Raw genomic sequence first — 60948 nt, 5'->3', positions numbered from 1 at the left:
CAAGTGCCAAGGAAATTAAATCTTCCTTTCTACAACCTTTGTCAACAACAGTTAATCCCTTGCTGCCACTTCTTCAATCTTCTTACAGTGTCCTGAATGCTTCCAACACTTTCTTATCTAAGCATTGTTGGTTATGTTTGTCTCCCACTCCACCATTCTATGAAGCAGTAGGATCCTCACAAGCCATAAGAAATGACACCTCGGACTCTCAATGTAGATGGCACGATAGTACCACCATCACTATCACTTCCATAATAGGCCAAGGCTGCTGTTTGGGCCACATACCTAAGAATTACTCGCAATTTTGTTTAAATGTCACCACGGGAAAGTACTCATGTGATATGTACATACCTGCTCACCGACTCAACCTTAACATAGGAGCTTGGACCCAGGTATTTACCACCACAGGAGGCAATATAAACAAACGCCTCCAGGGTCAATACTTCATTCCTGGAGATGCTTCAATGTGGGCATGTTCCACGGGACTGACAGCCTGTGCCAGCGGGGATACTTTAATCAAGCAAAATTCCTTTTGTATTCAAGTACAATTGATTCCAAAAATGAATGTATATGACTCAGAAAATTTTGTTTCTCTGCTAGAACCTAGACAATATAACCTTAGAGCAAAAAGAGAAGTAGTAACTGCTTTGACACTAGCTGTTCTGCTGGGGTTGGGGGCTTCTGGGGCGGCACAGGTATAGCTGGCCTTGTTACCTCTGATCAGCATTTTCGCCACTTAAGCGCCACCATAGATGCAGACTTACGCCGCATTGAACAATCTATAGTTGCTTTGCAGAACTCCCTCACCTCCTTATCTGAAGTTGTCTTACAGAATAGAAGAGGTTTAGATTTGTTGTTCCTCAAGCAGGGTGGGTTATGTGCAGCACTGAAAGAAGAATGTTGTTTTTATGCAGATAGTTCAGGAGTGGTTTTAGATTCTATGAAAGAGTTAGATAAGAGACTAAAAGAAAGGCAAAGAGAACGAGAGGCTCAACAAACATGGTATCAGGGTCTGTTCAACTTCTCCCCATGGTTAACCACCTTAGTATCTGCCATTGCTGGTCCTCTTATTCTCCTACTTGTGCTCTGTACCATTGGCCCTTGTGTTTTGGGCAAAGTTTTGGCCTTCTTAAAACGCAGATTAAGCCAGTTGGATTCCAACCTATCACGGACTCAGAAACAGGTAAATACTCTCATATCTCATACACAAGAAAAACGAGCTCTGTTAACATTCTCCTCGGATTCAGACGAAGATGAAATCATCAAAAGTGCTGGTAAGGACAAAACATGCATCCTAATGCACTTGCAAGCCTCAGACTCGGAGGAGGTAAGCAAGAATCACCATTAGGACAGTGTTAATATATCACCTTCCAAATAAAATAAAAACAGAGGAGATGTTGCAATATACAACTGTTACAATAAATGGATGCTAAAAGTTGCAGTGGTCAACCTTGTGGAATGCTGGCTGGGAGGGGCGCTGGCTGGAGAAATGAAAGTTATGGGAGAAGGAGAAACGAAAGTTATGGGAGAAGGAGAAACGAAAGTTATGTGGGAGAAGAAAGTAACTGGGCAGGGCTAAGAGCAGAGGTGATAAGACCCCAGCAATGGTATAGTTTTTGTATTAGCATAATTATGTAGGTTACCTTATAAGGAAAAATTCCTTGTTCCTGCTATGACGCTTGCAAGCAACCTAATAAAAGGAGGTACCTGCCTTTTGTTCAGGGCCTTTTCATCCCGAGTAAACATTGTGTCCGTGTGTTTATTCATTTACCATGAGAGGCCCAGGGCTCTGAACTCAGACCCTGCCCGTCGCCAGGGTGTGGGCAGCAAAAACCACAGTGGCAGGGAAGATTACTACAAAATCCCATTCCCTCCCCACTGCACTAATCTGCTTTCCAGCCCCGTTCTCCTGTGCAGGGCAACAAAAGAAGACCCAGCTTGGTGGGTGTGGCAGAGGAAGGATACTGTCAAATCTCCAGTCAGAGGTGGTATTTGCTAGTTCTCTGAACTACTCAAAATTTCCGCTACTGGTTCTCCGGAACTGGTCAGAATCTGCTGAATACTACCTCCGGATTGGACCCAGATTGGATCCTGCAAAATTATTTCATCTGTGAAAAACCACAGTCAGAAGAATTTATTCACTGTGTCATTCTTTCTTGCCCTGGGCCCACACTTTCACTGTGTTGTTGGCTTGGTCTGGGGCGTGGTTATGTGGATGGGCTATCATCAACATATTTTGTTTATTAAAATTTACTATGAATAATTTTTACTTCACCTACTTTCACTCCAAAATTCTTGGCAATATATAATAAAAATAGTGTAAAATATTCCATAAAAGGACTGTATTCTGTCCATAAAGTTATCAGTGAAAACAAAACAGAAAAATGATCACTCAGGCATTCACATTAGTTAGGTATATAAAAAAAGGTTTTATAAAGAAGTTTTCACTGCCTTCTAAATACCAGGATTGAAAATGCTGTCATCTTAATGGAAAGACAGACCTTGCACAGGGACTTAATAGTTTGTTATACATTTCTTTTCCAGAATCTACACAATAATAGTCATTGTCTAAAGACTATGGAATATTAAGTAATCTAATGAACATTTGGGATAAATATGGGAGGTGGAAAAGTCCAGTGAAGTCTAATGAATATCTATTATAGGGATAAAGAAAATACTAATACATTTGTTCATTGCAGAAGATATTAATCTGTTCAGTTTAAAGGATTCTATTATTAATGTGACAAAATTAAGATCTCTTACATTTTGGATATCCAGTGCAGTTCAACATCCAACTGGTTGTAATATTCTTCAATAAGCAGAAAAACAAGAGAATTGGAGTAATATCGAGGAATATGCCTACATTTCAAAATAGCCAATAATATTGAACTGGGCATTGTTTTTTATTTGTTAGTGATATATTATTCAGAACCTGAACAAAATTGAATGATCAAGTGGATGTCCCAAATATGCTTTTTTCAAGAGGCAAATGGACTTTCTTGTTTTTCTTTGAAGATGTTCTGTTTCTCATCCAAGGAGGTTCTTCATCTTTGAAGAAGCTTCTTGGATGAAAAGAGAAACATGTTCAAAACAAAAACAAAAAGGCCAGTTGCCTCTTGAAAAAGCATGTTTGGGACAACCATGGCTTGGATAAAGAGATCAAGTGGATGCAAAATTTGAATGCAATTGTTGTAATGGTGTGTAGGAATGACCTTGGGAGGCAGGACAACAAGCAACCTAAAGAACAGCCAGATAAAAGGCAGCTTAATCTGCAGCAGGAATGTGAGTGTGGCAAGAGGCTTAGAGGAGATTATTCCTAGTTTTTGGCCTGTAAAGGGGACAAGAGGAGAGACATACTTTGAGACTTTCAAGAGTCTGTTAACGTAACCTTGTAATAAAGTAGAATTTGCCCACCTGGTCGTGTTTCCTGTCTGGTCTGTCTTGTAAGGTGGACATCAATCTTACAAGTCTCATGCTATCTTCCAGAGAGGGGAATTTTAGGAATGGCTTCTCGTCTTCACTCAGGGAACTGTACTATCCACTGAGCACATCAGAGCAGCATTGTTGTAACACCAGCAACAGACAGATGCACAAATAAAGTGTTTGCAGAATGTCACGATACAACTAATGCAACAGCTGGGCAGAATTTGCCCATAGCATCATAACAACTTGTGGCTTAGCCAAAGCTACTGTGTTCCATGGGAGCTTGCCAGAGAAGTTTGGACAGGACCAGAATCAATTGTGAACATTTACAGCTCAATGTGATATGTTTAGGCTGTCAGATTGGTGGAGATTCCCACTGATCATACCAAAGTGACTTTTGTGCTGGGTTTGCTGAAGAAAGCTGCAAACTAATTGGACAACACTGTACCATTGACGGGAAGGATCTGGAACTGGACAACTATCAGAATTTCATGTGTAAGCCCTGAGAATAATTTGGAGATCCTATCCGAAGAATCATGAGATCAAGAGGTCAAAAAACTCTCCAAAAGCAAAGTCAGAGGAGAGCACATCATATATTTGGTCATAAATTACTGTACTTTTTGGAGATGTAGAATTGCTTAACCTGATTGTTCAAAAAACATCTGAGAGATGAACTGGAGGGGCAAATTACCCCCCAAATCCTGGAAGAGCTGAACCAACACTGTTCATGCAGGAATTTATTTAATCAGTACCTGTGAGACATGCGGATGGATTTGTAGCATTGGTATGTTACCTGAAACTATTATTATACTTTGCAACAATTCCTGAATCTTTGTTCAACTGTTAAATACTTTGACTAAGGACAAGAACAATTTTATATTATCACCCATATTTGTGCTTTTTAATTCATTTCATGAACAGTAGGGGGCACTCTTGTATTGTCAAAAAATCTAAAATGTCATTACCTTTTCAGTAACATTGCTGCAAAACAAAAAAATTAACATAGCCCTGTTCTGTTTTCCTTAGGTTAGATCCAGCTCTCTTGAATGAAATTCCCCCTGAGATCTGAACAGCTCTAGTCCTGCTGGTGTTTAGAAGGGCTTTAAAGACCTGGCTCTTTGCCCAGACCTTTGGAGAGAATAAATGATACCCCCTCCTCCTTTTTCCCCTTTCTTTTCCATAGATGTCCTTCTGACTTGTGCATCTGTTTGTGGGTGTCCGCTTTTTTCTATTGTTCTTTATCTTTAAACGTTTTAACAGTTAAAAGTTGCCCAAGGTCATTGGAAATCAGGCAGCATATAAATTTAATATATTATTACGGTATTCTTAGTCATAATTTAAAGATATCTGACTCTCCTCACAGGATAGAAAGAGTATTGATGCCTTTGAACTTTAGCGTTGGAGAAAAGATGGCTGAAAATACCATGGACACCAAGAAAACAAATCAATGGATCATTGAGCAAATCGACCCCTAATTCTCATCCGAGGCACTAATTACAGTATTCTACCTCAGACACATCATGGTAAGACCATCTCTCTGGAAAAGGCTCTAATTCTGGGAAAGAGGAAAAAAAAGAAGAGGGTGGCCATTAGCCGGGTGAATAGACTCAGTTGCAATGGTGATGAAAGAACAGGTTAGGGTTGCCAGATTGTCACAGAGAAAATTCACCTAGTTGATGCCACATAGTCGATTAATCTGTCTGTCCTTAGCGAACATTCATTCATACACTGGAAATTAGTTTTACCCTTTCTTTCTGATAATAATTATATTTTGAATTTTGAAAGCAGCTGAGGCGCAAGGCACAAAACTGTTTTAGTAATTTCTCATGTTTGGCAAAGGTGGGTCAATCAGGCAGAACAGGCTCTCTCAAGCAGCAGTCAATACAGATAGTCCTTGTCTTACGAACACAACTGAACCCAAAATTTCTATTGCTAAGTAGACAATTGTTACGTGAATTTTGCTCGATTTTATGACCTATCTTGCCACAATTGTTAAGTTAGTAACAGAGTTGTTAAATGAATCCACCTCCCCTATTGATTTTGCTTGTCCGAAGGTTGCAAAAGTTGATCATATGATCCCGGGATATTGCAGACTTCATAATTATGAACCAGTTGCCACGCATCCAAATTTTGATTACATGACCATGGGGATATTATAATAGTTGTAACTCACTTTTTTCAGTGGTGTTGTAACTTCAAGTGGTCACTAAATAAACTGGGGGAATATAACTCTTTGGCCCCATAGACTTCTCCATGTCACCTAAACGAAGGCTTAATTTTAACTCTGAACTTAGTTCATTTTGGGTACAAATGGGGTGAAGGTTCAAGAGGTACTGGTATTTGCAGACATTTAAAATTTTAATTATACCTTGTGGCTTCAGTTATCTCATTCTGTTAGGTTTCTCCAACTATACTTCCATGTTAACATACTAAGTCACTTACTGCGACTTATTCCTCCCTCCCTCAATTGTGTCATCAAGCTACACTACCTACCTGACCTCCCAGCTTATCCACAAACTCCATATACATCATAAAATGGGACATCTTAGACCAGTGTTTGCCAATCTTGACAATCTATAGGTGTATGGACTTCAACTCCTAGAATTTTATAACCAGCATGGCCATTGATGACAATTTTGGGGAGTTGAAATTCATGCGTCTGAAAGCTGACAAGGTTGAGAAGCACTCTTTTAGGTAATAAAAATGTCCTGTGTTAGTTTTCAGACTTGGATATTGGAAGATTATTTATACTTCATAATGCCTCCTGTAAAATGAACAATAAAACAATTTGTATGTCTCTTCTTTCTATTCAGCCCGTGAGGAAGGAATGGAAGGGAGGGAGGGGAAGGAGGGAGGAAGAGAGAGAGGGAGAAAGGGAATCACAAAGATTTTAGTGCACGTTCATAATAATGCAAGAGTGGGACCATATATCATTTTATATATTGTGCATCATAAAGAAGAAACAAATATTGGGGAGCTTTTGACGCTCTCTGAGCTTGTTTGTCTGTTTCATTACCCAATTATTTATTTATTGAATTTATATTTCTGCCTATTCGCCCATGGTGACACAAAGTGGCTTACAGAATATAAAATCACATTTAAAACAACAAAAACTACAAAAAAGAATCAAATAAATTATAGTACAATATAACAAAATCACCTTCCAACTCCCACTCCCCGCCTCAAGCAACAGCAACATCATCAGGTAACATAATCAGTGCCAAAATATTATTGAAATTGTTAAAGAATTGTAAATGTGTTTTACTTTATATTCAAGCTAATATTCTCATGGAGAAGCATTAAGCATCACTTTTAACATATTTTTTATTGTACAAAAGTTTTCCTAATACATTTCTTTTATTCTCATAATAACACGGTGATACATACAATTTATACAACCTAATTTTACTCGAGGTATTCTGTCCTAAAATATACTTCTTTAAAACTCACTAGCAAATTAAGTATGGATTTTAATCTGTATTCTGTAGGCCTGGTAGCAGCACTTTACTCAGCTAATGTACTACTTGAATCCCTGCTCTATTAAACTGTGCAAAAGATAAAGTGAGAGTCACCAGTGCTTGAAACTAGTGTACAAGTTGTGAATGACATATTTTTGTTTGTGCTACCATATTACTCAGATAAAAGAGTAAAAGAGTAAGGCTCAAACCTCACAATCTGTAGGCAGAAGGTTTAGATAGTGAATGTCTGATTTGAACCTCAAACACTCCTGCCAGTCAGAAAGAATAGTTGCAATAATTACAGGCATACTTGAAAGTTTAAAAGCATGTCAGAGCCATTCAAACAATATTTTGCTGTGGGTTTACCCATTCAGAAAATGGATCTTACAGTTCCCTACTTCTGCTGCAAATGGCTGATCTCAGGTGTCAATCAAAATACAGAAAGCTTTTCTATCTTTTATATTGGGAAAAACATGGCAAGATTGCAATAGAAAGAGGCCGCTTGTAAAATTTAGTATTTGAGGCAGAACAATTACCCAATGAATGCTTTATGAGAAAACATCCCTTGTATATCAGTGAAATAGAAATCATACCCAGAATATATTTTTCCAAAAAGATATATAGTCTGCCTGCTAAAGGTGCAAGAATACAGTCTGTGTAGTATTGTTGCTTTTTTTAAAAATAAAAAAATAAAATATATATAATTGTGGGGCTATTGTTGAGAATGGAACAAAGGTGTATAAAACTTTTAGTGCTGTCATTCCAAATTACCATCACAGCTATTTTGTTCTCACTGGATATAATATTTATGCACTTTACTGATTAAAAAAAAAGAGCTCTAAACTCCAATTCTGAACATGCTGAACTAAGAAAACAAATATTAGTATTTCCTCCTTGGCTTAAGAACAATTTTTTGATTCATGATTTTTTTTCCTTCCTTCCTTCCTTCCTTCCTTCCTTCCTTCCTTCCTTCCTTCCTTCCTTCCTTCCTTCCTTCCTTCCTTCCTTCCTTCCTTCCTTCCTTCCTCCCCTCCCCGATCAATGTTTGATATATATATCCTATATGTTTTATATATCTATCTTTATTTGGCCTTAAGGAAAAGGTCAGGCTGTGGTTTTCTATATATGCAAATCCACCATTTCAATAAATGGCTTATGGCTGATTCTAGGCAACAAAACCAATCATTTTATGTAATAGGAGACAATAATAGGACTGCTATCTAAACACAGATTTTCACACGGTCTTATGTAACCATTGCTTTCTGTCTGTATTTAAGTATCTCCTCTTCAGTGATCAAATACCTTCCCCATTACAAAAAGCAGCCTTTATGGTTTTCACTTCCCAAACAGCTTTGAATTGAGCCCTTTAATTAAAGCAGTATGCACACATTTGCTCCCTATAGATCTTTTCTTTCAGGTGGGGACAAGTCTGGACATGCTCTGAAAGTACACAAATGTAAAACAGCAACATTTTACTGTTTTAGCAGCCATTGGATTTGTAATTTAATTAAAATCAATCATCTGGTTTCCAAAACCAAACTTTCAGTTCTACGAAGGTCACACAGTTTTACAGATTCAGTTCAATAGATGTGTTTTATTGATTATATTACAAAGTCCTTCAAAGGCCCCAGTAGCTAAATGTGTGAAGCAATTAAGAGACTTAAATTTGCTACCTCTGTACAAAACCTAGAACACAGCTATGATAGTTATAACTGTAAAACTATTTAGCTACAACCAATAATACATCTTCTTATGAATCAGCAGCTTCAAGTTGTTACTAATGTATGAAAATGATCACTCAGAAATGGATTAACTTTGCATCTTATTTCTGGGTAATGATAAATATGCCAGCTATTTAACACATGGTAACAATCCATTTTTGTGGGTGTACTATTTTTCATTGACAGTAACATTTATATATGTACTATAAACACATTACTGAAGTTTTTATATTTAGCAATATGGTTTTTGCTCTTAAATGCATACTTTCCTAAGGTTGCTTAGATTCCTAAAGACAATATATATAAAAGACAGTCATATTAAAGCTGAATAAAAAGCATTGTGCTTTTATTTTATAAGTCCTTATCCCCAAGGATACCTGTTATTTAGACATGCATTTGGGGATCAGCATCTGCAAATATTCACCTTTTTAAGGACCTGTCACACTTCTGCTTCTTTTTCCTTGCTCAGAGTCCCTGGTCCATTTGTAATATTGTCATGGAATGCATTATAGTCAATAGTTCATCCTTGGCTTCCGGCAAGAATCCTTATAGAAATGTCATGACAAACACAATACGTTTTTTTTAAAAAAAGGGAATGAATAAAGCTAGCTCCATTTTATATAATTTTCAATTATTTAAAAATTTACTGACTGTTTAAATTTGAATTTTCTTTCCAAACACTTTCTCTGGAAAGTTCACATGTAATACAAGATAGTTAGATTGTTCAACAAGTCTTGCCATAGGTTTTGATGAACTGCAAATTTCTGAATTATTCCAAGGTTCTAGTACTATCAGCCAAGGTGTGCCAAACTATATTGGACTTTAAGTTCTAATATCATCGTCCTTAGGTTCAATCATTCAGATTACTATGGTATCTCTTACATCAGCTGTCTCTACCATCTGGTCATTTCAAATGGCTAATAACTTTTTCAGAGATCCTGTCATCTTAACACATAGTATGTTATCTCATGTCTTTCATTCCTTAGCAGCATCAATACATTCTTTTTGTTGAGATAGCAGCTTACTGTATATGCTGTTTGTTCTTAATCCTGCTTTTGAATAGTAACCAGAAATCTCACAAGATCTTACATGGAGATACATGGCTTTTAAGAATACAAGCTTCCATTAAATATTGGAAACTATAATTTATACTACAGATCTTTTTTTTTCTGTTTGATAATAGATTTGCAGTATCACTTGATCTTTTAGGCCTTCAGTCAAATTGGATTAGTGATTTAGCATGATGACATTATCAAATTCACTATTTGATTCTTGAATTGGTAGGACAATGTTACAAAACAGCTTGAAAAAAAGAAAGGATAAGAAAAAGGAAGAGAAAAAGCAAGTGGAAGTACTTTCCACTGAATTTAACAAGACAATTGTCAGCCTGTAGAATTATACTTCTGAATCATTTGCCTTACACCGCAGTTCCTGTAACTTGTCATTATTGGCTTTATCTAGAACCAGATTGTGATAACATTGCCTGATTACTGTTTTTTAATTTTTGGAAATCTTTAACAGTTATATAAACTGATTTTAATGAGAGAAGAGTACCATTTAAGCATGCAAAAGGATCTTCAGACACATTATAAAAATAAATTCATGTTTACAAGAGACTGTACCTTGGTACGACTGGGTCTGTGATCAAACCTTGCTCCCTCTCTAAAGTTATGATATATGTTCAGATGTCCATTTGCCAGGGGTACTTTACATATTTAGGGTAAAAAAAACCTCAGTTGTGCAGCCAAAACAAACAAACAAAAACAAATGTCTGAAGATTTCAACTTAGCTTCAGAGAATAAGCAATTAGTGTGTGCTTTCAACCAATGGCTCTATGCCTGCAATGATTTCTATGTAAGGCCTTCTTTACCACTAAGTCTATCCAATCCAGGTAGGACAACCTGGGATTGTGTTGGGGTGATTGCCTTGACCTGGTATTTGCTGCCAAATTTTATTTATTTATTTTAATATGCTGTACATTCCTAAAGACTCTGAAACCTGAACATATGCACCTGCACAACATGCACCTTACATTACAAAACAAATAAACAACCAAACAATGATAGGTTCAACAACTAAACTCTTGGCCTGGGAGCAAAGCTGTTTTCAAGGATGTACAGAACACTTGGCTGCACAAATCTCTTTGAAGATGTTGTTCTACTGCATTGTTTCTTTTCCTCCCTTCAACCAAGATTATAGGAGCAAGGCTAAAAACACTTTTCTCTTTCTGGTAATTGAGAAATGTAATAGCATGTTAAGTCCAATATCTGGTTGTGAATCTAGTGAGGCTTAGGTCTTCTGAGGCATGTTACCAGATTACTATGTCTAGAAGGCACAGATTGACACCAAAGAAAATGTCTTTTTGGTGTAGCATATTGAATTTACTGAGAAACATAAAATAGCAAAGAAAACATGGGCAATTGTTAAGATTTGAGAAAAGGATTAGGCACAGGAACAAAGCAATAATAGGAAGGCACAACCATGATGGCCATTATATCGCAGAAAATATAGCTCTAAAAAAACCTGTCTGTCTCCAGTACGTGCAAAATAAAATCAACTGCTAACATCACTTTCTCACAAGAAGTCTTTGGGGGTTTGATTCCTTGCTTATTGCGAATTTGACACCACAATTTACAGGTGGAGGACTTATGTTTCCTTTCATTTCTTATCCATATCTAGGTAATGCTTGTAGTGAAACAAATGAACAAAAAAATACAATAAACCTTCCAGAAATTCTTCTACTCTATAAGTTTTACCTACTAGAGGCAGAGTTGATTGGACTTCAAATCAGTTATAAGTTTATCTAGAAGAAGCTTTAGAATGTTTGCATAGCTGGAAGTGTCTATTACATAAACTTTCAATGTTCGCACTATAAATAAAATGAATCTAAAGTAAATTCAATCACAACCAGGGCATGGAAACAGTTCATGGCATTCCTGGAGGTGGGGACCAAGGAGTCAAAAAGATGTAAGAATGTTATAGTATTGCAATATACAATAGAACCTCTGGTCATGAACGCTTCTGACCACGGCCAATTTGGGTTCCAACCAAAAAAATCACAAATTTTTTGAATCTCGTCATGAATACATACACGGGTGGTGATCAAACATGACCCCCCAACCCAGAAATTCTGAAAGACGAATCATTAGAAGATGAAGAAATCACCAAAGTTATAGAACAAATTATGGTTGTGACCAGAGGTTCTACTGTAAGTCTCATACGTGTGTCCCAATCTTGCATAAAAACCCAAAAGGGGCAGAGATTGCAGTTTATGTAAATTTTACATTAAAGTTATTTAATTTTTCCTCTTAACATTGTTCAAATATTTGAATTTAACAAAAAGCTGAGAATGTATCTACTCAGTGGTACTGAAAACAGGAGCTATGTCATGTTGTATTACTTTGGTGTGTTTTGTTACAGAGATAAGAACTAATTAGTTTGCTTCTCCTAAGAATTGCAATCTATCATGTCAATGTGCCATTCTATATGAAAATGAGAAACGTCTAGCTTTAAAGAAAATTTTTGAAAGGTAAAGATACATAATATACTCAGAAGTTCCCTAAAGATTTTCAATAGCTGCAGTATTACCAGTGGATATATTGGAAAGCAAAAGGAAATGAAAATAAACAACCAATAATATTCAGCTTCATTTGAGTAACGCTGTTAAATGCAGTGACACAAACAATATGTAGTACCATGGAGTGATCTTACAGAAATAAATTTGATTTTAATACATTACATTTTAAAATGAAATATAAAAGTATTCTTAAGTAATTTGAAAAAAGTTCTATTAAGAACACATATGGGTTTTATTTATGTTTGTTTTCTTCAGTACATTTTGATGTACAAGGACAAATCTTGCTTTTAAAAATGGCTTTTTAGTGCAATTCTTTATTACGCTTCTCTAAATTAAAGAGGCAATGTATGTTCCTGCTCAATAGAAGTGCCAACTGTTTATGTGTAGTTTTGAAGCCCGCAGTCTTAATTCCTATGACTCTTTTTCTTTAATAAAACTACACAGACCTTCAAACAAAGAAAACTTCTAAATAGGGGGTTGTTTTTTTGGCACTCCTTCAAATGTCCTATGCAAAAGAAGACTGATGATTATTCTTTTACAAATCCTACCATTTAGAAAAATGGGAATATTTATGGTGCTAAACTGAAGACATCTGTACCAAGCAGCACGATCTAAATTAGGGACTGGATTTTCATCACTCTCTCTGGAAAGCCACAAACATGGTCTAATTTAATTTGAATGTAACAAAGGAACATCCAGAGATTTTGATAATATTCTGGTTCCTACTATTATAGTATACCCAGCAGCCAGATCCATAACTGAGATTGATTTGAGATTATTTATTACCATGGCAACTGAAGTAAATTTGAGTACATCAATGGAGGCATGTATTAATATTAATTTCCATATTCATGATTTTTTAAAAGTGTGCAGGCTCTGTAACAGTTTAATGTCTCTCTTTCCTTCTCCATCTTTTGTCATTTGTTTTAATATCTGGGTCAGTTAACTTATTTATTCTATTTTACTAATTATAATAATTCTTTCACCTACCCCCCAAATATACTGAGTCTCTGGATCTCCTAGTTGATCCTTGCTGTGGTGTTTTGTTGTATTTTAAATTGTAACTGCAAAAAAGAGAGAAATTAGAGGTCATAGATATTATTTTCTCCTCTAGTTTTATGATCTTGTAAAGGTTTTTTTTCTCTGTAAGGAAAGAAAAGTCTTGCCAACAAGCCAAGTGAAATTATGAACTTCCTCTTGGGAGAAATTTAGACAGTCTCATTTTGCTTCCTTAGGGCTATTTTTAAACTCTAGGTGAATCACCACCTCCCAGCAGACATGAGAGAGCATCTGCATTCAAGATATCTGAATCTTAAGTACTTTAACAGTGTTTGGTCAACCATGGAGTATAAAGCAACAACTTTCTTGCAAACTATTTAGGCTGTAGATTGCTAATAGGCTAATATGACTGCATTTGGACTGATTTCTGCTTAGCAAAAGTATGGCTTGAAAGATGTATTGAAAACTCCCATGTGCCAAATTGGTATGAAGGTTGGAAAGACTGATAAAATCTCCTTCAACCATGTCTAGATTACTGATAATCCACTAAGTACATTCACCTATTAGCAAAAGTCCTGGATCATCTGTCATCTAAAAGACCTCAATTACTTTGATCAATGATTCTTTTAGAAGTTTGAAATGTGGTACAATATGCTAATAATATAAGGTAAATGCACAAAAATACATCTATCCCTTGATCACCTTACTTATTCTTCTCTAGGCCTGAGTTCACCCAATTGTCTTGGTTATTATAATTACTGGTCAGTGAATAAAGCAGAAGCACCTAGCACATGTAATAATTTAAACTAAATTTGTATACCAATGATTGCATGATCTCTATAAATGCCATATGCTAAACACACCTAGCACATACAACTTGCAAAGCTATAACTCAGTTTACCCAACGATTGGGTTCACACTGTGCTCTAATCTTGTTAATTGGATATATGTATGATCATGTGTATGGATGTGTGTGTGTATTTAATACTAGCAAGTAGTATTAAACTATTTATTATGAAAACAATAATTATAATGATGTGTGTTTGTTTGAGCTTTAAATGTTGTATAAACCCAAGTTGTCAGTTTTATACAGTTTATAGCCATCTATATATTATAGAAAAATAATTGAATTATGTATCGGTTCTATCTGTTTAAAGCATCCATTTTGCATTTAGAACTCCATCACAACCTTATAGAAAATAATAATCAGATACAAAACTTTCAGACATCCAGTAAAATCATGTCATTGGTCTCCATGGTTGTGGCGTAACCTTCTATGTGAACTTGATTATGGCCTATTAAAACATGGTTAAAGAAAACATAGTTTAACCTGACATAATATGGGCCCCTTCAAGGCACTATTTGTTAAATTTACTCTAATGTTCTTTTATGAATATGGAACCTGATGAGGACTGAATAACCATTTTGTTCAAGAACAAGAGTAGGAAATTTCCAGTTCCTATAGCTGAGGTATGTTCCATGCTTAGAAGTGGCAGGAGTTGTAGTCTACATTCCTATTTTTTATATTCTGTTAAATTCAGAGAGAAACTATATTATCTATTCTCAGTTGAATTCACTGGGTGCTTAATTCCAGAGTGGGGATTACTTTACTAAGGAAGTTATTTTTTTATTTTTATTGTATGTTTCCCTTTGGTATGGAACCTAACTAGAAGTAAGAATAAGATAATGCCTGGGCTGTGTGTTCATTTCGTTTAATAGGAAGCATAAAGTAGGGGGAGTGTGCGTCCGTGTACAGTTTTTCACTATCCTTCTGTAAGATTCTGCAACTGTGGGTTGGACTGCAACTACCATCACTTCCCAGCCAGAATGCACTTTAATGCCTCTGAAAGGCACCCTGTCGAGGAATGCGGTCCAACAATGCCTGCGTTCCTAACTGCAAAACAGGCTCTTCTGCACGAAAAAGAACCTGGGCCCTTCTGTCCGGACGTCTCCCACACAGAAATCTGCGGGACGTGCATGGCCGGTGTAAAAACTCAGAGCCGGGATGTTCCTTCACACCAACGCCGCTTCCGAGCGACATGAAAGGAAGCACCTCATCCACATTCCGCCCGCACCTTTTTTCTCTCTCTTCCTCTCCCCCGGGTGATTCCCGGGCGACGTCCAGGGACTCTTTCAGCAGCCGAGCCAGGCCCCGCCCGTCTTCCTCCCCGCCTCCCGCGTGTCATTCACTCTTTGCGTTTCGGGCCCTCCCCTCCGGCAGGCCCATATACTCTCTTGCCTCGCACTCGCCGAGGCCACAGGAGGAGCGGCGCCCCTCCTCCTCGGCCTCTCTCCGCCTTCTTTGCAGCAGCAGCAGCGCCACCGCCGTCGCTCTCCTTCCTACAAGCGTGTGGAGACAACCGGGACAGCCGCCGAGCAAGGACCGCGCTGCGCTTCTGGTCTCCCGGAGGGGAAGGTGGGCGCTCTCGGTCTCTCCACGCGAGACGAACTACCAGGGAGAGGCGCCGGCTGGAACGTGCGCGACGAAGGACAGAGCTTGGCTCCCCATGCCGTGAACTTGCGCCGGCTCCCAGGAGGCAGGATCCGAGGAAGCGGCGGCTGTAAGTGAGACCCTCGCGCGCTGACCTGTTGCCGCGGGAACAGGTTCGCGCCTAGGCGGCCGTTGGGGAGGAGAGCCTAACCCGGCTCGGTGAGCGCCGGTTGTGGGTCTTTGCCGGAGGGATGGTGATGGTGGGAGAAGAGAAGACGCTGCCTCGTCTGCAGACTTGAGTCTAGCCACAGATCGCCGTGGTTCACTCAGAAGGAATCGCTGCTGAATTCAGCGCGATTTATTGTATTCCTGAGGAGAGGGGCTGCAGCGGGAGACCCGAAAGCGATTTTGTTTTCGGTCCAGGGGTCCCTTAATGGGTCCCAGAGAAGCGGTTTGGACACCCTGCCAGGAGTTTTAACGCTGAGGGAGCACCGAAACTATTCCCTGTTAGAAAAAAAAAAAAGGTGCGGGGTCAGAAGGTGCAACTTCTAAGCTGGCTTTTGATTTCCTGAACTCGGGTCGACCTTAGCCTCTCTAATGCTTTGCGCTTAGAGGACTGGGTCGGTGCACCTCCAGGCAGGACGCGTTTGTTCCTTTCCGCCCTACAGGAAGGAGGAGGGTCAGAGGGTGTGCTGCTTGCTTCCTTCCTTTCCCAGGGCTGCCTGCCTGTTTCCCCCTCCTCCTCCTCCACTTCAAAGCGAAGAGGGGGAAGCGGGAGGCAGCCGTTGAGGGAGCTTTTGTATTTTGCTGAAGAGGGGCGCACGTGGTTCGCTGCTCTTCCGCGTATTTGCAGAAGGTGCGCGAAAAGTAGGGAAGAAGTGGGGTCCGAGCTATGCCCGGTTTACCTTTAGCTTCCAGCACCATTTGGTCCTCGGAATTTAAAACAAGATGTATTGAAACATGATGGGAAACTCTTCCTTCAAACACACACTTTATTCCCATCTCTTCTAAAATCGAAAAAAAAAATTAGAAGCTTAAGTTTACCAGCTTAAAAATAAAACTCGGAGAGGATGTTTACACCTGTATGAAGTTATGGAATGAAAGAAACCCGTGATATCAGAAGATACTAAGTTTCTTTTCTTTTTAAACCGGTGGACTTACTGCTCATTCAACTGTTTCTAGTGAATAGAAATCCATTAATTATAGCAAAGGAAAAGAGATGGCTGCATACCAAAATTAGCAAAATAAACAACAGAGCAGATTCTTTACCTAATGATATGTGTGGTATAATATGATAAGCTTATCACTATTTGCTTAGTAACTGAGCCCACCCCTCTTGTAGCTCTTTTGAAGTCTGAGCCATTACACAAAGGAAGTAAAAGATTTGCTTCTTTGGCTGTTTTCTCATATTGACATATTGCTGCATTGAAAAACAAAATTATTTAAAAGATACCATGTAGATACTGGATTAGCTGCTAAAAGATTTTTTAAGATTAATGAAAGCTATAAAATTTACAAGCTTGAATGTGCTTACTTAACCTGTGCGTGCATGTTCTTGAATAATTTTTAGAAGAGCTATCCAAATTCAGAATAGTGGAAAATAACTTTCCAGTAATGTGTTTTTATGTCTCTCTTTGCACAAAGAAATAATGATTGTAGTCAGTTCTTTAATTATTTCCATTGACTTGACCACACTATCAATTTGGTTTGGGAACAAAGTAAAGCTTCCAAATTCAATGGGGACATAGTTTGTAATTCCAGAGGTTGAACAACAAATAATGAAGGATAGTAATAGCCTTGTGCTATTTGGGAATTAATGCTGGAAATCTTTTGATAGCTTAATATTGGAAACAGATTGAGGATAAAACACAGATTGAGAATAAAGTTCGTCTCACAAAGTCATTTCTTCTAAACTAAGATGTGTGAGGAAAACATATTAATAGCAGGATCCATCAGTTCCGTAATTGTTCCAAAGAATTCATAATACACAATAATTCACACTTCAATCCTTATGTACCCTTTCCCCCCTTCTGTTTAATCCTGTCTGATTTTCAGAGTCTGTCTGGACAAAACCCTGCAGTTTCCTTGGAAATATTTTTCAGGAGTAGTTTACCATTGCCTCCTTCTTAGGACTGAGAGGGAGTGACTAACCCAAAGCAATTCAGCTGGCTTTATGCCTAAATTGGAACTAGAACTCACAGTCTCTCAATTTCTAACCTGATGCCTTAACCACTCCACTAAACTTGCTTTCTAATGTAGCTTTGCCTGTGAACAAATTCTACCTAGTTGTTTGAGGTTTATTTAAATCATGTATATGTCTGAACTGTTAATTTCAATATATTTTAGATATACAATTTAAGTTTTATAAGAAATTATCCGAATGGCATTGCCTTTACTTGATGGTTTGTTTGGTGTTGCAAATAACTTGGTAGAACTATTTATGGCTTAGAATTATAGAACTGGAAGTGGCTATTCAGACCATGTAGTCCATACTTAGACAGTTTGCAATGGACTGTATTTGATAGGTTGTGGGACCCAGAAAGGTCTGAATAATAGGGAGCTTACATAAAGAATGTATTAGCATAGAACCACATGGGAGACAATCAATAAATTGTATTGTTAAAAGTCTTCAATATTTATTAGAGTAGTCTTTTCGAGCCATTTAAGATAAAATTGCCTAAGCACATATTATATTAGGAAACATATAGATCTTAGAAGAAATTACTACATAATTAGCGATATATCAGTGTTAGAGTATATTTTCATCTTGTGTTATTAGAAGAATGCAAACAAAAAACATCACTTAGGCATAAATATTTTTGAATTTGCAGCCTTATTCTAACAGAAGATATGTTTGGATTAGCATCTACAACTCATAATTTGCAAAACAAACAAATAAACCTGAAAAGTGTGTGGGGGAGAGGGTTATTTAAAAGTGTTTTAACTTTGTTTTTAAAAATGGGAATAATATAGTTGAATTTAAGCAATTCATGTGGTTCGAGGTTCTTCTCCATAAATGACCTAGGACTATACATTCCCATGCTATTAGGAAATTGTAGGTGTTTCAGTTCATATATATAAAGAAGGTAGATTAGTGAAAGCTAGCTTAATCAGAAGAATCTTTTAATTCATAGGAAATTATTTTAAGATTTTAATTTGGTACAACATCTATATCATAGCTGTGATGTTGAAATTGGCGTAGTAACCATTAGCTGGCAACAAATAGCTACAATACTTCTTTGCTGCTATCTAGTGGTCATGTGCATTTTGCATTCCAGTTGTAATAAGTGTGAAGTACAGTTACAATTATGGTCTCCTTAACAAATTAACAAACATACCCAGTGATGGGTAAATTTATCTTTTAACCATTTCTTTTGAGTAGGTGTAGCAGGTATTGAAACAACCATGTTTTCCTCCAAAAATACAAATTATTTTTTAAAAGGAAATTTCTTTTTAAAGAAAAGAAAAATCCTTTATAGTAGTAATTAAGTGATCAACAAGTCAAAAAATGAGAATAATTGGCTATCAAAGTGTATCATAGTGTGTATAACGATGCTTAATTGTTACAGATATCATCTCATATAAAAGTTTGATTTTTCATTTATGTAATTTATATAGCCGCCCAGCTCTTAAACTGTAGCTGATGTATTAAAAACATGAAAATGATAAGTAATGGACACAAAAAAGTACAACTTATTTCCCCAACTTGTATTACTTGGTTTTGAATAAATATTAGAACCAAACTGCAAAACTTCTAATCTCTTAGCAATTTCTAGACATACTTAGCAGTGGCAGCACCTTTACAAATGACAAAACATTAGGGAAGGGTGCTGTCACAAAGTAATACTAAACAGGAAAATTTTGAGGAATCACAGGCAACATTAGGATCCTGAACCACTCATAGGATCCACTCATTCCTGAATTCTCACTTTCCCTACTTGCTCATCTTTTCCCTGAAGGAAGTGAGACTGTATTGAATTGAGACATGCTTTCTGTCCTGAGCTCATAGTCTGTTACCCATTTCTAAGTCCTGACCAAGTCCTCTCAGGTGTCATATCTGACTCATAACTAAATAGCAGCTTAATGAGTAGTTCAGCCTCCTTTTGCTAAGTTCTGTTGACTTTTTCTGGTCTGGTGAGAGGTAGTCTTGTGGGAAAGCTTTATGGAGGTCATGTCAGATTATATTTTTGTCTTTCTTCACTCCTTCCTTAGCTGTGGAGATAGTCTTTTTCTATGGGCAGTAGTGGTTTCTATGACACCTGAACAGGTTGGACCTGTGCAGCTGGTAGGAACATCTCCAGGGACTTCTGATTCTGTTGTGAATGAAAGAGTTCTCCATCAGAGTCAACAGCATATTGTCTTCCCTGATCATCTACTTGCTATTCCTTGCACATTACTTGTTTTTTTCAAATTAGGACAACATTCTTGAATGTGTAATTATAAGACCAAAAATTACAATTTGCAGGTATCTTGTCATAGGTTGGGATTGCAGTCAGTATAACCTCTGAACACACACAATGGCTCCTTCAATATGTTGGAGACATCTTATTGAAGCAGGATAGATGACCATGCCTGGAAGGGGATAGAAAGGAGATTTTTTGTTGCTGAATCTTAATTCTTTTGAGATGGCATAGCTGGAAAGTAAACAACACTTGTTGGCAGATTCTCTCAATATCAGCAGGAGAGTGGTGTTATAAATGCTCAGGGCTGTTTTCACTGGCAGAATTGAAATTTTGCTCCAGCAAAATGGTTAGGTTCACACAACATTCCAAACCAGAATGTTATTTCCTTTTCATTTAGTATTAATATGTTAATATGAATCAAGGTACTCTCAGTGGTGGCTTAGCAGAACCTAATGATTAGTTCAGAAATTGTGTCTTATTCTAACCCTGGCGCCTTTGTAGTACTTTTAAATTCTGTTTTCCACTGAATGTTCTTACTTTGAGAAAACTTTGATCCTGTATAGTTTAAGCATATTGAGATTTGGGGGATTTTCCTCTCCTCCCCCAGCATTGGTGGAAGTTCCTATTTACAATAGGATTTATGTTTTCAAGTCAGCTTGTTCCTTTCATAATTTTTGGTCTTTTGCTAAATTGGTGGGAATAAAGAAATCTGGAATATACTAGGCTGAGAAACTCTTTCAGCATATAATTAAATCACATGTGTGCCACCTTAAAGTATCTGTTGCTGGAGAGATATGTAGCTTTGAGGTAAAAATCTACTGGTAACATTATAGTAATTAAAGTAAAATAAGCTGGGAATGATCTATTTGTGTCTAACTTTTTACATATTTTCATGCTGTGGGTGGAATTGATTTTATCAGAATGTAATCTTAATAAGGTTAATTTGTGGATGCCTGTGTTCCTTGAAGTATTCCTTACTGTAACGTCCTTGTTGCTTATCCGACTATGAGTCAAGGCAGAAGCATGTTTTAAAATGTGTGTGTCAGTGCATAATTATTAAATCAGCTGCTGTATGCTGGAAAGGTGTGGGAAGAAAATCAGACCTGTCTTTTTTTTTTTCACCCATTCTGAAACTGCCACTTATATCGTTATGAAAGTGGGAGGTCTGGTTTGCCAAGATAATCCTGCTGTCTTGAGCAATTATTTTTAGACTATGCCAGTTAAGAAATACATAGTAGGAAAAACAGGCAGGGGATTGGATATCCTCTGCTCCTGTTTGATGTTGCTTAGCATATTCTTGTGTTTTGCAGCTGTGTTAAAAAAAACTCCACAGTTTTAAATCTTGGAAATAAACTCTGTAGTCAATGGATAGACTTCCCAGTAGATGTGTATAGATAACTTGCTTTTAAAACATTCTATATTGTATTTTGAGACTTCTTAATCATATTTATTTTTTTAACATTTAGGTGTGGAAGAAAATGTCAGTCAGCATGCACGAGAATCGGAAGTCTAGAGCCAGCACTGGCTCTATAAACATATATTTATTTCACAAATCTTCATATGCTGATAGTGTCCTCACTCATCTGAATCTGCTGCGTCAACAGCGTTTATTTACAGATGTACTTCTCCATGCTGGGAACAAGTCATTCCCGTGTCATAGAGCTGTTCTAGCTGCCTGTAGCCGATATTTTGAAGCCATGTTCAGTGGCGGTCTTAAAGAAAGCCAAGCCAGTGAAGTCGACTTCCACAATTCCATCCATCCAGAGGTTCTAGAACTTCTCCTGGACTATGCGTACTCTTCAAGGGTCATCATCAATGAAGAAAATGCAGAGTCCCTTTTGGAGGCAGGTGATATGTTGGAATTCCAAGACATTAGAGATGCTTGTGCAGAATTCTTAGAGAAGAACCTTCATCATACTAATTGTCTTGGCATGCTGCTACTGTCGGATGCTCACCAATGTACCAAACTTTATGAGCTCTCTTGGAGGATGTGCCTTAGCAACTTCCAGACCATCAGTAAAAGTGAAGATTTTCTCCAGCTTCCAAAAGACATGGTTGTTCAGCTGCTTTCTAGTGAAGAATTAGAGACTGAAGATGAACGTTTAGTATATGAGTCTGCCATGAACTGGATTAACTATGATCTAAATAAACGCCACTGTGATCTGCCAGAATTATTGCAGACTGTGAGACTGGCTCTTTTGCCAGCCATATATCTAATGGAAAATGTGGCTACTGAAGAGCTCATCACCAAGCAAAGGGAAAGTAAAGAGATTGTAGAAGAAGCAATCAGGTGCAAATTGAAGATTCTGCAGAATGACGGTGTAGTCACTAGTTTATGTGCTAGACCTCGAAAAACTGGGCATGCCTTATTTCTTCTGGGAGGCCAGACTTTTATGTGTGACAAATTATATCTTGTTGACCAAAAAGCAAAGGAGATCATTCCAAAAGCTGACATCCCAAGTCCAAGGAAAGAATTCAGTGCGTGTGCAATTGGCTGTAAAGTCTATATTACTGGTGGTCGAGGATCTGAAAATGGAGTCTCTAAAGATGTTTGGGTATATGATACACTTCATGAAGAATGGTCCAAAGCAGCTCCAATGCTAGTTGCTCGCTTTGGTCATGGTTCTGCTGAACTCAAACACTGTCTATATGTTGTAGGAGGTCACACAGCAGCCACTGGTTGTCTTCCAGCCTCTCCTTCAGTATCCTTAAAACAAGTAGAACAGTATGATCCTGTGACTAACAAATGGACAATGGTTGCCCCACTTCGAGAAGGAGTAAGCAATGCTGCTGTAGTCAGTGCAAAGTTAAAACTCTTTGCTTTTGGTGGTACCAGTGTCAGTCATGATAAGCTTCCAAAAGTACAATGTTATGACCTGAGTGAAAACAGGTGGACTGTACCAGCCACTTGTCCTCAGCCATGGCGATACACAGCTGCAGCTGTTCTCGGTAACCAAATTTTTATTATGGGTGGAGATACTGAATTCTCTGCTTGTTCAGCTTATAAATTCAACAGTGAAACCTACCAGTGGACTAAAGTGGGAGATGTGACAGCTAAGAGAATGAGTTGCCATGCTGTTGCATCTGGAAACAAATTATATGTTGTGGGAGGCTACTTTGGAATCCAGAGATGCAAAACATTAGATTGTTACGACCCCACGCTTGATATGTGGAACAGCATAACCACAGTGCCCTATTCACTAATCCCAACTGCATTTGTGAGCACATGGAAACATCTCCCTTCTTAATAACTGCATGTGTGCCTATACAGGTGAGAAATTGCTTATTGAAAATATAAGTGGCTAGGTTCACTTTTTTTTTACAAATATAAACTGCAGAGATTCATTTGAATAAACAGCAAGCAAAAAAGCTGGTATGATTCAACCAGTACATGAATAAAGATAAGATCTGTTTCATAAGATACTTTGTTCATATATGAGAATTATCCTGATTACCCCCAGTTAAATAGTGCACGAATTGGTCATGCTCAAGAATACCTATTAGTAATTTCTGTTATCTATCCATGATTATTAATTCATAGGCATATTTATGTAAGATTGTTCTTAAAGGTAATTATAGGTTGTTCACATAGACAAATTCCCCCATTTGCAAATGATTTTGACAAAATGCCATCTAGGAGAAAATCTACTTAGTTAAAATTATAGTTTTTGTTCAGTTGTGTCCCATTCTTTTAAGAGTTATCCACACTTTACTGTTTAAATGGAAATAAAAGATCAGTATAATTAATGTACGAGTGATTAGTGGAACTGATTACACTCACACAAACACTTATATACTATTTGTGTGTGTGTGTGTGTATATAATATATATATATATAATGATTGGAGCAAGCAAAATCATTGCTAGTTCTGATGTGCATAGGGGCAACAATGTAAACTGCCTATTTATATTTTGAAATGACACTTTATATGAAATACTATAAGATTATATCCTGGACTTTATGGAATTGGGACTATTAATTACTGAAGAAATAAGAATCTACTTCCCCAGGGTGGGGTAGAGTTAGTAAAGAGAATTATTGTGTGTGATGGTGAATCATCCTGACCTTATGTTTAAAAGACATACCAGTTAGCTTAAGTAATTATTGGTTTATAACTTGGGATGTATCAAAGCCCATAAATTCAATCTGAAAGTTTAGTGCAGTAGTCCAGATGTGCACCTGATGTGGTTAGGTGCAGTGTTGGTGATTTTAATGGAATGGTTTCTGCTTATGAACTATTTGAACTAGCTCATGCAGATAGCTCTATTTCTTTTTGCTACATTTCTATTATTATTATTATTATTATTATTATTATTATTATTATTATTATTATTGATTTGCCTTCTGATTTTTCATTTTGAAAATACCAGTAAACCTGCCTTGCAATATATGCTTTTATTTAAAAAGTGGCCAGCTAAAGCTAAAGCCTGCCCTTTTTTATTCTTCCAGAATTGCAAGAGGTTTGTGGCCTTTAGTAAGGAAAGAAAGTTCAGCAGGGCATGTTTCTGAGTTAGCATGCTGGGCTCAGATGCAAATTTTGCTTTGCTAGAATGCATGCAGTCCATTTGTATTAATTGCTAATTGCGCTTGAGGAAAAAAAACTTAAAAGGACTTCAAAACTTCAAGCCACATATTAACTAGCAGTATATATGTTTGGGTATGAATATTTAGGGACTTCGGTAGACCTTGCCTATAATTTATCCAATCATTTAGTTTTTAATGTATTCATAAATTCAGTTATAAATATTTCAACTGGATTGGCATTAATCTTTACTCGTGAAGTTAAACTTTCGTTGTCAAGATTAAAAAGAACTAAGTAGCACTTTAAATAAAATTAGAAGTTTTTTTTGTAAAGAAAATGAAGACGCCCACATAGTATATTGTAAATTAATTCAGATAACAGATAATCAGAGTTGGAAGGGACCTTGTAGGTCATCTAGTCCAACCCCCTCCCCAAGCGGGAGACCCTACACCATTTCTGACAAATGGCAGTCCAATCTCTTCTTGAAAGTCTCAAGTGATGGCGCTCCCACAACTTCCGAGGGCAAGCTGTTCCATTGGTTGATTGTTCTCACTGTCAGAAAGTTTCTCCTTATTTCCAGGTTAAATCTTTCCTTGTTCAGTTTCCATCCATTATTCCTTGTCTGGCCCACAGGCACTTTAGAAAATAGGTTGACTCCTTCCTCTCTGTGGCAGCCCCTCAAATATTGGAAGACCTCTATCATGTCTCCCCTGGTCCTTCTCTTTACTAGACTAGCCAAGCCCAGTTCCTGCAACCGTTCATTGTATGTTTTAGTCTCCAGTCCCCTAATCATCAAAATGCAAACACCTGCATCAGTATAATTGCAGAACTGCAATCCTAATTCTAAAAAATAGCTGCCTTGCATATTTTTACTCTCTTATAAACTCATGAAATGTTTTTCCTCAGTCAAAACTTGATCCAAAGACATTGAGGCATTGTTCAGTTCTTTTGGTCTAGAGTGGATTTAGGTACATTTCCAGAGAAATAGTTTTCCTTCTAGTAAACAGCAAAGTACCTGAAACTCTTATCTAATCAATTCCCTCCCCCCCCCAATATCAGCACTAATATTTAATGTTTTATACATTAAAGTTTGATATGGGTTCTTTTATTTATCTAACATCTTATAAGGTAGCTATTCTACCATTTCCATCTGTTGTCCTGGAAGAACCTAGATGTTTCTACTAGGTGCATGGATTAAAAAAAATAAAATAAGTTATTATATATCTGATTGTAATTTCTTATGTTTCAAATATCAAACTTCTTTACATCTGATAATGAAAGATTATCCTGTTATTCCTTTCAATATGTCTGTATATAAAAGACTATTTTTCCAGGATAATCAAACAATAGTTTACCCTCAGTGTAAACTTACTCCTCCCAAACTGTTTTACTTGGGCAATTTGTTAGTATAACTGAATAAATGTAACCAACCTGTAGTTTGCACTATACCCAGTGACAAAATTTTTTTTTTGGGTGTGGCTCCTGCTGCTCTTATCAGTGGGAAGAAAGGACCAGAAGAAAATGCTTCCGATTGTGCCCTAATCAGAAGCATTTTTCTTCTGGCCCTTTCTTCCCAGTGATAGAGCAGCAGGAGCCACATACAAACACAAAATGCTTTTTTGTGTTAAGGGTTAAGAAAAAAAGTTTAAAAAAATCATAAAGCTGCTTTGCAGTATAAAATACAGTATGCTTCATGTTCATCTCAGGAGTATGTAGCTGATTGTCCTTCAGTGAAAGTGAGCTTAGTTTTTAATATGCAAGAGATTGCAAATTGGGTCTATAGTATTTTGTAAATTGCACACACACACACACCTTCTGTGATCCTGCCCAGTGCTTTTAAGCTATGAAGCACATGAACCTTCCAATCAATCGCACCAAGTTAACCAGCAAATTTTTACAATTGCACTGTGGAAATCCCATCAAACTTTGCTTCATATGTTCTGGCAGAGCTATTAATTGCTACTTTGAAAACCAGCATGGTGCCTGGTCTGAAAACCGGCTCTGAGCATAATGGAGTGAGAAGGTGGGAGTACAGAAGCCAAACACTGGCATCCAAAGCTAATATTTTGCACTGAATAATTGACATATAGGAAAGGCTTCTATGGGGAGGCAGCGAAGCGTACTGCATTGTTACAGGACAAAGCCCCACAAAAGAGAGTTCTGCCATAATGAATAGCAGAAATGTTTTAAATAAGGGGATTAATATGTCTGCTTTTCATATTCTGAATCAGTTCTATTCAGGATCCTCCATGGTTAATAAGGCATTGATCGGTGATTCTTTTCTCCAACAAGCTGCCTTTCCTTCTGTTTCTTTGCTACTTGGATTTGGCCCATGACCAAAATGCCTGTTCCTGCTACTATGCCAGCCAACTTTATGACAGAGATGTTGCGTTATATTATTTTTCCCCTTAACAATCAACTGTCTCTTCATTTGCAGGATTGATTTATTACGTTCAGGCATTGTTCTCTCTCTCTCTGCCAAGTTATTAATGTTATTAAACCAAAGAGTTGCTAGTTACATTATAGAGGAATAACATGATCAGTGAGGTTACAGCATCTAATGTTTAAGATACATAATGAACGGGCGTCTGTTTTATAGACCTTTAAAACACGTATAAACTTCATATTGTTTCACCAAAATATTTAAGATACATAATGAAGCGTCTGTTTTATAGACCTTTAAAACATGTATAAACTTCATATTGTTTCACCAAAAAGTTTACAATGTTTGTTTGTTTTTCTCTAGTTTATTGCATCATAATGCTGAATAAACCTTGGAACCAACTGTGGAGAAGTGGTTTTGATGAAGACATTTCTTTTTTGAATTTGAAGAAGATCCTCTGCACCTTCTAAATTCTTAAAAGTTGGAAATGAAGGAATGGGAGTGGGAATATTGTTTTTGGTATATCAGCACATGGTTTAATTATGAATGAATGAACCCATGGTCGGGTCCTTGTGTTAGTAATTGTGGATTAATGTCAAGTTTAATAATTCTTTCAAAGGGGAGGGGAGGTAAGGTGGGGGATGAACTTTTCAGAGCTGCATAACACAGCACAACCCTCAATTTTCATGGACTTTGCTTTTTGTGTGGAAAATTTGAAATGGTTGTCACTTCCCTTTGTAACAATTTGAAGTGTCAACAGCAGCTGCAAAAGAAGCGGACAAGGCCTGGTTCAGCAAGATACATCTCTTTGTGAGTGAAGATGCAGCTCTGCCCAGGGCGATGAGCTTTGTCCTAGGCAGTGCCAGGAGCATCGGTTTCAATTGGTGAGCTGAGTTGTGGCTCTGAATTACTTTCTTAGGGAGCAGCAGCTCAATTATTAAAAAAAAAATTCCCCCAGTGTCTCTGTGAAAGAGAATGACTCTTCTTCCCTACATACATGCAATTTATTTCTTCTTATATTTATTAATTATGACTGTCCTGCTTCTAAATTGTTACTTGTTGTAGATACAACTATTTATTGTTCAGTGCTTGCATGCTAAAACAATGCCTGGAGTAATTTTCAAGTTATAAGGGCTTTTGGGACTTGTTTTGCACATCCTGTGATTTCTGACTTGCTTGGCTGCACAAAAAAAGCTGAATAATTTAGAAGAGAGTTGGGTAGGGGTCAGAAATGGAACGATTGCAAGGTAGCATTTTAAATTGCATATGTACTGAAGGACGAAGCCATGGAGGTTGTTTTCTCAAGCCATTGACTCCCTAAATTACATGTATGCCCTGCTGATAGTATTTCTGTTACACTTTATTTGCCTAGTCATGCCTTTTGAATGAAAACATCTAGAAAGAGAGACAATAGCCTTTGTAGCTTTCTTTTTGTGCAGCCTCATCACTATTGGAAAAGGGACTGGAGGGAAATACTACAGAACCTTTTTTTTTTCTCTAGAAGCTTTCCAATATGTGATACCCAGTTTTGTTTAGTTTATTTATTTATTTATAGCTGATGGGGTGTTTAAAGTGCCATTTATATGACATGGGGAATTTTATTCTCTTTAAGAGATGGGAAACCCTGGTGGGGGGGGGGGAGTGTTTCTGTTTAAATTAACACCAATTCTTTTGGTTTATCTTCCTGATTAAAATGGAATTAAAACCCATTTCCCCCCATCTGTTTTGTCATATTATATCTATATTATTAGATATAATAATTAGGATGGTGAATGGAGGAGCAGGGAGGTCCTAAATTCATTTAATATATTGTTTTTCATTAATTAGCAAACTGAGCTTTCAGAGGAATGGTAGCTGGAAGTATCATATGTGGAGTCCTGATCAAATAAAGGATTTTTAAATGTCCTACACCACCAACTTATTTTTTGGCTTGAATGTAAAAGTAAACCTATTCAGTCTTTCCTGGTGTACTTAGCCCATAGTTCCTTTCTTTAACTTTCTAGTTGTGCTTTTCATAAGAATTGGTATAGCCAAACAATATATTGCTACCAGTCTTCCATTGTGGTTGGTTGTCTTAATGTTGTGTAAGCAAATTGTTTTGAAATGCATGCATGCATGCTTATAAAGAATTATAATGATCACGTCTGCTTACATTTTGATAATGTAGTTCAATTCTGACAGTTTACTGTAAAGAACAATTTGTGTTCATGGCACAATCCTATATGTGTTTACTCAGTAGGTTTTAGTGTCTTGGGCTTAACTCCCCAGTAAACATGTTTTAGGTTTGTAACCATTGGCTTTAGAGAGCTTTCTCATGTTGCCATAGGTCCCCCCCCGATTCTCTATATATGCATTTCTTATGTATTATCTTAAGTAAGAAATGAATGTATGTGAAGTTTTTCAAATTGTTAGTTGTGGTTCTTAGCATGGGTAACAGAGAGGATTGAAAGAAAGTCTGAATTTTAAAACACATAAATGTATTGTGAACTTCTATTGATTTATACTGAAGACTGATTTCTTTGGTCAATCTGACCAAAAAAAATATTGGTCAGTTGCCTTTATTTAAGAATAACTCTGCTTCTGAACTCTGAATTAAATTTCCAAGAGTAAAGTTATATTAATATTCACTTCACTGAGGTGTTTGACAACCAGTACACCACTGTGCAAGCTAATCCAGAGTACAGCTGCATTAATGTAAGGCAAATTGGGAAATCTAAAAAAAAGCTATCACAAAGCTCATATAATGTTCGTATAAAGCCCTGCCCGCAAATTATCTCCAAATATCTCTTAACTTACATTAGGATTGGAGGTATTATTGCTCCTATAACATACACGCAAATAAAGCAATTGTAAGTGCTAGCACTATATGTCCTTTTGCAATCGCTTTATATAGGAATTAATGGCTATTTTTGTGTGTATTTGAAGAAAGGTGAAAAACATAGTGAGAAATGACAGAATTCTGTCTGTGTACTTCTCCATGGAATTGTTGAGCTTATACTGCAAACCTGTTTTGTAATACCATCCAATTTCCTAAAGTGTCTGAAGTTTTAGCAGTTGCGTTTCAAAGCAGTAGCTTGCTTTCAAGTGCTTGGATTTACTTCACGAGTATAGGCAGAAGGGAATGAAAAATCAGGGTGGGCCTCTAGCCCCGCAGGCGAATATTTTGAGCTCTTACTTTTTGAATCAGCATGGGAATCTTAATTCGCTACTTGGTGATTTCCAGTCTGAAAAAATAGCCCACACTTCTGAGACAAATGCGGTTCACATAAAAGTGCACACAAAAACCTTGGCATAAGACGAGAAAGTTCTTCGTATTTTGTGGGCCAGTTGCTGTGGAAACATTAAACAAAGGACAACCTACCACTTCTGGTATAATTGTGTAGCCCCTTTTCTTTAGGCCTGACACCTGTCTGAATAAGAGTGATTAGAACTGAATAGTGTCCCTTGTCTGGCAACTGAAGATGCAGTTCACGTACAAAAATAAGTGAAGTAAAATGTCTATGTGGTTTTTTTTTTGTATGCTACTACGTTTTGAGGTTTTGTAAAACTGCATTTTTTTCACAATGTGAAACTGAAGGTCAATAAATTATTAGAGATTTTATCTTAAATATGCTCATCTGAAGTTTTCATTTCCTAATTAAAAACAAAACAAATGCTTAGTTCAGTCCTGTCTTAATGGAAAGGGCATCTCAAAATCATTTAGGAATTGATTTTTTTCTAATATCTGCTTTGGTTACACTGGAGTGTTCCCCTTTGTTCCAATCTGTCACTTTTAACTGTGAACCAGCTTTTAAAGTTCAACTGCTAAAATGACAGGCGCTTTGAGATGATTCTGTGGGCAAGCATTTATAAATCTGCCCTCAGTTTTTGGCTTAAGAGACTGATATTACTTGGGAAATAAATTATGCAAGATGGAATTATTCCTGAGGAATAAAGTAAAAAATAACTGGTGCCTTTTCTTTTTCCATACTAAACACACATTAATCTAGATGATAGATTCATTGAAATCAGTGTGAAGTGATTATGGACAAGAGACAACTAGGTTCTATTTCCCTGTATATCTTGGGAAATTGTATACAGCTTCTTCCAATTTCAGCTAGAAGAAATATAAGAAATCTAACAGAGAACTTTGGGAATTAGTTTGCATTTCTATTATTTTTATAAGGACTTCTCAACATATGATCATAATTGTATCCAGAGTTATGGTCATAAGTCAGACTGGTCTTTAAGTAAGCACCATGTGCCATGTCTGATTTTGTCTTTTTTGCTGTGGTTAAGTAAATTGGTTATTAAGCAAACCCATTGTACTCAATTGAAATGAGAAATAAATGCCGATTCTTGACAAAAAACATAAATTGTACAGTAGTTATCTGACGACAGGATGCTACAAATGGCTTTAATGCAGGCTGGTTGCAAAGATCCCCAAATATGATCATATGACTGGGGGAGGTGGAATGGTTGTTGGAACTCCAGAACTAAGTTGTCAAGTCAAGCACTAGCTTTACATAGATGCATCCATATATTTTCATAATTATAACCTGCTCCAGTCTGGAAAGATTCTGGGCAGCATACAGCATCAAAGCAAAATGAAAAAAAGAGAAAACACTAGGGTACATACATTTTCAATAAAAAGCTGCAAATTTTCAGTGTTATACAGACTTTGTGCATGTTGATCTATAAGCATGTAAACAGTTGTAGCTTTCACAGCTGTAGAACTACCTAAGGATCATTTCTGTATTTCATTCAATTCAGCCAGGCATTCACATGCAGAAATAAATTTTAATGCAATATTTGCTTTTTTGCAGAATGTTTAAGCTGCACATCTGTACAGTGATAAGTGTAGAAGGACTTAAGAGACAAAGAAGAGAAAGCTGTAGTAAACCAAATGAATGGTGTTCCTCAAGGTTTTAGAAATAGACACTGGACAATTGAGTTCTTAACATATTGCATCGGTGCAGAACAGTAATGGCCAACACCATCCTTTCAATTGTCCCATACTCACTATCAGAAAAATGGTGTGTGAGACCTTGATAGGTAACATGATTCAATTTATCCATTATTGATATTGGTGTAATGGTATATAATACTGTGGAATTATTAATGGTACATAATATTGTGGAATTATTAGAAGAAGATAAACTAAATCAAATTCTTCAACTTTGGAATACCTCTCTAAAACAGTTCTTTCTTCCATCTAAACAAGGCAGTTTTCCGTGATTTGTGTAAAATATCTTTGCGACTTTTAATAACAATAAGGATCCAAACCGAGTCAGTCACCAGGACCAGAGTTTTAATCTTCCAAGCTTTCGCACGTGCTGGAACTTTTCTCTCTCCAGAATGTGTGCACTGGGCTGTTCCTTGTCTAGTATTTATGTAGTGGTGCTTTGTGTGTGGCTTTTAACTGTTAATTGGAATGTTGATGGCCAGTTATTAAGTTGCTGGTTGTTGTTTTTTGTGCTGGCACACAATTGGCTCCTAAATACCTGATAAGCTGGTTGTAAATCATCATTCCTGTTGACTGATAAGGGGCCACTTCCTAGGTTCAATCATTTTCCTGGCTATTTTTGTTCCTGCTCAGCCAACAATTTAGTAGCTGTGAAATTGAAGGTATGTCCTTGTTTGTTGAAATGTGAGGCTACCAATGAATTCAGGTTTCCTCACTCATATTCTTGCAATCTGGTGGTTAGCTTCCTCCCCATCTGTCCTATATAGTCATGGGCAATCCATGCAGAAAACCTGGTAAATTACAATAGACGTTTTCCCCACCTCCAAGCAATCTTTATACTGCATGATTTGTCTTCATGGTAGACCCTGGGCAGTGGGCAATGCCCACTTTCAGATCTTGGAAGCTGTGTTCTACTGCTTCTGAAATTTTTTGAAGTATGGCAGGGTGTGCCATATAGTTAGTCTTGTACCTTCTTTTCTCTCCCCTGCACGTTGGGCAGTCATCTTGTAATAAACACTTATGGGTATCCATTCTGCCTGAATTGTTCACCTAAGTACCTGCTCTCCAGCTGTTTTGCTTGCTAGGTACTAGTGAGTTCTCACCCTGCCATATAGTGTTCTGATGCAACTCTTTTTATGTGATGATTACGTTTGAAACTCAAAATGCATGGAGTGCTTGCAATATAATAGCCATCTATCAACACCCCAGTTAACAACTAAAATCCACACACAACCAGGCACCACATAAATACTACACATGGAACAAGGAATGGCTGCAGCACAAGTCCAAAAGTTTGGAAGACTAAAACTCTGTTCCCAGTGACCGACTCAGATTGGATCCTGCAAGATTATCCTGAGATGTATATTTGTCTTCATCTGTAATAGCACTTAGAATTATATACCACTCCTGAGTGCTTTAGTCTACATATTGCCCTCAACAATCTGGGTCCTCATTTTACTGACTTCGGAAGAATGGAGGCCGAATCAACCTTGAACCTTGTTAGGATCAAATTCCAGGCTGTGGGCAGAGTTTGCCTGCAATACTGGATTCTAATCACTGCACTGCCAGGGATCCTTTAAACATGTTGAACTGTTATTAAACTAGAAAAGTGAAAAACAGTACCCAGAAAAATCTAGTTGCTCAGAGTTGTTTTGAACTGCAAATAAATTGGATAATAATTTACTAATTTAACAAGCAGAAATTATTTCCATATTAATGACAGTTTGTGTGACATAACTAGTTCAAACTATACACATGCATAATATAGCTTTTGGAAATAGGGTATGCTGAATGAATTAAATTTTTAAAATCACTTTGCAAGCTGCATTTGTCCATTATCAGCACCTTTCTTCAGTGGAGAGAGCAAGGCAAAACCAACGAACTAATTCTCACTAAAGAAAATCTAATAATAAATGTGATCATCAGGTTCTACTCTTTATTCCCAGCATTTTGATTGAAACCACAGTGTTTTGAGGCAACACCATTAGGAAAACATATGAATGTAAGGCAAAAATAGGCATTTTAATATTTTAAAATACTTGCATTAAGAAATAAATCTTACAATCAAAAACAATTTAAATGTATAGTCCTCTTACAATATATAACCTCTTACGATACTAGACAACACAGTATCAACAGTAGAGACCTTCAAATTTCTAGGTTCTATATCACATGACCTAAAATGGACACCTAACATCAAAAACATCATCAAAAAAGCACAACAAAGAATGTTCTTTCTGCGCCAACTCAGAAAGCTCAAACTGTCCAAAGAGCTGCTGATACAGTTCTACAGAGGAATGATTGAGTCTGTCATCTGCACCTCTATATCTGTCTGGTTTGGTTCTGCAACCCAACAGGACAGACACAGACTTCAGAGGATAATTAGGACTGCAGAAAAAACAATTACTACCCACCTGCCTTCAATTGAGGACCTGTATACTGCACGAGTCAAAAAGAGGGCTGTGAAAATATTTACAGACCCCTCACATCCCGGACATAAACTGTTTCAACTCCTTCCCTCAAAACGACGCTATAGAGCACTGCATACCAGAACAACTAGACACAAGAATAGTTTTTTCCTGAAAGCCATCACTCTGCTAAACAAATAATTCCCTCAACACTGTTCAACTATTTACAAAGTGTACACTACTATTACTGTTAATCTTCTCATCACTCCTTATCACCCATCCCCCTCCCACTTGTGATTGTAGGACTGTAACTTTGTTGCTTGTATCCTTATGATTTATATTGACTGTTTCCTAGTATGATTTGATTGTTCATTGTACCCTATGACTATCATTAAGTGTTGTATGTTATGATTCTTGATTCTTAACGAATGTACTGATTCTTTATGTATACTGAGAGTATTTTACACCAAGACAAATTCCTTGTGTGTCCAATCACACTTAGCCAATAAAGTATTCTATTCTATTCTATTCTATTCTATTCTATTCTATTCTATTCTATTCTATTCTATTCTATTCTAGTCATTTAAAATGATAATATCACAGTTTATATGACATTCACACAGTTTTAAAATACCAAGATAATCTATAAAATGTACTGTTTTATCATTTTAATTGGTTTTAATTTTTAGAAGTCCATTATTTAATGCCAGCTTTATAGATATATGATTGCCTTATTACACTTATGGATATTTGAAAGACTTGCTTTATATGACGTATTTATTATATTCTAGAAATGTTTTAAAAGCTCTTATGATGCAGACTATAGCAACATGTTATTCTATTTTTTTCTACATATTTTTCCTTTTCGTACTTCCTCTGAAGCCTTATAGAACAAAAGCTCTCTCTTGCCAAGGTCATTCGTGGAGATAATGTTCAATAAAGATGACTTTTTCTATAGGGATACTTATGCCTTCTCCACCCACCAGTTGGTCTCTGGACAACGAACAATTTATGCAAATCACAAATTCTGTCTGTGCCATTCCTCAGAAAGATGAAGATAAATGAGTGTGATTTCTGAAGAACTGGAATGAGAGATGTGTACTTTCAGGGGACACATTAGAAGGGCTGTCCAAGGATAGGCTTCTCTTTGAAGGCATGACCTACCTAGAGAGCTTATTCCATTCATATCCAGTTTAAAGATAAGGAACCTTAAGAATGGAGAACAAGTATCTTGAGGTTACCCATCAATAACAGTTTGAGGAGACAGATAAATTACCTCATCATAGTATTGCAGATTAGGTTGGTAAAATGTTCTGCATGTGTAAATAAGTTGTAATATTTATTTATATGTTTGTACCACTAGATATAAATTAGTTCTACCTGGTGCAAAATTTGTCCTGGTTCCTTTTTCCTGATAGATTACCTCTTTTTGAGGTGTTATATATGGCTATGCCATAAAACAGATGTATATAAACTTTTCCTTACAGTAAGCAGTTTTCTATTCTTACTGATCTGACTTGTGAAATGAATAAATTCTTTTTAATTTAAAATCTCAAATAATACATGTAAAATATGGAAAGGGGACTGTTTAAATTTTAATTCTGTCCTAAAAATAACTCTAACCCAGAGGTGGTATTCAGCAGGTTCTGACCAGTTCTGGAGAACCAGTAGCGGAAATTTTGAGTAGTTTGGAGAACCGGCAAATACCACCTCTGACTGGCCCCTCCCCCATCTATTCTCTGCCTCCTGAGTCCCAGCTGATCGGCTGGGTCTTCTTTTGTTGCCCTTCACAGGAGAATGAAGCTGGAAAGCAGGTTAGTGGGGTGGGGAAGGAATGGGATTTTGCAGTAACCTTCCCTCAAGAGTGGGGAGGGAATGGAGATTTCACAGTATCCTTCCCCTGCCATGGTCACCAAGCCACACCATGCCCACCAAGCCACGCCCACAGAATCGGTAGTAAATTTTTTTTAATCCCACCACTGCTACAACCCCTACAAAAAATTTAATGGACAGCATCAGAGTCTCAAATGTAAACCCCATACTGTTGTCAGCAGTGTTTGTGTGTGTGTCAAAATAGTGGCTATATGACCATGAGTTTGATGCCTTGTCCCCTTTTAAATTAACATGTAAAAAGAGGTAGGGCTTTGATCATGTGGCTCTGGCTTCCTTATGCTGTAGTTGTCAAGAAAATAAAATATGAATGAATCAACAAAGAAGAAATCTAACATAATTTGAAAACAATTTTCCCTTTATCTCTGTTATACTTTTTATCACACGGGCTCCAGCAAGTGAATTACAGAACTATAGGTTGCAGAAACTTCATACTGCAGTTATTTAGGCTCCCCAGTGAAATGGTTTTATTAAATAATAGACTTGAGTGTGACTTCATTTATTATGACTAAGTAGAATCAGGTGTGCTAGCTCAACTAAATTTTGGAGCAGCAATCCAAGTGTCGGCATTCCGAGGAAGTCCAGACAAGAAGCACACTCAGATATACTAGTTCTAAATTTATTGTAAGGTTACATTAAGAGAATCTTGCAAGTCTGAAAGTGCATCTCTTTCCTATCATCGTTATATTGCAAAAAACTAGGGAGGGTTCTTTCTGAGAATTTGCCATGCCCCCATTCCTTCTGTGGGCTAAGCCATTCCTTGTCTGACTATTGCCTAATCTGCTATTTCTCCACCTGGTCATGAAGTTCATTCCCACATCCTTTGCTCAGAAGAATGAGGAAACCACCACAAGCAGTAATAAGATTAGTTCATCACATTTTGACATGATAAAACAGTACATGTTGCTGTTCAAAAAGAGTGTGGCAGATCATGCAGTAGGTAGGAAATGCAACAAGGCAAATTTAGTTCATAAATTTAACTGCAACTAACATGGAATGCCATTTTGAGAATATACGTTTATGTCTACACTGTTGTCTCCTGCAGAATGTCAAAGAGCTAGTTTTATGGGCAGATATTTGCTCTTGCTAAAAAGCACAGACTTCTGCTGTCGATAGGGTTTCCATAGCATTTGGAAAATTTCTGCAAGGTAGAAATGCACACCTCTGATTGCTTTTGGAACATTGTATTTTCTTTGGGAATTCTCCATATTTCTAACCATTTCCCATTGCAGTGAGTGAATCTTATATCTGGGTCTCCCATCTCTCCTTCTATAGCCCTGCTCCGATCCTTTTCCTAGTCAGGTTCCAACCAATATGTATTCAAAGAATGTCTTTCAGATGCAGCACTCCCTTTTTTTCTAACTTCATTAGAGTGTGTGGGTCATACTGTATTTATTTATTTATTTATTAAACTTATATCCTGTCCATCTTGCTATCCAAAGTGACTCTGGGCAGCTTACAATGCCATACAAATGCAGCCAAACGTAATCAGGAACTGGCAGAAATGACAGTCAATATTGCACATGACCAGGAAGACCCCAAAAAGAGAGGAGACAGCTGTTTGCTGGAAAGTGCATTTTCTATTAGGGAAAAACAATTAAAGACTGTAAACAGTTTGTATGTATAAGTAGTGTAATTCAACATGCCTTCAATATGTTTAAATACATCAGCAGGGATTAGGTGTTATGGGAATACAAAAAAGGTTTAATTGAATCAAGGGTAATCTTCAAATTGTTAATCCAAAATTGACCAGTCATGTACAAAGTTAAACTCAATCCACTCAACCTGTTGCATACTGGGACCACAAAAAAGCCCCATTAATTAACCAGTTTTGCCTGATTTTAGTCTTCCTGATACTAGCTGGAGATAAAGAATTGCTAAACAAGGAAGCTCTCATTAGAAAATTCAGTTTTATCACTGGCAGTTAATGTATACTTGCAAAGCATCGATCGATTGCAATGTGAAAGCACATTCACTGCTGCCTTCTGAGTTAGTAGGAAAGGAGCTAGACTTTTCATGAAGCCTTGCTAGTACTCTCCTGATGTAAGCTTATGGGATATCATAAACTTCTTGGAGGAACCAGGTGGCTATAGATGTTCAGGAAAAGTCACAATGACACCACATGTGTCATAATGTCATTGTGCAAAAGATAAAAATGATGAAATTTGTGTTATTTGCATTATGATACAACATGCATAATACTTGAGTAATTTGCATGATGATACAGTTAACATTATTTGCTCACCTGCCTTGGATGTCCATGTGGATGGCAGCTAACATAGATTTTTTTGGAGGAACTAGTTAGTGTGACCCTGTGTTGTCACAACTACTGATAAAATGATTCAACTGGCTTAGTGACTAGATTAAGAGCATTGAGAGAATAGGTCTAAAGATCTGAGGCTCTTTTCTAAAGAAGACAGGAATTCCTTTTTCTAGAGTAAAAAAAAATCAAACTCAGTTGTTGTTATTTATTTTGCATAGGAACCATGGTGGTGCAGTGGTTAGAATGCAGTATTGCAGGCAAACTCTGCCCACAGTCTGGAGTTCAATCCTGATGGGCTCAAGGTTGACTCAGCCTTCCATCCTTTTGAGGTTGGTAAAAGGAGGACCCGATTGTTAAGGGCAATATGCTGACTAGATGAGAGAGTGCTGTAAAGCTATAAAGCACTATGAAGCAGTATATAAGTGTAAGTACTATTGCTATAGGATACTCATACTTCATTTAGAAAGCTTCCAGACAGATGCTATTTCTTTAATCATGTTTGATTCTTAGTGATTCCATGGACTGGCATTTTCCAATCCTGCATGGTTTCTTCCAGTTGTTATGCTCTGGCTGGTGTTGGTTTTGATGGTGTTTAGCCACTGTGTTTTTGTGCAGCCTTGTTTCCTTTTATTACTGACCATTCCCAATATTATTGTGTTTTCCAATTAATTTGAGTACATCACATGACCAAAATAAATAAGGTGGAATTTTGTGATTTTGCTTTCCAGTGATATGTGTGAAATTTTATACAGTCTACTACTTACTTGTTTGTCACTTTTGTTGTCCAAGGAACGCACAGGAGCCTTTTCCAACACCACAGTTCAAATGAGGCAATTTTTTAACTATCTATTTCATAGTCAAACTTTCACAACTGAAAGCAGCTATGAAAACCATGATAATGTGAACTAATCTGCACTTAGTTGCCAGGCTGATGTTCTTGCTTTTCCATACTCACTTCATCTTCATTGTTGCTGGGCGACCCAATGTGATTTGATGCTTTATTTCTAGACAGCATTCATTGAGTTGATCGATCTGTGATCCTAGGAAAGTGAATTCTTGCATGCATTTATCTCTTCCCCACTTCTCACAGTGATCATGAGCTTGAGGTTCTTTATGTTCAGGAAGAGGCCAAATTTCTTGCCAGACAACTTACTGATCAAAAAAGATCATGTTCTGTTTGCATGAATTGTGTTTATTTTGCACATAAAAACAAGATTTCCCAGACACCGTATTGCACAATTTGAATGAAGAATTTAGTTTCTTAAAACTGTTGTGACCATTGTGTCAGTAATAGATTAATTCTTGGGAAATAACTGCTTTACATCAAATTGGTTGACGTATGTGAACTATGTGGTTCAGTATTGATTTTGACTGGCAGGATCTTGCAAAATTGTAAATAAGGACATAAATGATCACTCAAAGGATGACAAAATACATTCTTAATTTGCATTAGATTTCATGTCTGCTCTGAGTATATGAGTAGATGTATATTTAGAAAACATTGTACACTGTATATTATTACAGTTGGAAAGTTTATAATCAGATATAGTTTGTTCATGCTCAGTCTTCTGCCCAGAGGCGAACTAATGATAGCAGCTTAAGGTCTCCTGCTCTCGTTTAAGTTTCTTGGTTTTTCAATTTGATCTGTTTCAACCAGTCAGCCTTTTGGACAGAGGACAAACATGGTATCCTTTAAATAGAAATGTCAGATTTTCTGCATTCAGAACAATTAGTCACCAACTTGGCCAAGTAAGTGAACTAGGCTTTCAGTTAATAAATGCATGAGATGGCATATGCTTCAGTGCCTAAAATTGCTGACAAGGCAATCTGTCTTCTATGTCACTTCTATAATAATTCACAAATGGAAAGCATCCTTAATGAGTTGTGACCTTATAATCAAGTATACAAGCCAACCTGCAGAGCAGAAATGTGTGCAGGGCATGACCAAACACATGATCATGTGTTTGATTAAGCAAATTATGGATCCTATATAATCAGGTTTAGATTAGGCTTTTAGACTAATAGTGCTTTGTGAATCCTGGGAAACTAGATTAGGCACCTTTTTTCTTTCTGTATGTTATTTTGCTTAGTTGCCTGAGCAACCATAATCTTTATTTCTGAAAAGATAGGGAGCCCTGAAATAGGAAGCAAAATTTCAACAAAGGTGGTTGTTAATCCTTTTCTTATGTCTTTAGACTTTAGTTGTTATTTTACTCTCGTACTCTTAGATGATACTTGGAGATGTCTGGGATTCTATATTGCTTTTGTGATGCTTTAATTCAGCCATCACACATCTGCTGCTCTTCAAATGTGCTAAGCTTCAGCTCTATCTACTTAGGTGGCAGAATAGGAATTGAATCTAACATATTTGAAAGATACCAGATTGCTGAAGATAGTTTCAAGTTAACTAAACAAGCAATGGCTGAGTCATACATGACAGGCTATCTTATTTCATTTTGTTTTTGTTTTTAACTATTTACATTATGTATTATATTTAGTTGTTTTAATTTAGTATTATGTATTGTAAGCCCCCAGGTTCCATGGGCTGGGAAGCTATATTAAATGTAAATAATAGTAGTACAATGTCATAAATAATCACCAGAATGATTCACTGGAACATCTGGGAAAATGATCATGTACCAGGAATGGAAAATTGGCAGGAACAATAGTTGAAAAAGTAGTCGAAAATGAACAGGTTAAAATATTGTGGGAGTTTTGAATATAGACTGATAAAATCTTGGCTCATAACATGCCAATAACTGTGGCTGAAAAGAAGAAACTACAGATAACTGATGTGGCAATACTAGAAGATAACAGAATAGAAGACAAAGAATTGGTGAAGATCACTATCAAGATCTGAAAATTGAATTTGAAAGATTATGATATAAACTGGCCATGGGTCCCAGTGGTTATTGGCATTCTGGCTGTCATGCCCCCAAAAATCATGCATGGCTCTTAGAAAATCTGTGGATTCGCAAAATTTCCATCTGTCAGTTGCAAAAGGCCAATCTGCTTGGATCTGCATGCATACTACATTGATACATTACATCATGTTAGGTTCTTGGGAAGAACTTGATGTGTACGGAGGCCAACACCAGCTAAAGAACTGGCAGTTATGACTTCATATTGTTATGAACAGATGATGATAATAATAATTAGTATTAATAATTTAAGACAAAAAATGTTGGGATATTGGATATTGTAGTACCTGGAGACATTAGACAGAACAGAACAGAACAGAATGAATTGGAGAAAATGTAAAAATGTAAAAATGGGCAAATAGAAGTAGAATGTCTATGGCAAGAAATAGTTACAATAGTAAAAGGACCTTGGGTGCAATCCCAAACATATGGGGCACCATTGGCTTTGACAAAATCACAGTCAATCACAAAAGCTAGCTTTACTTAGTACAGCTTATATCCTGTGACAACACTTTTAATATTATTAATGTCTGCCTATTCCAGATCCCTGGGAAATAGGGATCAATAGGCAAAAAAAAATGCTAAATCCAGTTTAAACATCCGACTGACTGTGTGACAAACCAAATCATACAAGTCATAATGCAATACCTGTTATATTAATCAAGTGATTAACCCAGTTGGTTCACCCTAGAATAGGTGTGTTTGCAAACATTTGTTGAAATTTCTATATTTTATGATGATCAGAGCCAGCACCCAGCATGGATGATGCACAGATAGAAGTTTAAGATGCTGAACTTTGGTTGAAATGCTATGATGAGCATAATTCCAAATGCTCAAGAAACTGGAGAAATTATGCAAGAAGTATACATTATTGGCAAGACTAAGTACTCAAATGCATAGATTATACATTTAGTCTATCTATTACTAAAGAGTAGAATCTCTCTCTCTCTCTCTCTCTGTGTGTGTGTGTGTGTGTTTATGTGCCTGCATTTGGTTGCATTTAGGAAGGAGAGGTCATCTCATCATCTTTGTAAGAGAGAGATGACCTTTCCTCTCTGAATGCAACCAAAATCCCCTCCCCCACATGGAAATCAGTTTTTTGGGGGGTGGGGAGAGAAAAGCTCCACATGCATAAATAGAATATATTGTCTAAATGTAATTGAGTTGTACAGAGAGAGTGCACAGAAGAAGTCTACAGGCCAGACTTAAGGCGATACAGGCAAGACTTAAGGCACCGCAGCCTGACCTTAATCTATAGGCCAGACCTTCTCCACTTTTATCTATGTCTTGTATATTGTCCTTCTTCTAAAGAGTTCATAATGATATTTATGGGAGGTGGATTAACTCATTCCTATCCTCACAATAACTTATCAGGGAAGGTTAAGCAGAAAGTTAGTTCCTGGTTCAAAGGTCATCAAGTACTCTGGATGGAGAGGAAAAAAGAGGCAAAATCTTTAATTTCTGTGACAGTACTTTAGTATGATCTAAAGAGGGATCACACTAAAGATTCAAATCTACTTTGCATAAGATTTCTATCATTGTATATTTACTTATTGGCGACTATCAAGGCAATTGAAAATATGTAAGAAAAGGGGACATAGCCTGGGTAAAGCTTCCCTGCCCCCCCAAATATGTTTCTAAGAAGGTTCCATAATTCTTTAGGAAAGAATAATTATTCTTTTAGGAAAGAATAATTTATTTAGTTAGTTCAAAACGCTTGATATCAAATGTACTGTTAAAAAAGATTGCTCATAAAAAGGATGTGATCATATTAGGAATGGTTGCTAAGTGACAGAAAACAATTCTAAATTTTCATTCTGAAGCAATCTTTCTGTTTTAATTCATCCTTGATTATTTTTAACTAAAGAAGAGCCAAATAAACAGCTGCCTGAGGGTGGTATAAATTTGTGCAACATAAATTCTTACAAATATCCTTCCTCCTATCCATATGTCTAACACCTACATATGATCCTTCTAGATTTATCCAAGCACAAACCATGACATTACAGCATTTCATGAATTCTTATTTTTGCCAGAGAGAACTATCAAAGGGAAACTTAGATTATTTATTGAGAAATTTTCCAATGTTCTTAGAAAACTTGAGTGAGAATCACATTTAGCATTAACAAAGTTTACTAGATGAACATTGCTTAATACTTTCTTCTCATTTGTTTTTGCAATTTCAGGGAAATGAATATTCATATCTGTTGTGAACTAAAGAAATGTAATTAATAAAGATTCATTTGCATAGCAGGATCGTAATCCTGCACTTCCTATTGGCCCATATAATGGCAAGTTATGATTGGTTCATTCCAAGCAATCTGATTGGCTGTTAGCGGGCGAGTCCCATTGGACGAGGTTCAAACCCTATAACAACATCCATTGGTCATCCGGATAGCAGTTCACTCTATAAAAGGGCGGCTGCTAACTGGGGTTTTTTTGTCTCTGTTATCATGCTTTAAATAAAGAGCTGAAGTTCACGAGAAGCAGTTTCGTCTCCGTTTCTACGCCCATGCCTCATACTTAACACTGGCGATGAAGGTGGGATACGGAGACAATAGAGCTGGCTAAACCCTACAGAGCACCAACCGAAGCACGTGGCTGAGAGCGCACCTACATCGGCAGGACGTCAGGCGGCGCTATACCACCCGCTCCTTTTGACCCAGAAAAAGAAGACTGGGAGTCGTATATGGATCGTTTTCAGATATTCTTGGAAACCAACAATTTAGAGGACGTTTCCACCAGCAAGAAAAGAGCAGTGTTTCTGACTCACTGCGGGCCTGCCGTATTCGGGTGGCTAAAGCACTTGCAAAACCGGCTGAAGTAAAAGAAATTGATTGGGACACCCTCGCACCTCTCCTGTGGGCTCATTATGCATCTGCTGCATCAACACTGGCCCGAAGATGCGAATATTACCAGAGGGACCAACAGAAAACCCAGAGCTGCATAGTTCCGGGATTAGATGCACCACACGGGCGCAGAAGGCCTATGGAGAAAGGCAACGTCAGCTTTCCAGAGGCCGTCACCTATGCTACTGCAGCAGAAGAAACCAGAAAGTCGGCTGCTCGAAGGCGCTGCAACCACGCACCGCTTTGTCGACTCGCCCATGACACTTCACCTGGTTTAGAGAAGTTCTCGGCAACAACCCATCACAAGAATCGTAATCCAGAGAGTAATGAAGAAGAAGTCATCAGGAGTCTTGGCAATCAAAGTCCATGAACTCTAAGGACTCCGCACAAATGCACAAGTTGTGGAGCCACCCATAAAAGACTCAACTGCAAATTCCGCTACGCACTCTGCCACGCCTGTGGGAAGAGAGGCCACATTGCACGGCCTGCAGAAGCAAGAGAGAGTCCAACCCGAACCGAAGGGAGAGCAACCTCCGACAACCCACAAGAAACGTTCTTGTAAATCGGCATCGCTTGGGTAACCAAGAGAACAACCACTCCTACAGAAACAGGGCACCGGCTTGTCAAGCAAAACGGGAAGAGGCACACCAAACGACAACCATCGGCCACGCTTCGCTACTAGATGCACAGAAAATCCGAGTGAGAGTCGCCATCGAAAACCAACCTTGCCAAATGGAAGTCGATTCGGGTCGTCCCTCTCGATGGTTTCCTGGAAGACCCTCAAACAACTCATCCCTGCCATCCGTTGTCAGGATCTCAGCACCCAGAAGATCGTCCTCAGGGATTACCAGGGGAACACGATTCCAGTCGCGGCTTGACTCAAGTCCAAGTAACCTTCAAAAATCATACTGCATCACTTCCATTGACTGTCGTCGATGGTAACCGCCCAGCTTGCTAGGCCTACAATGCTTCGCCCCACTAGGGATCGAATTAGCCGGCATTCACCATGCCGAGAGCGGCGATTGGGAAGAGGGCATCGTCCAAGAATTCCAGGACGTGTTTTCTGGACAACTTAGGCAAGTACAAGGGGACCCCTATATCCTTTAGCCTCAATCCAGAAGTAGCCCCTATCCGCCTTAAGCCTCGTCGGGTGCCGTTCGCCCTTAAACCCAAGATTGACGAGCAACTTGATAAGTTAATAGCCCAAGGGGTATTGGAGCCTATTGACCATGCCCGTTGGGAAACCCCAATCGTAACCCCCATCAAACCGGATGGGTCAATTAGAATTTGTGGAGATTACCGCGCCACCCTGAACCACGCACTCCAACAGAGCGCTTATCCGGTGCCTGTGGTTCAACATCTTCTCCACTCCTGGACGGTGGGAAAATCTTCGCAAAGTTGGACTTAGCGCAAGCGTATCAACAACTACCCATTGATGCGGAAACCGCAGAGGCACAGACTATCGTTACACACCGAGGTGCCTTTAAATGCAACAGACTCCAGTTTGGAGTGAGTGTAGCCCCAGGGATATTTCAGAGTCTAATGGAGAGACTTTGCAAGGCATAAAGGGGTTGTGCCGTATTTTGATGACGCTTTAATTGCTGCCCCTAATAGAGAAGAGCTCGAATGGTGTCTCAAACTAGTTCTGCATAGATTCAAAGACGCCGGCCTCAAGGTAAAAAAAAAGTGTCAACTGTGTACTGAGCGGGTGGAGTTTCTTGGGTATCTCCTCAATAAACAAGGGATTCACCCCACCGAGACCAAACTCAGAGCAATTAAAAACGCCCCAAGACCTAAAAGTAAGGCTGATCTCCAGGCCTTCTTGGGACTCAGTAATTTTTACAACATCTTCTTGCCTCACAAGGCAACAGTAGCGAACCCTTACATCTACTTCTGACAAGAAAGCTATTTGGGTTTGGGGTCACAAAGAGGAGCACTCTTTCAGAAAGGTGAAAGACTTATTAACCTCTGATGCTGTGCTAATGCAGTACAACAAGACTTTGCCATTAAATATTACGTCCGACGCATCACTATTTGGGGTTGGAGCCATTTTGAGCCACGTGTTACCAAACGGGAATGAGGCTCCCATTGCGTACTTTTCCGCACATTATCAAAGGCTGAATGAAACTATAGCCAACTTGACAAAGAGGCTCTTGCTATTGTATCGGCCGTGAAGCGATTTCACGAATATGTTTACGGGCGGCCCTTTACTCTAGTTACAGACCACAAGCCTTTACTTGGCATTTTAGCAGGTGATAAACCAACGCCGCATATATTGTCACCTAGAATGACTCGCTGGTCAGAATTCCTAGCAGCCTACAACTACGTACTGCAGAATCGCCCGGGAAAGCCATTCCCCACGCTGACGCTTTGAGCCGTTTCCCACTTCCGGAAACCGTCAGCGACCCAGCTCCAACCCTCACTACGCTGCAAATTGAAACTCTCAACTCGCCGCCACTAACGGCAAGGGATATCGCCGCTGACACAAAACGGGACTCTATCCTCGCAAGAGTTCTCAGTTGGGTCGAACGCGGGTGGCCAGTTGAAGAAACCCCGCCACTTTTGCGCCGTTCAAACACCGGCAAACGGAACTATTTTCCCAGAAGGGCTGCATCCTATGGGGAGATAGAGTTGTCATACCAGAGAGACTACAGCGACTCGTGTTGCAAACCCTGCATGAAGGACATCCGGGCATCGTCCGCATGAAGGCTCTCGCTCGAAGCTACGCGCGTGGTGGCCAGGCATCGATAAACAAATTGAAGCCTGGGTAACCACGTGTAGAAACTGCCAAGAAGTCAGCAACGCCCCACTGAGAGCAATTCCCACCGAATGGGAAACTCCTCGAGGCCCGTGGTCCCGCATCCACATTGATTTCGCAAGACCCATTAAAGGACACACTTTTCTCCTAACCGTGGATGCTTACTCCAACTGGCTCGAAATCCACAAGATGAAAAGCACAACTACTGACTCCGTTATTAAAAAACTAGATAGATTATTTGCAACACACGGGTTTCCGGACGTTCTAGTTTCCGACAACGGACCCCAGTTCACTGCTCTCACCTTGAACAATACTTGGTGGACCGGGGCATCCGCCATGTTTTAACTTCGCCGCTCACCCTGAGGCAAACGGTAGGGTGGAACGGATGGTCCAATTGCTAAAAGACACTACAAAAAATGGATCCGGGGACATTGATGCTAGATTGAACAAAATACTCTTACTACAGCACATTACCCCCACATTGTCACCAACAAGACTCCAGCCGAACTTTTAATGGGGCGGAAGCTTCGCTCCCACCTCGACCGATTACACCCGTCGTATTCGCCAGAGAAACCTTGTGGATCCAGCGGAACGTACGCCAATACAAGGTAGGCGACTTGGTCTACGCCAAAAACCTTTCCGGCGAACCGTTATGGGTCCCAGCCACCGTAGTCTACCTCACTGGCCCTAGATCTTACCGCCTTAAGATGACAGACGGCAAGATATGGAAACGCCACATAGATCAACTTCGATCTCGTTTACAACCCAATATCCGTGACCCCGGACTTCCAAACTCAAGGGGAGAGAATACCGAGGGGACGAAGGCCGTATAGACGACGACGTAATCGAGGACAGACGGCCGCTAAACCGAGTGCTCGCGCCACCTGAAGAAGGTCCGGGATCGGGGCATCCTCCCCGCAGAGGAACACCGTAGTGGAAACATGCCCGCCCGATCCAGGAGTGGACTTAAGGGACCCTGATAGTATCGAAAACAGCACCGCGGAATCAACCCCGTGCGAAGACGAGCCTTGCGTTCCACCGAACCGAACTTTAAACAAAAACCGGTGGAACAGCGAAAATCAAATAGGCAGGTAAAAGCGACCTGCATACCTGCGTGATTATGTCACCACGGCCGTCAAACGGAACCCGGGGGAGGGGTGTTGTGAACTAAAGAAATGTAATTAATAAAGATTCATTTGCATAGCAGGATCGTAATCCTGCACTTCCTATTGGCCCATATAATGGCAAGTTATGATTGGTTCATTCCGAGCAATCTGATTGGCTGTTAGCGGGCCAAGTCCCATTGGACGAGGTTCAAACCCTATAACAACATCCATTGGTCATCCGGATAGCAGTTCACTCTATAAAAGGGCGGCTGCTAACCGGGGGTTTTTTGTCTCTGTTATCATGCTTTAAATAAAGAGCTGAAGTTCACGAGAAGCAGTTTCGTCTCCGTTTCTACGCCCATGCCTCATACTTAACAATATCCATATACCTTCACTTTATAGTGATCTCTGTGGCAAATAGTGATGCAACCATAGTGTGTATAATGGCTTTTATTTGTCAGTGGCTAAACCTAGTTGTTATGGCCAAAGGCTATCACAGGGATCAGACTGTTAGTTGTTGGGGGATCATGCAAGGAATTAATATTAACTTCATGTGCTATCTGTCAGTTTCCCACAGACATCTGTTGACTCCCATGTGAAATTGGATGCTGGATTTGATAAAGTAACCAAGTACATTTTTAAAATTTTAATTTAACAAAATCCATTGTTTGATTTCAGATTTCTTTTTATTCTGTTGAACTACAATGGAAGATAATTCTCCTATTTATCCAGTTCTTAAAGGCACATACACAATATGTAGATTTCCATTACTTTATGTGAAATCCTTGCATAAACTGAATTTGCAAAGAGATATTGAACAGGTGGAAAAGAGAGTTGCAAAATGTGGTGACAAATTTTGTAACCCAGGTGCACTGACAAATATGCTCATGAACCGTCATTTACCCAAAGCTGTTTTCTTCCTTGCTTCATGATATATGTACAAGGAAAGCATTTTCTCCATATTTTCTACAGCTGAATTTCCAGTGGGCATCATTATCATGATAGACCAAGGGGTAAAATACCATATGACACTATAAATGTTTTTACTATGTAATTTTTTTATGTTGTGTATTGTAAATTCAACCAGGTTAAGCACTCCTCCTAGGGCTGAAGATCATTCACCATTTGGTTGAAGATCATTCACCATTTGGCATGATGTAATATGTCTAGTTTTATCTCTAGTATTACAGAGATCCCTTTTCCATCCATCCATCCATCCATCCATCCATCCATCCATCCATCCATCCATCCAATTAATATGTCTCCCATATCACTATTCAAAAGTGACTTGGGTGACTTCTTTTTAACGTTTGGACAATATGTTCATGATCATTTTGACCCCACAGTAGCAATAATAGCAACTGCAATGCAGAAATAGCAGGAAACAGAAATGCACAACTAACAACTGTATAACCAGATGATAAATATGAGTGAGGGCAGAAAAGCGTTTTAGCAGAAAAATGTTCAAGTGGTTTTGGCAGGAACAAGTATTGGCATGCTTCCAGATGCTGAACACAAATTGACTATGCTGGCAAAAATCACACAATAATGAATTTTATTATTTATTTATTAAAAACTTTTGTATAGATGGTTCTGTCCTTTAGGAATCTTCTACTCACAGCGGTGGGTGTTATGACAGTATTCATCCACTCCTGAGGGCCACTCCATGAGACCTGGTCAGGTTCAATAGGCTCTTGCCTTGCTTCATCTTCACCCACTTCAAAGAGCAGCTCTTCCTGGGGGTCCATGCTGGATTCTGGCCCCAAACTTGGAATATATTCTTCTCTTCTTGTAGCAGAACAGTGCTTCTTAATAAGGAAATGTTCAGTTCATTTTTGTTTTGTTTTTTGGGGGGTGTTCCCATTTCCTATTTTTATGTTTGTAAAACAAACAAACAAGCAAACAAAATGATTGCCAACATACAAACTATTGAGAAAAAAGACCTAGGCTTACCGGTTCCTGGAGAAAACAAGTGGTTATGGTTATTATTTATTAGGTATAGATAAACTGAGAATTGATTTGGTAGCAAGATTTGGGGGCAGGTGAATGGAGTCTTGTTGTATAGACTAAAAGTTGCTTCCTAAGATTGAATATAAGTCAATTGGAAGTCTATGATCAAATAAGTAGCTATTGTGCCTAAATCCCTGTTTCTTGTTCTGCAATTTCCTTCACCTACTATTGTCTGTTGTTCTGGTATATTCTCCTTAATTGCCTGCTCTGCACCTTTCTTTTAGTCATTTCTCTTTGGACTTTACTGCCTGCCCTTTTTTAATTTACCAAGTTGGCTTCCAAAGTTGACCTTCCTAGAAGTTGTGTAATGTTTCAACCTAGCCAATATGGGCTGCAAATGTTCATAACAATTTTGTTTCTGAGAAGAAATACATTTATAAATAAATAAATATCCTTCCAGTGACTGCTCCATAGTTGAATATTGGAAAAGATGAATAAATTATATAGCAAATGTTTTTTTCCACCAATTCTGCTCCCAAAGGAGGAAGAGGGAGGGATGAAAAAGAGAAGAGGAGAAAAAGAGTTTTGTAACAGCAGCCAATAAGAATAAATGTTTTTTTCTATTTGAAAAATATTGGTACATATAGTCTGTTCAACTTGATTCTTGTTCCTTTTGTTTAAAATGGTAGAATCAATATTTGCAGAATACTGACATTGTCAAAAATAATATCAGCCACTTTACATTATTTCTTATCTTCAGATAGCATTCCTTTTATTCCCATGCCTTGTACTGCAAGCCAAAGATGATTCAAGGAAATTTGTCATAGAGAAATTTATTTCATTTAAAAACTGTTCCTTTTGTGTTTGTTCATTACTTTGTATTCTAGTAAAGTTATTGAGAATGCTTCAAATTAATATATAATTGATTTATATGCCTATGTAAACAAAATTCTATGTTTTAGTTTTTTGGAACATATATTTTGAAGCTTAAGGAACAACAATTGCAGCAATTTCAGAAAAAAAAAAGATCTAAGGAAAAAACATGAGAGGGAGAATAATTTTTATTTGATTGCTACCCTTATTTGTTTCCATCTGATTGTTATCCTTATTTGTAGTTGTCTAAAGCAGAACATAAGTCTAAAATCAGCCTGCATAGCCAGCTATACATTATCTCTGCTTGTAATCAGATCTTGACCTCTAAGAGCAGAAATGCCTTGTTTTCACTCAAAGATTTCTGAAAAAGCAGGGCTTCTCATCTGGGGGGAAAAGTCTGAATGAAAGCCTTGTTAGAGAGGGGATTAGAATCAAATAGTCCTTGCCACCTCTCTGGGGCTGGTTTTGCAAGAAACATTGGCAGACTTTGGATAGGCTGCAGGTGGTATCTACACTTGCTTTCAGTTTTCCCAGAACACACAGGAAGAACGTTATTCCCAGCAGGTATCAAGGAAAGATGCTACTCAATGCTGCTTACTTTGGACCATCTGTTTTGTCTGAAGTGGCTGTCCAAATTCACCGGCTGTTTTTTCTCTTAAAAGAAAATCCATATTGTTGCCAGCGAAAAATGACAAATGGAATTGTTGAGATGGGGAAGAATCCCCTTTGTGCACAGTACGAAGCCAGAAGATAGGCACAGGAAAAAAAAATCTGAAAAGTGGCAGATAATTTTGCTGTATTTAATTTCAAGGCTGAACATTCCATTTGGGATGGAAGTGAAAAAATCTTTTTTATTGCAACTGAAATATAGTGTGCTTGCACATATGCTGAATCTTGGTTGCTAATTTTAGAATACAGCATTAAAACAACCCATGTGGAGTAAATATAGAACAAATATTTGTACCTACAAACATACATAACATTTTCAATTTTATCATACATGTTTAGATGGGTCTTAAATGTGCATATCGAATAAAACATTAAATACAACCAAATAAGAGGCAGGAAGGCTGCACTGAGACCTATAGAGGGTTGTATTGGGAATGCAATGGAAGGCTGGAGAGATAATTTCTCAAATTTACAAATATATACAAAATGGTACCGACAGGGGTTCTTTTCTTCTCACTCCCAGCATTTGGGTCAACACCAGTTTCTTAATGTCAGTTAATGAAAAGTCACCAGTCAGTTAATAAAGAGTCCAATGCTGTTCTGTCAGAATATTGCACTAATTTCTCAGAGCAGTCTTATATAAAATGCATTAGAATAATGTATAATATATGCCCAGGCAGCATCAAAACTCTGGAAGAAAAAGAAATCCCTATTTTGGAGATTTCTATGGGAATGGTAGGAAAGAGTGAAATTGAAACAAATGCTCGAAATGCTAGTAACAAGTTAAAATTGAATGGGAAATCATGCTGAAAACAAAAACAGTGTTAGCCAGTTATCATCTATTTGGAGGCCCTATTTCACACCAAGCATGCTGGCTGAGGAATCCTTGGAACTAAAGTCCACACAGCAAAACATATTATGGAAAGGTCCAGTCTCAACCTCCAGGTAATGGAACATCCCCCATGTTGGCTGGGGAATTCTGGGAGTTGAAGTCCACATATCTTAAAGCCCCCAAGGTTGAGAAATACTGTTGCAGGATATTAGGATGCCCATGGTTTTTTTTTTTTGTTCTTGACCAAGAATAAACAATAATAGTATGCACATTGAGGCAATACTGAAAAGCAAGCCTCAAAGGAATATAAAAATCTGCTTTCTTTCCAACTACTAATATAGCCTATTGGATTTCTTCCCACTGGAGCTTGGTGGGACCCAGACTTCAAATATCCCATTATCTGGAGATTGAGCCTGGATCATTCCGCACAGAAAGCATGTGTTTTGATGGTGAACTGGGAGACAGGGAGCAATGTCCACATCTTTTAACTTTAAAGCCTTGTACTACATACCACTGGTATTTCTGAAAGCAGTTCATTTGAAAGATACTTAAAAAGTGGCTTACTCTGCTGTGTGAGGAAGACCTGCAAAAGGAGTTAACTACCCTAAGATGTTGCTAGGTAACATAAATTGCTGCATCATTGGTCATCCAATGAGAGATTAGTCTGGTGATGTAATGCTTATGTTTGGTTCTGTGCTCTTGATAGCATTTCAAGGTAGCCAGAATGCAGTATTATTCAGAAAGTACGGAAACAATTTAGACTGATGATTTGGCTGTTAAAAAAACAAAGAACTGGCAAGCTTGGTTCTCTTCATTCATTGTACATTGTTCTAAGGCAGCTTTCAACAAATTTATGTCTGATGTATGCTGCATTACAGTTTGTCTACAAGATAAGAGCTGGGGTATACTTAAAATCTAACATGGGGAAAGCTGCTGGAAATTGCCTTCCTGTTGAGAGTGAAATTAGAGGATTTGTTACAAGTTTTGCTAACAGCTGCTGTGATTAAATTTTATTCAAATAAAGTGGTGACATGTCATTTGTCATATTTCTAGACAAAGTAACTTGGAGTCACAGTGAACTGACAACAGGGATTCATTTGTCTAAGCATCATTAGAGGATGTACAATATTTAAGTCTGGGTAAATATTTGTTTGTCCCTTACTCTAACACACAGGTGTCAAATTCACAGCATCAGCTGTCACATGACATTTTGTGACATTTTTTCCTTTCATGGAGCTGCGGTGGGTGTGGTCTGCATGTGATGCATCTGGCCCACGGGCTGCCAGTTTGACACCCCTGCTCTAACACATCCAGTGAAGTACGGTAATCCTTGACATGATCTATGATGACCCGGAGTGTAACACAAATGTAACAAAATCCAAAACATAAATAAATGTCCTTTAATGCCTCCAACCTGACCCCACTATTCAATAATTCTCAGTTGGAGATAAAACTTATTCAAAAATAGTCTTCAAAAGAAAGCAATACAGTCCGAACTTAATGAGCAGATAAAGGTGAAATAAAAAACCAAAACAAAGTACAATGAAGTAAATTCCACAATGGACCAGGATGAGTAATTACCAACTTCAAGGAGATAACAAGGCACAGTCTGTTGGAAGGATGCCAACCAAGATAACTTCAGCCCAAAATAAAACACACTTTGCTTTTGGCAACGCTGTATTTTAACCGTCTCTCTTATATACTATTCTCCCCAGCTGCAACCAATGGGGGGGATCATGGCTGCTTCCTCTCTCGTAAGCCAAGTTGTTTCCTTTTCCTTTCCTCCCTGCATGTCCTAGGATGAAGAGGGGATGGGCCTGGTTCTTCCTCTGACTGCCCAGCCGGCCTCTGCTCTTCCCCAGCTTCCTCCGCAACCTCTGGAGCCACACCTCCACTCCCTGTCGGTTGCTCCTTCTCTCCCTCAGAATCCGACTCTAACAAGGGCATGACATGATCATTTGTCTAGCAACTTTTTGAAGTTATGACAGTGCTGAAAAAAAAATGACTTATGACTGATCCTTACACTTAGAATCATCATAGCAGACACATATGTGATCATATGTGATCACAATCTGGAGCTTGGCAACCAGCATATATTTATAAGGGTTGCAGCACCCTGAGATCACATGATCATCATTTCCTATCTTCCTAACTGGCTTTTGAAAAGCAAAGTCAATGGAGGAAGCAGGTTCTTATGATTTGCTTAACAATTGCAGCAAAAAGGTAATAAAAGAGGTTGCCTTTGCCTCTTTCCTAGGGCTAAGAGAGAGTGACTGGCCAAAGGTCACCTAGTTGGCTTTGTGCCTAAGGTGGGACTAGAATTCCCAGCCTTCTGCCTTAACCATTACACCAAAAGTGGGTAGGCCTTTTTTATTTATTTTTTATTTATTCATTTTGTCAAATGTTTCCATTATAATAGAAACAAGAATATACATATACAGTTTAAAACAAGGACGGTAGGCACGATTGTGCACTTATGCACACCCCTTTAGGGGAATCTCAAATATGTAGACTAGAATAACAGAATAAAAGGGTTGGAAGGGACCTTGGAAGGGACCTTCTAGCCCAACCCTCTACTCAAGCAGGAAACCCTATATCTTTTCAAACAAATATATTCTTAAATCATCCCCAGTGTTGGCTGGACGCAAATCATTCCACTGTTTAATTGTTCTGTCAGGGAAATTCTCCTTAGTTCTAAGTCAGTTCTCTTCTTCATTGGTTTTCATCCATTGCTTCTTGTCCCAACTTCAGGTGCTTTGGAGAATAGATTGAACCCCTGTTCTTTGTGGCAGCCTCTTTGCTATTGGAACACTGCTATCATGTCATTAAACCAACACACCCAATTCCTGTCACCGTTGTCCTTAGGTTTTAGCCTCCAGTCCCCTAATCTTCTTTGTTGCTCTAGTCTGCATTCTTTCTACAGCAGGAGTGTCAAACTTGTGTTGTTACAGTGTCATCACATGACATATTGTGACTTTCTCCCCGCCCCCTTGCTAAACCAATGTGTGATGCATTCAGCCCCCGGGCCATGAGTTTAACACCCCTGTTCTAGAGTATCAACATCTTTTTTATATCGTGGTGACAAACTGGATGCAATATTCCAAATGTGGTCTTATCAAGATATTATAAAGCAATATTAATACTTCACATGATCTTGATTCTACCCCTCTGTTATACAGCCTAGGACAGGGGTCTTCAAACTTGACAGCTTTAATACTTGTGGATTTCAACTCCCAGAATTCCTCCTCCAGTCATGTTAGCTCAGGAATTCTGGGAGTTGAAGTCCACAAGTCTTAAACTTGCCAAGTTTGAAGACCCTTGGCCTAGGACTACATTGGCATTTATGGCAGCTGCATCATATTTAAGTGATTGTCCACTAGGACTCCAAGATCCCTCTCACAGTTACTATTATTGAACCAGGTACCACCTATTTTATGCCTCTGCATTTGGTTTTACTTGTCTAAAGGTAGAACCTTGTTTTTGTCACCAATGAATTTCATTTTGTTAGATAGGGCTGTTTGTTCTGCTATTGGGTTGTTGCTGGATGGACTTGACTTGAGTAAATAACTGTTGCTGGATTTATTTATTTTTATTTAAAACTAGGCTGAATATTTTAATCCATGTGCTTTTTACTGTTTGCATTTGGAAAACGTTATTTTACTGATGAAATAAAATAGAGCTGATGGAAAGCAGCCTGCTATACAGTATTTGCCAGGGGTTCTGTTAGGGAGGGATCCCAAGAGGAGACCTGCTTCATAGAAACACCTGGTTTTGGTATTCACTTCCTGTTGGGATGCAGCTGGTACCAAGCCTTGTCAGCTCTCTGTACCATGGTTTTTCATTTATTTATGCTTCTGTGCCTTCTGTTTTCTTCCTGGTGGCTTGTAGTAAAGTATTTTTTTTTTTTGATATTTGTATTTTTAAATATCAGGATTATTTTAAAGAGTTTTTATTGAACATGGTTGTTTGTAATGTAATGGTTTATAAGTTGCTTTTAATGTGGCTATTAACAATGAATATACAGGTTTCGGTTTGTCGGCTTCGCGGCGGTAGGGATTCGCGAAGCTGCGCGATCCCTGCCGCGCTAGTTGTTTTGGGGCTCCGACCGGACGGGTGCGAGCAAGGCTGCCCTGCAGGGTAGCTGAAGGTAAGGGGATCCGGAGGAAGGGTTTGGGGGTGTTGCAGACCCCTCCCTGGCCGGCAGAACCCCCTGTTACCAGGACGGTGCAGCGGCGGTCCGTAATGGCCGCCACAAAGAAGTTGACAGCCGGGCAAGTATGCGCAGGAGGAAGAAGAGAAAGTTATTGAAAGTAAAAGTTCTTCTTGGTCGACCCAGGGCTTTGAGATTTATCTAATTTAATTCCTGGAAAAGATGGTTTTCTGATGATTTCTTCCACAAGAGAAAAAAAAGCGGCTATTTTGAGGTGCTGAAGGGAAGTTTACTCTCCCTCCCGACGGAATTAAGCCGGAAGGGAGAGGATAAAGAAAATATATTAATTTGGATCTTGTTGGAGGAGATGCCTTGAAGACTTGAGGACAGAAATACAATCTTAATAAGGCTTTAAAATATAGACTTGGATTCTTTTTTTTATTTGTTTGATACCACCCTGGAAGAGGAAGGGGAATTTTGGCTTGCTTGGATTTATTGAGGATTGTGGATTTTGGGATTGTTTTGCCTTTCTCTCGGAATATTTGGTTGGTGTAAGAAGAAAGAGGAATAAAGAAAAGAAAAGATTTATTTATAATGGCTTTCCTTTTTGAAGACCTGAGGGATGAATATGAGCAAACAAAAGCAGCCTGCAAAGATGGCATGGAAAAAGCTTTTCTATTTCTAGAAATGGCGCTGGTTAATTATCAACAGACAATGGAACAGATGGAAACGGAAGAAGAACAACAAGGAAGAGACGAAGACGCCATCTTCATTGAATCCCAAAACTTATCTAAGGAAGAAGGAAGGAAGAGAGCAAGGAAAATGAAGGACTTAAGATCTAAAAAAACATTTGAGAAAGAGAAAATATGATGCAAAGTAAATATAATGATAACAAACAAGAGAAAAAGGGAACACAACAGAGAAGGGATCCCAGCAAGGTAGAGGCTAGAAGAAGAAGGGGGTAGGAAGATTTGGTGGGGGAAGAAAGAAAGGGGAAAGGCGGAGAAAAGCCTCAAAGCTTTAAAATTGGATGGGAGAAGAGGGATTTTTTTAGAGACAAAGGATGAAATATAATTTTCTGTAAGAAAGATTCTGCTAAGGTACAGAAGATGGTATTGTAATATTTATATTTGAAATAGTAAATTAGAATGGTTTAAGATTTAATAAGAAATTAAAATGTTGAAGTTTTTAATAATGATTGATTTTTAAAATGTAATAAAATATCGAAGGAAAGGAGGATACAATGTATTTAAACATTTTTGGTGGATAGAATGTACCAAGCAGAACCAAATTGGGTATTTGTTATGCTGAATGTTAATTTTACTAACTTAGGGGAGGATAGAAAGGCATCATACTCTGATTAGTGATTTCAGGAGAAATTTTTTTTTTTTATTATAAGAAGAGATAGAGGGATAATTGAATGGGCAAAAGATACAAATTTAATGATTTAATTAAGATGGATTAAATAAGATAGAAATGTGAAGAGTGATATGTGCTATTATTTTAGCCCATGCAAAGAGAGGTAACTGGGGCCAAGGTACTTTACTAAAAGATTTTTTTTATGTTTGTTTGTGTTTGTTTGTGTTTTATGAGAATATTGGGGAAATTATTGTAGAAAGACAGGGAAAGATTCAATATGTAATGATTTGTTTGTTGTTGAAACTTTTAATAAAACTTGTTTTAAAAAAAAAAAACAATGAATATACAGATTAGATGGAGAGATAAAGCTCTTCTGCCTCAATATTTGAACTTTGATGAAGTTGGAGGAATTGCCAGGAATGCTTTTAGATCTTGTAAATCATGCTAGACATTGCGGAGATGATCTCTGAAAAGCAATAATTCAAGGACAAAGAGGAACTGAAGAAGATATAATTTAAATCTTGAGTAGAAGGAAGTATAAATGGGTGGTGGTTAAGAAGAATGGAAAAAGAAATGCTCCTTCATTTTCCTTGCTGCAGGGTGCCTTGCTAGTTGCAGCTGCCCTCTTGCTGATACTTGGTGAGGAGGTCTTTGTTCTGAAGGGCTTTTTTCTGCAGGATGTAATAGCCTTAACATCAGAATTAATGATTAAGCTTGAAGGGGACAGAGAAAATCATGCAGCTCCTCTAATTCCATGGCAACCTACAGACCATTTGTATCCTGTTTAGTACCACTTTTATGGCTCTTTTGGAACTTGAAATAAGCAGGTCTAATAGTTGTGCTCTACACTTTTGGGGAATATTTGGGACTTGAGGTGAAACAGGTAACTTAAAGTCTATTAAATGTGATGCTAGTAGCAATACCATCAGGAAATACTGCTCTTGGGAAACAATCCCTTTGATTCCCCAACCCTTTCTACTATCCTGAAAGTCATTTAGAAAGGACCTATTACTCAAAATATTCTAAATCTAAGACTCTCTAATCATTTTAAGAGTGGGGGAAAAAAACCCTAACCTATACAATGTCCATCTCTTATACACAATCTACCACATCAAAACAGATGAAAGGGGGAAAACATGCTATTTACTTCATTTTTATAAATGTTAAATCTGTGCAACAGCTGGAGAGCTTGCTGTTTCTTCCTTTAAGTATACCAAAGTGGTTTAAAAACATTTAAAAACATGAATGTGTATGCCATTTGTAATAAATTAGGCCTATTGCTTTTAATTAAAGAGACCAAGCAATAATTTCAATACTTTTTTCTGTGACACTTTTTAATCTCTTTGCCTTTGTTTTTCTTTGACTGAAAAGCTTAAGAAACAGTCTTTAATTAACTGACTGAAAGAACCTCCTAACAGTAAAAACTAGATTAAGAAAATCCCTTTAATTACTGGAACAAGATTTAAATTTGATGATGAATGCTGGTTAAATATCTTTTTTCAATTGAGCCTTAATTAAAAGTACTGAGGTGCTGTGAAGTCCTTGAGTTACACAAGCAGCCATTATTTGAGATGAAACTGGTTTTATAAAAGATGGTGTGGGGGGGAGGAATTCATTTTCAGATTTTTCAAAAAATTAAATAAAGGAGGTGAATTTAGATAGGAAGGCATTGACCAAACATGAGATCTCATGCAGATAGTCTATGTCTCTATTCCTCCTAATTTTTTTGAAGCAGATTGTCTTTGAATGTCACAATGACATTTTGAATATCATAGGAAGCAAGCTAGCTAGTATATTATATGTTTTACATAATCTTTTCTGAGCCATTGTATTCAGGATTGTGGCCTAAAAAACTATAAGTTCATTATTGTAAATTAAGTTATAGTATGAACTCGTAGAGGAGAAACAGATATTGAAAATAATTGTGGTCCACAAAGGAATAGCTACTGTGCCAATCAGTTCTTAAGGAATTAGCAGCAATGACTGAATTGGTAATGTTGGGTGTAGGGTGTTGGAGTGTCAGCCCTTCAATGTAGTCTATATGAGAAACCAAAACCATGAATATAAACAGCATCTTTATTGTAAAGTAACAGAATTGTGCAAGTCTGAAAGCATTTCCCCTTTTCCCGCATTTACTTTCCAGAAGATCTAAGGAGGGTCTCAGATGCTTCCTCTGTCCCTGTTCCTTCTCTGGGTTGAGATATCTTTTGTCCAAATGTTGCCCTGTCTCCCAAGGTGATTCATACATCTCATTATATGGAGATGGCCACCAGTGTGTTTTTCAGGTCAGTGGTGAATTTTGCCTGGCACTTTCAGAAAACCATTTGTCACAGAGAAATTTCACCCCCAGAGCACCCCCCCCCCAAAGTAATTAATCCAGGATGCACAGAAACAAGGCTGTGTGGCCCTTGGGAACCCTCCCCGCCCACTCCTTACCCGGCAAACTTGCCTGTTAAATTGCTACTTTACCTTTTCCTAACCATCAGGTGTTCTGCTGTGCCAGGAGATTTAGATTAGCTAGGAAGCAGGAAATGGTTGGATTTCTTGCTTTCTAGCTAGTCTTTAGATCTTCGGCTCTGCTTTTAAGCACAGCTGAACCTCCCTTAGGACCAAAGGTTCTATTATTCAGTGCAGACTCATGGCAAGCAAATTTGAGAGACTGAGTTAGCCAATGGCAGATCTATCTATCTGCCATCACTGAATGATTCTGTGAGCAACTCAATCTGCCTGCCTGCTTTGCCTAATTTTGGGTAAAAGTTGCTCTTTTTTAAATAAAAATTTCAATATTTACATGGTATGTTGTGAGTTAATTTTGTGAGTTTGCTTGCAAGCAAATTTTATGTGACAGACTGAGCTAGCCGATGGCAGATAGATAGACCACTGAATGAATCTGTGATTCTGTGAGCAACTCAATCTGCCTGCCTGCTTTGCCTGATTTTGGGTAAAAGTTGCTCTTTTTTATATAAAAAACTCAATATTTATATAAATATTTATAATATTTACCTACAAGCCATGCCCAGCCAGTCACATGACCACCAAGCCACACCGACACATTAG

General features: G+C 38.1%; 1 protein-coding gene across 1 annotated transcript; it reads left to right on the top strand.

Annotated features, from left to right (window-relative positions):
* Window positions 1-15435: 15435 nt before the first annotated feature.
* Window positions 15436-30526, top strand: ENC1 (ectodermal-neural cortex 1). Its single transcript, XM_026670626.2, has 3 exons — window positions 15436-15739; window positions 21479-23283; window positions 27282-30526. The coding sequence occupies exon 2, from the start codon at window positions 21491-21493 to the stop codon at window positions 23258-23260; it is 1770 nt and encodes a 589-aa protein (XP_026526411.1). The 5' UTR covers window positions 15436-15739; window positions 21479-21490; the 3' UTR covers window positions 23261-23283; window positions 27282-30526.
* Window positions 30527-60948: the final 30422 nt, after the last annotated feature.

Source organism: Notechis scutatus, chromosome 2, assembly GCF_049901735.1.
Source record: "Notechis scutatus isolate UNSWTSFEM ecotype Mainland chromosome 2, rNotScu1.2, whole genome shotgun sequence".
Taxonomy (NCBI): Eukaryota; Metazoa; Chordata; class Lepidosauria; order Squamata; family Elapidae; genus Notechis; species Notechis scutatus.
Note: the sequence above shows the minus strand (reverse complement) of the source record. Positions and strands in the feature narration are given on the sequence as shown.

Excerpts from the sequence above, each read along its gene's own strand:
- ENC1 (XM_026670626.2), top strand. The coding sequence starts at position 21,491 with ATGTCAGTCAGCATGCACGAGAATCGGAAGTCTAGAGCCAGCACTGGC.